Consider the following 72,089-nt stretch of genomic DNA (forward strand, 5'->3'; position numbering starts at 1 on the left):
AATGATGAGAGATGGACAGTTGCATTTACCACTCAGAGTCCGTCGGATAAGAGTCGACAAATCAATGTAACTTCGCTGATAACAATCGACCTATCGATGATTTTGCAGGATGATAGCTCCTCTCCAAAACCTGTATAAGTTGTGCTTGAAAACTCTTGTATTTCGGAGGTTCCACGACTGAACCTTCCCTTGCAATTGCTCATAATAAAAGCCGGATGAACCTGGGATCTCGTGTGTTCACTTCCGTGGTCGTTATTCAGTGGGAGAAGGGCAAGGTGTCGATTAACTGTACCAGTTAGTCCACGTCGAAGGAGAGAAGCTTCCTTTTACCCCAACAGACGGGCAGGTGTCGACTAACTATATTAGTTAGTCCACCTTGAAGAAGAGAAGCCTCCTTTTTAACCCCTACATTTGGCGTCATGAACAGGATGCAGACCCTCTGACCTGGATGATGTGACAGCTAAATGGCAGTGAGCATGTTTTGTACCACCTGCAGCTGTAGCATTGACGGGGAAGGAGCTTATCTGTATAAATAATTAGAAGGGGTAGCTGTAGGACAAGTTATAACAGAAGGCTGAAAACCAAGGGTGGAATAGGTGTATTGCCTGAAAAAGAAGGAATACAACCTAAGGAGGAGTGGACCCCAGCGATCATTAGAGGAAATATAAGGTGTATGTCCTGAAGCATGACATGGTAATAACACAGTGAAGCTGGTATTGATTGTGCGCAGTGCAAACAAGAAGGAATTCAAGCTAAAAAGTGGGGTGGGACCCCAGGATCCTAGGAAAACTGGCCAGTGGGATAAAATGCTAGCTGAAATAAATGGAAAATTAATAAAAGAAAAGAAAAATGTTGGAAAAACAAATTGAATTTACAAAGGACAGTTTGTTTTTATCAAAAGATACAAATGCGAACTTGAAAGCTGCAGCTGCTAGAAAGAGAAACAAAGATGTTGAGGAAAATGGACTGGAGAAAGATCAGCAAATTACAAAACCTAATTTAAAGAAACGAGATTTAAATTGGCTGTGAAACAGATATTGGTTTAATTATAAAAACTTATGAGTTAAACCCGACAAAGCTTTGTGTTGAGAAAGAGAAACAAAGATGTTTAACTATGGACTGGAGTAAGGTCATCAAAAAATGATTAAGTTCGGATTCAAAAGTGGGAAATGTTCTAAGCTATACGAATTCAGCACAGAAAGAAAAAACTGGGAATTACAGAATTCTTAAAAAAGATGGACCAGCACCGAGGTTTAGATTTTGTGAGGAGAGAAATAAAACATAAGATTTGCTCAGTGAACGGGACCATAAAAAAACCAAACTGCTGGAATGTATATAGATTGCGTGGAAATTGGATTTCTGCAAACAGAATAGCTGTTAAAATGTGTGGTCTCGCTTTAAATCAATGAAAAACTCGTTGGCAAGTATTTGAATTGGATGTGTAGAGAAATTGGAGTTTAATCGAAAATGCTGCCTTTCCCGATGAGGTTTTATTTTGACAACTTTACTAATGATTTCTGCTATTTTAATGGATTCCTAATTTCTTAGCAAGTTTTGAAAGCACAAAGACTTGGGGAAAAATTTTCAGATGAATACCCGAAGTCAAGCAATGACGTCAGACCTTCTTACAAACCTGTAAAGGAGTTAACCCTTTCCATTGACAGCTGTTTTATACTGGACATTATTAATTTGGATTTCTTAATAAAAGAAAGAAGACTGTCTGACAGACAGAGGAAATGGTGAGATAGTCAGAATAAAAATAAAACAAAGAAAGCCTATGTAATAGTACTCGCCTGCTACAGAGGACAGATAGATACTCAAACAAAACAAACTCAAGAGTTAATAGCTAAGATAAATAAGCTGGCTGAGATAAAGACAGGACCAGATGGATAGTGCAGTGCACAGATATAGCACCATCACCTACGGTAATAGAGACAATGTACCCCACGGTGGTAAGTGTAGTGCACAACCCCAACCTAACAGTCATCAGACAGGGATAATGAGTGCGGAGTAGAGGGGCCCCCGGCACAAGATTATGGCTATTTATCAGTGGCACCGATATGCACTACCACCATTCGCTCCAGCGGACGTAGAGCAGCCCACATTACCATACAGGAGATACCGCTCAGCCCACAGGAAACAAATTCTATTGAATAAGTTGTCAACCGTGAAAGCAACATAGTAGAAACATAGAAACATAGAAACATAGAAAATAGGTGCAGGAGTAGGCCATTCGGCCCTTCTAGCCTGCACCGCCATTCATGGCTGAACATGCAACTTCAGTACCCCATTCCTGCTTTCTCGCCATACCCCTTGATTCCCCTAGTAGTAAGGACATCATCTAACTCATTTTTGAATATATTTAGTGAATTGGCCTCAGCAACTTTCTGTGGTAGAGAATTCCACAGGTTCACCACTCTCTGGGTGAAGAAGTTTCTCCTCATCTCGGTCCTAAATGGCTTACCCCTTATCCTTAGACTGTGACCCCTGGCTCTGGACTTCCCCAACATTGGGAACATTCTTCCTGCATCTAACCTATCTAAACCCATCAGAATTTTAAACGTTTCTATGAGGTCCCCTCTCATTCTTCTGAACTCCAGTGAATACAAGCCCAGTTGATCCAGTCTTTCTTGATAGGTCAGTCCCGCCATCCCGGGAATCAGTCTGGTGAACGTTCGCTGCACTCCCTCAATAGCAAGAATGTCCTTCCTCAAGTTAGGAGACCAAAACTGTACACAATACTCCAGGTGTGGCCTCACCAAGGCCCTGTACAACTGTAGCAACACCACCCTGCCTCTGTACTCAAATCCCCTCGCTATGAAGGCCAACATGCCAATTGCTTTCTTAACCGCCTGCTGCATCTGCATGCAAACCTTCAATGACTGATGTACTATGACACCCAGATCTCGTTACACCTCCCCTTTTCCTAATCTGTCACCATTCAGATAATAGTCTGTCTCTCTGTTTTTACCACCAAAGTGGATAACCTCACATTTATCCACATTATACTTCATCTGCCATGCATTTACCCACTCACCTAACCTATCCAAGTCACTCTGTAGCCTCATAGCATCCTCCTCGCAGCACACACTGCCACCCAACGTAGTGTCATCCGCAAATTTGGAGAAACTACATTTAATCCCCTCGTCTAAATTATTAATGTACAGTGTGAACAGCTGGGGCACCAGCACAGAACCTTGCGGTACCCCACTAGTCACTGCCTGCCATTCTGAAAAGTATCCATTTACTCCGACTCTTTGCTTCCTGTCTGACAACCAGTTCTCAATCCATGTCAGCACACTACCCCCAATCCCATGTGCTTTAACTTTGCACATTATTCTCTTGTGTGGGACCTTGTCGAAAGCCTTCTGAAAGTCCAAATATACCACATCAACTGGTTCTCCGTTGTCCACTCTACTAGAAACATCCTCAAAAAATTCCAGAAGGTTTGTCAGGCATAATTTCCCTTTCACAAATCCATGCTGACTTGGACCTATCATGTCACCTCTTTCCAAATGCTCTGCTATGACATCCTTAATAATTGATTCCATCATTTTACCCACTACTGAGTTCAGGCTGACCGGTCTATAATTCCCTGTTTTCTCTCTCCCTCCTTTTTTAAAAAGTGGGGTTACATTGGCTACCCTCCACTCGATAGGAACTGATCCAGAGTATATGGAATGTTGGAAAATGACTGTCAATGCATCTGTTATTTCCAAGGCCACCTCCTCAAGTACTCTGGGATGCAGTCCATCAGACCTTGGGGATTTATCGGCCTTCAATCCCATCAATTTCCCCAACACAATTTCCCAACTAATAAGGATTTCCCTCAGTTCCTCCTTCTTACTAGACCCTCTGATGCCTTTTATATCCGGAAGGTTGTTTGTGTCCTCCTTAGTGAATACCGAACCAAAGTACTTGTTCAATTGGCCTGCCATATCTTTGTTCCCAGTTACGACTTCCCCTGATTCTGACTGCAGGGGACCTACGTTTGTCTTTACTAACCTTTTTCTCTTTACATATCTATCGAAACTTTTGCAGTCCGTCTTAATGTTCCCTGCAAAATGTTGCCGTACTCCATTTTCCCTGCCCTAATCAAACCCTTTGTCCTCCTCTGCTGAGTTCTAAATTTCTCCCAGTCCCCAGGTGCACTTATATTTCTGGCCAATTTGTATGCCACTTCCTTGGCTTTAATACTCTCCCTGATTTCCCTTGATAGCCACGGTTAAGCCACCTTCCCTTTTTTATTTTTTACGCTGGACAGGAATGTACAATTGTTGTAGTTCATCCATGCGGTCTCTAAATGTCTGCCATTGCCCATCCACAGTCAACCCCTTATGTATCATTCGCCAATCTATCCAAGCCAATTCACGCCTCATACCTTCAAAGTTACCCTCCTTTAAGTTCTGGACCATGGTCTCTGAATTAACTGTTTCATTCTCCATCCTAATGTAGTATTCCACCATAATATGGTCACTCTTCCCCAAGGGGCCTCGCACAACGAGATTGCTAATTAATCCTCTCTCATTACACAACACCCAGTCTAAGATGGCCTCCCCCCTAGTTGGTTCCTCGACATATTGGTCGAGAAAACCATCCCTTATGCACTCCAGGAAATCCTCCTCCACCGTATTGCTTCCAGTTTGGTTAGCCCAATCTATATGCATATTAAAGTCACCCATTATAACTGCTGCACCTTTATTGCATGCACCCCTAATTTCCTGTTTGATGCCCTCCCCAACATCACTGCTACTGTTTGGAGGTCTGTACACAACTCCCACTAACGTTTTTTGCCCTTTGGTTTTCTGCAGCTCTACCCATATAGATTCCACATCATCCAAGCTAATGTCCTTCCTAACTATTGCATTAATCTCCTCTTTAAATAGCAATGCTACCCCTCCTCCTTTTCCTTTTATTCTATCCTTCCTGAATGTTGAATACCCATGGATGTTGAGTTTCCAGCCCTGATAATCCTGGAGCCACGACTCTGTAATCCCAATCACATCATATCTGTTGACAACTATTTGCACAGTTAATTCATCCACCTTATTACGGATACTCCTTGAATTAAGACACAAAGCCTTCAAGCTTGTTTTTTTAACACCCTTTGTCCTTTTAGAATTTTGCTGTACAGTGGCCCTTTTTGTTTTTTGCCTTGGGTTTCTCTGCCCTCCACTTTTACTCATCTCCTTTCTGTCTTTTGCTTTTGTCTCCTTTTTGTTTCCCTCTGTCTCCCTGCATTGGTTCCCATCCCCCTGCCATATTAGTTTAACTCCTCCCCAACAGCACTAGCAAACACTCCCCCAGGTGCAGACCGTCCGATTTGTACTGGTCCCACCTCCCCCAGAACCGGTTCCAATGCCTCAGGAATTTGAATCCCTCCCTGCTGCACCACTGCTCAAGCCACGTATCCATCTGCGCTATCCTGCGATTCAGATACAGAATTCTGACAAAAGATTGGAGTCGAATACTGTGACTCAAAAGGCAGGCAAAAGGGTTGGGGAGTATGGGGAACGAAAGTGGATTGAATACAAAAACCACTCTGGGGCTGATGACCCCAACAGAAATGATGCAGCATTCTTGAAAATGTTGAAGAACGGACGAGGAAAGACACATCAAAATATAATTAAGTACGGATTTAAGATAGGAGATGATTATGATGAAACTTTGGAATGGGCAGATGTGTCGATTAACTATATCAGTTAGTCCATCCCGAGGGAGAGAAGCCTCCTTTTAGCGCAACGAGCGGGCAGGTATCGATTAACAACATCAGTTAGTCCACCTTGAAGGAGAGAAGCCTCCTTTTTACCCCAACACCTCCCCTCCTCACATCTCTCCTCTGATCATCTCCTCTCTCCCCTACCTTCTCCCCTCCGCTACACTATTCTCTTCTCCTACCCTCACGTCTACCCTCTCCTCTTCTCTCCCCAGTCCTCTCCTCTAATCCCCTCCCCTCTTCACTCCGCTTTCCTCTCCTCTCCTCTCATCACATCCACTCTCCGTTCCACTACTCTCCCCTGCTCTGCTTTCTTCTCCCCTCTCCTCCCCTACACTCTCGTCCCCCCCTGCTCATCTCTACCCTCCTCTCTCCCCTCGTCTCTCTTTGCTTCCCCTCTCCACTACTCACCTCCTCTCGCCTCTCCTCTCCTCCACACTCCTCTCCTCTCCCCACTCCTCTGCTCACCTCCTTTTCCTTTCATCTTATCTCCTCCTCTCCCCTCTCCTCCCCACTCGGCTCGTCCCTTCTCCCCTCTCCTCTCCACTGCTCTTCTCACCTGTCTTCCCGTTCTCTCCTCTCCTCCCCTTTCAGCTGTTCTCCTCAACTCTCTTGTGTCCTCATTTTCTCCCCTCTCGCCTACCTTCTCCATGCTCTACTCCATTCTCCCATCTCCCCAACCCTCTTCTCCTCCCCTTTCCTCTCCTCCATTCTCCTCTCATCTCCTGTCCTCTGCTCTCTCATATCCACTCATCTCCTCTCCTCCCCTATCCTCTCCTCTTCTCTCCCGATTTTAAGTCGCTTCTCTCTCCACTCTCCTCTCTTATCTCCACTCCAATCATCTCGAATCCTCTCCCCTAAATTCTCCCCTCCTCTCCTCTCCCCTCCTCCTCATCTCTTCTCCCCTTTCATTTTAAGTCCTCTCCTCACTTGTGCCCTCTGATTTTCTCCCCTCTCCCCTCCTACCCGCTCCTCTCCTTCCCTCTGCTCTCCTGAACCCTCTCCACTCCGCTCCGCCCCTCCTACCCTCTCTGCTCTCCTTTCCTCAACCCTCTTTTCACCTCCTCCTCTCATTCAGTCTTCTGCCTCCTCTCCTCTCCCCTAACTTCACCACCCCTCTTTTCCATTCATCTCTACTCACCTATCCGCTACCCACTCCTCTCCTGCCCTCTCTTCTACTCTCCTCCCTTGTCCCCTCTCTTGTCCTCTCCTCTCCTCTCATCTACTACCCTCCTCTCTCCACTCTGCTTTCTTCTTTTCTCTCCTCTCTTCTCATCTCCTCTCTGTTGCTCGACTCTCCACAGCTCTTCTCTCCTCCACTCTCCTCTCCACTTCCCCGCTCTTCTCCCCTCCCTTCTCGCCTCTGCTCTCCCCGCCCTCTTCCTCTCCTCTGATGGACTCTCCTCTGCTCTCCCACCGCCCTTCCCCTCTCCTCTACTCTCCTTCCCTCGCATCCTCTCTCCCCTCTCCACTTCTCTCCATGCCTCCCTTCTCCGCTCTGCTCCTCTCATCTCTCCCCTACCTTCTTCCCACCTCTACTCCACTCTCCTCTCCTCCCCTCTCCACTACATTCTCATCTCCACTCCCCTCGCCTCTCCACTCGTCTCATCCCTCTACTCTACCTTCTCCTCACCTCTATTCCACTCTCCTCTCCTTCCATCTCCCCTGCACTATCATCTCCATTCCCCCCTCACCTCTCTTCCCCTCTCGTATTTTCTCCTCTCCCCTCTTTTCTCCTCTCCTCTACTCATCTCTGCTCCCCTCTCTACTTCCTCTCTCATCTATCCTATCCTCCACTAACCTCTGCTCCCCTTCCTGCTCATCTTCTCTCTTTCCTTCTCCCACCCTCTCCTCTCACCTCCTATCCTCTACTCTGCTCTGCTGTCTTCTCCACTCCACTCATCTCCTCCCCTCACCTCTGCTCTCCTATTCCCTTCCTCTCCTCCACACTCATCTCCTCGCGTCTACTCACCTCCCGCCTCCTGTTCTCTCTCTTCTCCCCTCCTCACCTCTCTGCTCCTTTCATCTCCATTCCTCACCTCCAGTCTCTCCATTCCCTGCACTGAGGAAAATACACGATTTGATGGCGTGTGACTGTCAGTATGGCATCGGTCTCCATGAATCCTTACTGACCATTGTAATAACAGCACACATGTATCCTTACTCACCAATATGTTATCTGTCCCCATGTGCCCTTACTGACCTCTGTATTATCTGTCCCCATGAACCGTTACTGACCAATATATTATCTGCCGCATGTACCCTTACTGACCATTGTATTATCAGTCCCATGTACCCTTACTGACAATTGTATTATCAGTCCTCATGTACCCTTACTGACCATTATATTATCAGTCCTCATGTATCCTTGCTGGCCATTGTGTGATCAGTCGTCATATATCTTTACTGACCATTGTATTATCAGTGCCCATGTATCCTTAATTAGCACTGCACTGTCAGTCCCCATGTATGTTACTGACCTTTACTTAGAAATCTATCCTTCCATTTGTTTTATTTCACTTGTGTTACCCCGAGAAGTGAATTGAAAATCTGAAATTACAGAGTTATTTTACATCTCAGTGATAATAGAAACTCCCTAAATGAAAGCTGCTCCCTTCACATGCATGCTGTGATTCTGTGGAATTAACTATTTCTGCTTTTACCAATAGTGCTTGGTTTTGGATAAAGTTATTTGATCTGAAAGCCACGTTGCTTTTAAGATATTTTGCAATTGAAAGTGATGCAAATAAAAGATTCGGACAACTTGTGTATTCAGTGACTGTGATTAATATCCTTCAGTGTGCAGTTTAATTGTCTCACTGGAGAGTTCCCTCAGGCTATAAATAGGGATTTTTTCCCCAGTCTGTACAGCAATGTTTGACTGAAGTTGTTGTCTAAAACGAACAGCGCTCATTGGAGCTCACAGAAAGTCAAATCATGTTCTGGGAGATTCCAACTCAACTTTGGATCCTGTGGGCACTTGTCAAAGTAGAACGTATTTATTAGCCGCTCCTCGCTCCTGTTGGTGTTCCTGGCGAGTCCTTCATCTGCAATTAATTATGTAACCCATGTTTCTAAGTATTTGCTGTCCTTGTCCTTTAGTTCCAGTTATTAATTGTATTCAATTTAAACCTCTTGTTCTGTGTCTGGCAATGCAAAGAAGTTTCTGTCATGTAATGTTTGATCATTTGCTGACTCGCTGCTCCCAGTTCAATAAACAGTGTGTTGTTTCCACAACTTGCTTCCAGTAATAGTGGTCTACAGGATTTGACAGAAATTTGATTTTATTGACACAAGACATGTTAGTGAACGATTATATTATTGAACAGCTTGCAGTCAGCTTTCTGCACTGATGCCCAGTGTTGCATCATAAATATGTGTTCAGCGGTAACAAGTGTTTTAAGGACCGCTGGTTATTGTTAATGACACTGATCTGTGGAAATCAGCGTTGAGAGATCCTTCACAAATACACTGAGATATGAGAGATTATTCACTAATGATTCAGCTATAGATAGTTGTCGTAATTTCCACCACCTCGCGCTCTGCCTCACAGTCACTAATTCCAGATGATCAGGACAGGGTTAAAACTGCAATACGTCTTCCAGTAAAATGTTTATTCAGTTGTGTTTGAATTGATTTATTTCCCTTGTTCAGCCACAGTTCAGGAGATCTCGGTGTGGACCGCATGGTAGCAACTATTCAAAATGGAGCAATATATTGTGAAATATTTCCAGTCTCAAACTTTCTCTGTCAACTGGAAGTCTGTAACTTTCTCACACCAGGTGAAAGGCAGTTGGTTGACACGGTTCCAGCTGTAAATAGACACGTTTGAAAATCTTCTGTGACATCTTACAACATGGGTCATCATCAGTCTATTGTAAAGCGACAGTCCCTTCTTTAAAGATTATTTGCAATATTGTTGAAAAGTCAGCTTAAGCCAGTTACAAAGTGTACTTTCAATACAATGGTTGGAAAGGTTCTGATTTCGACACATAATACAATTCAATTCATCTTCTTCAGCCTTCGACACAATCTCAGTAACCTCGCCAAAGACTCCATTCCCCTCCCTGTCACAGACTCCATTCCTTTCCTTGGCCACAGACTCCATTCCCTCCTTTGGCCCCCAATTTCATTCTCCTCCCTGGACACAGATTTCATTCCCCTCGCTGTCCCCATGCTACATTCCCATCCCTGGACAATGACTCTATTCCCCTCAATGGACGCAGGCTGTTCACAAACTTGCGGCTTCTTGTGCTGAATTATTGCTTCCTCTGACTTCGATATGGCGTTATATCAGAGTCTCATTCGGAGCTTTACCCACCTGGCAAAAGTCCAATACATTAATTCTTTCAGTCATGACCCAGCACCCACACATCACACCCACCGCTTCACTCACTCCCTGTCACAACACCCAAACATCCCATCCACTGGTACATTCAGTCCAGAGCCAACACCCACACGTCCCATTCACTGGTGTAATCAATCCTGACCCAAACACCACAAGTCCTATTGGCTGGTTCATTTAATCCTGACTCATTTCACACATAATTCTTTGATGCAGCTGTTGTTGCTCTCAATCTGAAATATAAATTCCCTGTTTTTCTCTTTCTTGCAGTGAACTTAGTGATGATAATGATCCTGTCTCAAGGAAGGTGCGGTCTCTCCAAGTGTGTCAGCCGTTACCTGGTGGCAATGGCAGCGGCGGATCTACTGGTCCTTATCCTCGACCTGATATCCAGGCAGATTCCTATTCTTTATTGGACCGCGTTTGAGTTCATGTGGAAGATTAAAGTGTGTAATATCCATGCCATCCTGCTTTACGCAGTCACAGACTGTTCCGTCTGGTTCACACCTTTGATCGATGTATAGCCATTTGTTGTCAGAAGCTCAAAACCAAATATTGCACCGAGAAAATGGCGACTGTGGCTGTGGGAACATTGAGTGCGCTGTTCTGTGTAAAGAACACTTTCTGGTACTTTATGTTTGGAGGTATGTATCAGATTTCCAATGTTCCCTGGTTTTGTTTTGTTCGATGGGAAGTCTCTGAGTCATTAGCATGGGCAGTAATTGAATTCCTTCATTATATTATAACACCGTTTATTCCATTTGTTCTGATCCTTCTGCTCAATGTTTTAATTGTCAGACACGTTTTAGTGTCGAGCAGAGCCCGCAGGAGACTCCGGGTCACAGCAGTGGCGAGAGTCCCAGTGACCCAGAGATGGAGAAGCGAAGGAAATCCACCATTTTACTGTTTGTTATATCCAGCAATTTTATCCTCTTATGGGCAGTGTTTCTGATATATTCTGTGGGGAATCGATTGTCTTCGTTAAACTTTATTCCTGTACATCTACCTGAATATGTACAGGAAATGGGATTTATGCTTCAGCTCCTGAGTTGCTGCACATGTATTTATGCCGTGACCCAGACGAAATTCAGAGAGGAGTTGAAGAATGTGGTGAAATATCCCTTTACTGTAATTGTTAAATGCATTAAATAATAAGAATTACACAATGTTTTGGGCGTGTATTCTGCCCAATCCGCTCATCTCTGTGATACACACACAGTGAGGCCTATTTTCATTTTTCACCGCGCGGATTCGGCGACTAACAAAAATGATAGAGGTGGGGAAGTCCACGGAGATCAGTCCCGCTGGACTCCTGCAGGTTTTATCCCCGCTAAGGCGTCTGCTGCGGCCTGGGACGGGTTTATAAAGCTCCCGACCGCCAAGATCGCATCGGATGTGTTTACCCAAAGGGAGCGGCGCGGGGAAGGTGGCTCTGTTACTTTTCAGTCCACGGGCGGGCCGCTCAGTCCCCAGCACTCCCAGGGAAAGCTGGGGGGAAATGGCCTGGGACCAAACAACAGCCAGAGAGGGAAGGTTTCAAAGGCTCAAAGGTCAGTGCTTTCATCCTTTTGCAGGCTCCTTGTGTTATTCTCCCAGCGCCTGGTGATAGCGACGTATCCTTGTTTCAGATAATCTACCTTTGGGATTAAAGGGTCTCCTGCAGACGGAGTATATCCCAGTGACATTCACCACTTTAACGTTCCTTTGTAAGTTTGCCTGAACAATGCGGTGATCTGCAGGATGAAGTATTCCCCGCACACACTCCACACACATTACACTCAGCTCCTCCTCACTCTCTGTAAAATCGCCGAGCTAAACATAGCCCATAATATGCAGTGTTCAGGGAGGGTGGTAACTAGCTTTGTTGCTAGGTATTGCAGTATGAGTGATGTAATAAAGCGGGGAAACTCGCATGACACTGTGCCTGAGTATTGTGACATCACAGACCTGCCCTTCTGACCACGCCCTGGTCTGTGGTTGACCCAGAATCGCATTTCAGACATCCCATCTCCTTCACCAATCACTTCACATAGAGTTACTTAATGTCTGCAGCACAGAAATAGGCCATTCGGTGCTCGCGGCTGCAAACTGGTCTGAGGTGGTTCCCCTGAGGTTTCCCTGGGGGTGCTGGGAGTTAGCAGCCCGTCTGCCTGTGGACTGCAAATTTACAGAGCGACCTTCCCCACCCCAACCCTTTCGGCCCAGCAGAGCATGCCAGAACTTACTCTATCACCACATCCTGATCTTAAACGGAGTGCACAAAGAGAGTGGTAAATTTGGGAACGTAGAGAAAGTGAGATTCAGTGGTAAGTCCGGGGTGAGTCTGGCTGAGTATTAGCTGTAAGAAGGGAAATTTAGATTAACGTTTTGAATTGAACTTAGAACTTTAAAAACAGAAGTTAGCAGAAACTGCCTGTTAGTGGTAGTTAACTATCAGTCAGCTGTAAGTGTTAGTCTTAAATATGTGCTAATTACTGCGAGCAATGGGCATGGAGCTGAGACAGCACTTGTAACTTGTGTGTGGCTCCAAAGGTATAAAAGAAAACACGAACTGCTGATTCACAGTGATACCAAATTCCGTTTAATGAGAGTTTGAATGGGAACAGTGGTTGAAGGAGGTGCTGCTTTGGCCTCCAAAATACAGCAGGTAGATGAACGTTTGGTGAGTATTACCTTTTTTCTCGAAGCTTGATCTAAACTAAGACCTGGGAGCAATATCAATACTTAATTAAATTAATAATTTAACTATAATTACGAATTAATTAATATAATTATAAATAAGCATTTGAATAAAAACTAAGTAATTAAATTAATTCAGTGTGTAAATAAGCAAATACATTTATAAAAAATAACTAAAGATGGCAGGGTAGGCAATGAATCGAGACTGTAATGTGTGTGAGTTTGTGGACAGCAAATCTGTCCCACATTCCCACATCTGCAGGAAATGTCTATGCTTTGTTCGCTCTGGCTCAGGGTAATTGGGCTGGAGTGCGAGTTCGACACACTCTGAAACACACAGGATAAGTGATTTAATCCAGAAAACAGTCACATCCCACAGAAAAGCGCAGGTTCAGGAAAGTCCGTGGCTGGTTGGGTGCCGTGTAGCGAGAACTGAGAGGCTGAGAATGAGACACTGCTCCTGCCCAACAGGTATGATATACTCGTTACCTTTAATGATAAGGATAAAGTTTGCGTGGAGGACATCCACAATACATACCAAGGTACGTGGCTCAGAAGGTTGTCCACAGGCAGAGATAGGAAGAAATATTAAACAATTACTTTGCATCAGTATTTATCAGGGAGACAACACAGGTGGACATGACATTGGATGATATTAGAAATGAAATAACTGCATTTAAAATAACAAGAGGAAAATATTATATAAACTAATCAAACCGAAAATGGATAAAATGCCGGCTTCGGACGAATTACATCTAGGGAAGAGATAGCAGAGGCATTAATAAACATATTTAATATTTCGTTAGAATAAAGTGCAGTGCCGGAGGATTGTCAGACACCTAATGTAATACCTATTTTTAAGAAGGGAGGTAGAACGTGTCTGAGGAACTATAGTCCAGTCAACTTAACGTCGTTGGTAGGAAAAATAATGGATTCCCTACTAAAGGAGAAAGTGGAAGAACAACTAGAAACCAAAAATGAATAGTCAGCATGGATTATAAAAGGGAAAGTCTTGAATTGACCAAATTTTTTGAATTTTTCGAAGAGGTAACAGATAGCGTAAACTAGCGTAATCTAATTTATCTAGATTTCCAAAGGCCTTCGATAAGATACCCCATAATAGACTGAAAGGGCAGATCACAAATCGTAATTACAATTAATAATAATAATTGGGATGTTTTAAAATGGAGTTAACAGATTTTTAAAATGGATCCCACAGCCTGTTTTTCAGACTGTGGGAAGCATGTGTGGGATGCCTTCCACAGAGGGGCAGATGTTCCAATTCATAGACCAAAGGCCTTGGGAGCTGGGCACAGACACAGATAACATAGAATTTGAATTCTATAACAAGATACAAGTTAAATAAAAAGAATCATAAGAACATGTATCCTGAATTACCAATTAAAGCATATAGAGGCCAGATTGGAGGAAGCAATCATGTATTAATCAATCAGCACGTATTAATTGTAACTTGCATAATTACATAATGCTATAATCTGAAACTGTATAAAATAAGATGTCTCTGGCAGTTTCTCTGAGCATTCCTTCAAGGATAGCTCCACTGCCAGCTTGTATCTTTTATTAATAAAAACTGCATTTACTTTAAGGCTAACGGACTCCGAGTGGTGATTTGAAGTTAACCCTAAGAACTTGGCACAGTCAGCAGGATCTACTGGACGGGCAGATTAGACTCAAAAAGCCAAACCAACCTAACAACGAGTGAGTAGAGAATTACCTTGAGAAAGTAACCAGAGATCAAACGAATCTGAGGCAGAGTCCATGCAGCCAGTAAATCCAGTTGAGGGGCGCATCAGGACACTTTAAATAAATACTGGAAGTGTCTGTAGAATAAGTACGTATACGGGATATCGGGGAAAAAGCCTCGGTGTAAATAGTTCCGCATAAGTAAAGGCGGAAAAACAGCACTAGGTAAAAAGCCTTGGTGTAAAAAGTTCTGCTTAAGTAAAGATGGTAAAACAGGAACTGGGGAAAAGCCCCAATGTATGAAATGGCAAAGGAATCTGCCAAGGCCCTTGGAGGGCTGAGGTATAAACTACCAGAAGAGTTTCTGAGAGATAAATCTGAAAAGGTTAAGGCAGGATATGATGAAGGGAAAAAGATAATTTTAACAGCCGGAAAGATGAATAGAAAGATACCCGAAGGTGAGATGGACAGAGAAAGTGACAAAAGACAACAGGATGTAAGTATAAAAATAGATATAGTTGACAGAAGGGAATGGACAGAGGAATTTGGCCCAAATTTGTATTCCCCACTAACAGGGTTATGATTAGGACCTGAGGAAAATAAAGGATTGATTGGGGGCCAGAAGGCTCGCTTAGTAGATATTTTTCGGAAGACCAAAATAAAAACTGTTAGTGACTATCTTAGGTGAAGTATGGATCCAAAATAGAGCCAGCCAAACAATAAGCTGTGTTGAATAAAGAGAGACTTTTGTGAATGTCTGTCTTTGAATGGAAATGCTTGTGTGATTTTTGACTGCGGAATATTTGAGGTGGGAATTAATGAATTTTTCATGTGTCTGAAAACCTTCTTCAGAAAGTGGTAGAGCTGTCTGTTGTTATGACCCCACCCACTTTTTCAGACAGAGTGAATTTTTTTAACCCTTTGCAGTGTTGTCCTGTATGAAGGAAGTTTTAAGAAAGTGTGAACCTAGAATTGAATTACATTTTAAGTTAGAAACCCAGGTGTGAATTTATTCAGATGATATGTTATGGAGCTAGGAAATGCACAAAGGATAGGTTTGTTGAGCAAAAGATAAAAAATGCGTGGTCCCGATGGTTTTAAAAAACATTTTTTTGACACGCTCACTTGTCAAAAGAAAATATGTAATCATTGACTACATTTGTTTGAAAGATAATACATTTAGTCCAGGAATGAGATAAAGAACGGAGCAGGGAAATTGTAATGTCTTTAAAAAAAGGAGCCTGCGTGGGTGTCTCGAGGCTGTGGGCTGGGGAAGTACTCCCCCATATTCCTTCGTGTAAAATCTTGATGCGAAAGCTTCTAGCTCAGTAAAAAGATTTTTAAATAAAAGATTGGCAGTACAATATTTCAATTGGGATTTTGAGATATTTCTGTTGATTCTCCTTGATAAACATTTTGGTTGTATTGGAAAATCTTGGGTTTGGAAGACTTTTAATAAAAGTAAACATACTGCGTCAGAAGCTGAAGCTTAAAAAGATGAAATTTATGAGATACTGTATCTCAAAATTGAAGTTACAGCGCAAAAGATTAGAGTTTGTGATGTTCAGCTTCTAAAACAGAAGTTAGGCACATAATTACAAAACAAGTACTTTGCATTCTGTGATCTGTGAATCACTATAAGCATGAATGATAAGTCTGATTAAAAAACAGTATTACCATATTTGATATTTCATAATCCAACAATAAATACAAATACTACAAAAGGGGAGCAGAAATTAGGATGGGAGCAGTGAAGAGTTAATTTTGTTGTGAAGATTTCAAGTACCACTGTTTAACACAACAAAATGAGATATATTTAAAATAAAAAGTTAAATCTGATCTCTTTTTTAAAAAAAAATAAAACTATAATATTTGGAAACAATGTCGAAATATCTTCAGGTATCAGGTCAAACTCCTGGGCAAGTGGGGAGCTATCTGCGAAAGTGCAAAAGGAATTTTGAAAAAAATTAAATGTTAAAACGGCAGGCTTTAGCAGTTTAGAACAAAGGAAAATATAAGTTGAACTTGTGACTTCAGATACGGTGGTTGAAGAACCACAGAAAGTGAGAAGTAAAGGCTTTGAAACTGGAACATTTGAGATAACGGAAAGCAGCTATCAAAGCCTACATGCTAGACTCTGTTCTAGTTATGGAAAAGACATTTGAGATAACAGAATGCAAGATTTAAAGTAAATCCCAAAAAGGCACAAATCGGGCAAGCTGTCGTACAGTACTTGGGACAAGAAATATCCCAAGGAACTAGGATCATGTCCAATGACAGGAAGGAGGACATTAGGATTAAGCCCCGACCAAAACCAGTCTGAGGGGTGTGTAAGACACTGGGGTTCTTTAGCTATTGCAGGAATTTTGTGCCTAACCACAGCAAGTGCAGAACGAATACAGCGGCTAGTGAAAGGAAAGTCCGGTTGAAATGGAAATGGTAAGACTCTAACTAAAACCTGGAATATCCAGGATGTGTTTTATCAACAGAATATAAACGTGATCATCACTGTCCTTCCGATTCTACAAGGACAAGCTACAATGCCGCCCCTAGAGGGCCCAGAAGCATTTACCCACACCGGAGGGTAAAACAACTATGTAAAGCAGCCTCTAGGGGGCGGCATCTAAGTGTCAGGAGCATTTGTCTTGAAGCCACAAGATAAGTGTGCAAAAAATGTTACCTGAATATTGTAAACCAGGGGAATTAACCTTGGGAAATTGCGTGGTAGTTAAACCTGGAACAGAAGTAATGTTGTTATTTGACAATGTGCAGCATGAAATGTTACTTGTGAGCATAAATTAATCAGCTCTATACCTGCCAGAAAACAATGAGCCACAAGACTAAAGCGTTGTAAACACAATTGCTAGATACAATCCTGAGAATAGCTAGTGACACATCAGGAGCAAGGGAGTAACACAAGCAGCTGAGACACAAAGAAGAAAGACAGGAGATCAACAGCGAATGACGTATTAACTTTACAGCGACATCTCTAGTCGATGCATCAGATATACAGGCGATCAAGGCAGGTGTAGCTAGTTTGAGGGGAACAACGGAGGTACTAATCAGGAAACAGGCCAGGATTGGGATAGAATCTTCAGAGTTAGGATCTAAAACAGCCAAAAAAAATGCATATTGGAAGGCCATGCACGAACAATTAACGAGCAAAATAAGCAGGAATTGAGAGGACGATGCCGAGGACAGGAAAAGAGACACATGTCATGCCTATGGGAGATGGATGATTGGTCAGGTGAGACACAATATGGATCAGATTAAAACCGGGCGAGTTACAGGTTCAATAAATAGCATCCAGTTGAAAGAAATGGCACAGCACACTGGGCCATTAGATGCATGCACCCTGAAATATAGAAACATAGAAAAAGGTTGCAGGAATAGGCCATTCGCCCCTTCGAGCCTGCACCAATGTTCAATAAGATCATGGCTGATCATTCACCTCAGTACCCCTTTCCTGCTTTCGCTCCATACCCCTTGATCCCTTTACCTTAAGGGCCATATCCAACTCCTTCTTGAATATATCTGATGAACTGGCATCAACAACGTTCTGCGGAAGAGAATTCCACAGGTTAACAACTCTGAGTGAAGAAGTTTCTCCTCATCTCGGTCCTAAATGGTTTACCCCTTGTCCTTAGACTGGACTCCCCCAACATCGGGAACATTCTTCGTGCATCTAACCTGTCCAGTCCCGTCAGAATTGTATATGTTTCTGAGGTCGCCTCTCATTCTTCTAAACTCCAGTGAATACAGGCCCAGCCGATCCTATCTCTCCTCATATGTCAGTCCTGCCATCCCGGAAATCAGTCTGATGAACCTTCGCTGCACTCCCTCAATAGCAAGAACGTCCTTCCTCAGATTAGAACAAAACTGAACACAGTATTTCAGGTGAGGCCTCAGCAAACCGCCCTGCTGCTATATTCAAATCCCCAAGATATGGGGCCAACATGTTATTTGCCTTCTTCCTGTCTGCTGCACCTGCATGCCAATCTTCAATGACTGATGTGCCATGATACCCAGGTCTCGTTGCACTTCCCTTTTCCTAATTTGCCACCATTCAGATAATATTCTGCCTTCGTGTTTTTGCCACCAAAGTGCATAACCTCACATTTATCGATATTACACTACATCTGCCACGCAATTGCCCACTCATCTAACCTGTCCAAGTCACCCTGCAGTCTCTTAGCATCCTCCTCACATTTCACACCGCCATCCAGCATAATGTCATCTGCAAACTTGGAGATATTATACACAATTCCTTCATCTAAGTCATTGATGTATATTGTAAATTGCTGGGGTCCCGGCACTGAGCCCTGCGGCACCCAACTAGTCACAGCCTGCCATTGTGAAAAGGACCCATTTATCCCGACTCTCTGTTTCCTGTCTATCAACCAGTTCTCTATCCACATCAATACATTACCTCCAATACCATGTGCTTTAATATTGCACACCACCCTCTTGTGTGGGACCTTGTCAAAAGTCTTTTGAAAGTCCCACTGCACCACATCCACTGGTTCTCCCTTGTCCACTCTACTAGTTACATCCTCACAAAATTCTAGAAGATTTGTCAAGCATGATTTCCCTTTCATAAATCCATGCTGATTTGGACTGATCCTGTCAGTGCTTTCCAATTGCGCTGCTATTTCATCTTTAATAATTGATTCCAACATTTTCCCCACCACTGATGTCAGGCTAACCGGTCTATAATTACCCGTTTTCTCTCTCCCTCCTTTTTCAAAATGTGGTGTTACATTAGCTACCCTCCAGTCCATACGAATTGATCTCGAGTTGATGGACTGTTGGAAAATGATCTCCAATGCATCCACTATTTCTAGGGCCACTTCCTTAAGTACTCTGGGATGCAGACCATCAGGCCCCGGGGATTTATCGGCCTTTAGTCCCATCAATTTCCCGAACATAATTTCCCACAAATAAGGATTTCCTTCAGTTCCTCCTTCTCACTAGCCCCTCGGTCACGTACTATTTCCAGAAGGTTATGCGTGAATGTGAATGCAGAACCAAAGTATTTGTTCAACTGGTCTACCATTTCTTTGTTCCCCATTATAAATTCACCTGAATCTGACTGCAAGGGACCTACGTTTGCCTTCACTAATCTTTTTCTCTTCACTTATCTATAGAAGTTTTTATGTTCCCAGCAAGCTTCCTCTCATACTCTATTTTTCCCCTCCGAATTAAACCCTTTGTCCTCCTCTGCTGAATTCTAAATTTCTACCCGTCCTCAGGTTAATGCTTTTTCTGACCAATTTATATGCCTCTTCCTTGGATTTAACACTATCCTTAATTTCCCTTGTTAGCCACGGTTGAGCCACCTTTCCCGTTTTATTTTTTACTCCAGACAGGGATGTCCAATTGTTGAAGTTCATCCATGTGATCTTAAAATTTTTTCCATTGCCTATCTGCCGTCAACCCTTTAAGTATCATTTCCCAGTCTATTCTAGCCAATCCATGTCTCATACCATCGAAGTTACCTTTCCTTAAGTTCAGGACCCCAGTCTCAGAATTAATTGTTTCACTCTCCACCTTAACAAACAATTCTACCTTATTATGGTTACTCTTCTCCAAGGGGCCTCACACAACAAGATTGCTAATTAGTCTTTTCTCATTACACATCAACCAGTCTAGGATGGCCAGCCCTCTAGATGGTTCCTCGACATATTGGTCGAGAAACCATCCTGAATACACTCCAGCAAATCCTCCTCCACCGTATTGCTACCAGTTTGGTTAGCCCAATCTATATGTAGATTAAAGTCGCCCGTGATAACTTCTGTACCTTTATTGCACACATTCCTCCTTTCTTGTTTGATGCTGTCCCCAAACTCACTACGATTGTTTGGTGGTACACAACTCTCACTAACGTTTTCTTCCCTTTGATATTCCGCAGCTCCACCCACACAGAATCCATGCGAATGTCCTTCCTTACTATTGCGTTAATTTCCTCTTCAACCAGCAATGCCACCCCACCTCCTTTTCCTTTGTGTCTATCCTTCCTGAATGGTGAATATCCCTGGATGTTGCGTTCCCAGCCTTCGTCACCCTGGAGCCATTTCTCCGTGATGCCAATTACATCATATTCATTCATTGCTGCCTGTGCAGTTAATTTGTCCACTTTATTACGAATACTCCTCGCATTGAGGCACAGAGCCTTCAGGCTTGTTATCTTAACACACCTTGTCCCTTTAGAATTTTGCTGCAATGTGGCCCTTTTTGATTTTTGCCTTGGGTTTCTCTGCCCTCCACCTTTACTATTCAGCCCCCATCTTACTTCCCTCTGTCTCCCTGCATAGGTTCCCATCCCACTGCCATATTAGTTTAACCCCTCCCCAACAACACGAGCAAACTCTCCCCTGTGGACATTGGTTCTGCCCAGGTGCAGAGCGTCTGGTTTGCACTGGTCCCAGCTCCCCCAGAACCGCTTCCAATGTCCCAGGAAATTGAATCCCTCCCTTCTGCACCACACATTCATCTGAGCTATCCTGCGATTCCTACTCTGACTAGCAGGTGGCAGTGGTAGCTATTCTGAAATTGCTACCTTTGAGGTCCTATTTGTTAATTTAGTTCCCAGCTCCCTAAATTCAGCTTGTAATTCCTCAGACAGAGTGAGTCAGACTCAAACACAAACACGTAAAGAGCTCTCTTAAGACAGAGAGTGAGAGGCACAGAAACATTGCACAATCCCATTTCTTTGTCAGTTGAGAATGTTATAAAGTTATCGACATGTGCAGATTCAACAGAATACATTCGGGTACAACTGAGCAGGATGGGAGGAAATCGGTTTGAATTTAAAGATTTACCAGGAGTGGGGTTCAAACCCACGCAGCTATACACCCATTGGATTTTACGTCCAACGCCGAAACCACTCGGCCATCCTGGTTTTGTCAGTATTCGGATTTTGTCTCTGTGAGAATATGGGCTGCAGCTCCACTCTCACAGATATAGGTTTTCAATGACCATTTTCAAATATTTATCGTAATATTGACACAGGGGCAACTCTCCTATTCTTTTTCGAGTAATGCTCTGGGAACTTTTGCATCCACCCGAGGGTGCAGACGGAGCTTCAATTTAACATTTCATCTGAAAGTCAACAGCTTCAACAATGCAAAATTCCCCAAGTACTGCATTTGAGTGTCAGCCAAGATTACATGCTCAAGTCTCAGGAGTAGGACTTATACACACAACCTCCTGATTCAGTCGAGAATGCTGCCACTGAACCAAAGCCGATACCAAAGCTCACATCCGTATTACTTTCCCCAAGTCTTTTTATAAAGTTCCAGGACATATAGAAGTAATATTCAACATTTTGATAAAGCTCCATCCTCATCGGGGAATTGAACCCCGACCTCGCGCGTGACAGGGAGGGATACTAACTACTACACTAACGAGGAACTGACGGGTATTTGTTCTGTCAGAGCAGGAATCGAGCTGTGAACAGAACTGGACACCATGAGAAGTCGACAGGCACATTGAGAGACAGAGACAAACCGACAAACAGGGAGAGACAGACAGCGAGATAGAGACGTGAGACAGAAAGTATGAGACTGAGAAGGAGAGGCAGACTGAGTGAGAAAAAGACTCAAACACACACATATACAGAGATGTGTGTGTGTGTGTGTGCTCTATAAAGAGAGAGTGGGAAAGAGTGAGAGAAAGACAGTGACAAAGACAGTGACAAAGAGAGAGACAGAAAAAGAGTGAGCGACAGATAGAGAGATAGACAGAGATATAAACAGAAAATGATGGAAATACTCAGCAGGTTAGAGACAGGAACTAACAGAGACAGGCAAAGAGAGAGACAGGTAGAGACATGGACAGACAGAGATGATGGGAATGAGAGAGACAGTCAGACAGAGAGACAGAGAATCCCATTGGAACAGAACTAGACATCGTGAGAAAGAGACAGATAAGTTGAGAGACAGGGAAACAGGGAGAGACAGACAGCGAGATAGAGACAAAGAAAGACAGAAACTTTGAGACTGAGAGGGAGGGTCAGACTGAATGACAGAAAGACTCAAACACATACATACACAGAGATGTGTTTGTGTGCTCCATAAAGAGAGGGAGGCAAATAGTGATGGAATGACAGAGACAAAGACAGGGACAAAGAGGGAGACAGATAGAGAGAAAGACAGATATAGAGAGAGATAGAGACAATAATTCGGTTCTGTCTTTACAAAGGAAGATACAAAAAACCTTCCAAATGTACTCGGGGACTGTGAGTCTAGTGAGAATGAGGAACTGAAAGATATCCTTACTGGCGGGTAATTGTGTTAGGGAAATTGATGGGATTAAAGGCCGATAAATCCCTGGGTCCTGATAGTCTGCATCCCAGAGTACTTAAGGAAGTGGCCCGAGAAATAATGGATGCATTGGTGATCATTTTCCAACAATCTATCGACTCTGGATCAGTTCCTATGGACTGGAGGGTAGCTAATGTGATGGCACTTTTTTAAAAAGGAGGGAGAGAGAAAGCGGGTAATTCTAGACCGGTTAGCCTGACATCGGTAGTGGGGAAAATGTTGGAATCAATCATTAAGGATGAAATAGCAGCCCATTTGGAAAGCAGTGACAGGATCGGACCGAGTCAGCACAGATTTATGGAAGGGAAATCATGCTTGACAAATCTTCTGGAATTTTTTGAGGATGTAACGAGTAGAGTGGACAAGGGAGAACCAGTGGATGTGGTGTATTTGGATTTTCAATAGGCTTTTGACAAGGTCCCGCACAAGAGGTTGGTGCACAAAATCCAAGCGCATGGTATTGGGATTAATGTACTGACGTGGATAGAGAACTGGTTGGCAGATAGGAAGCAGAGAATCGGGATAAACAGGTCCTTTTCAGAATGGCAGGGCTCAGTGCTGGGACCCCAGCTCTTTACAATATATATTAACGATTTGGTTGAAGGAATAGAGTGTAATATCTCCAAGTTTGCAGATGACACTAAACTGGGTGGCGGTGCGAGCTGTGAGGAGGATGCTAAGAGGCTGCAGGGTGACTTGGACAGATTAGGTGAGTGGGAAAATATATGGCAGATGCAGTATAATGTGGATAAATGTGAGGTTATCCATTTTGGGGGCAAAAACACAAAGGCAGAATATTATCTGAAAGGGGAGGTGCAACGAGATCTGGTTTATCAGTCACTGAAAGTGGGCACGCAGGTACAGCAGGCGGTAAATAAGGCAAATGGTATGCTGGCCTTCATAGCTAGGGGATTTGAATATAGGAGCAGGGAGACCTTACTGCAGTTGTACAAGGCCTTAGTGAGGCCAGACCTGGTATATTGTGTTCAGTTTTGGTCTCCTAGTCTGAGGAAGGACATTCTTGCTATTGAGGGAGTGCAGCAAACCAGTTGCCAAACAGTTCTCTATTCACGTCAGTACATTAATCCCAATACCATGCGCTTGGACTTTGTACACCAATCTCTTGTGCGGGACCTTGTCAAAAGCCTATTGAAAGTCCAAATACACCACATCCACTGGTTCTCCCTTGTCCACTCTACTCGTTACATCCTCAAAAAATTCCAGAAGATTCATCAAGCATGATTTCCCTTTCATAAATCCATGCTGACTCGGTCCGATATTGTCAACAGACCGATTCCAGGGATGGCAGGACTGTCATATGAGGAGAGATTGGATCAACTGGGCCTTTATTCACTGGCGTTTAGAATGATGAAAGGGGATCGCATAGAAATATATAAGCTTCTGACGGGACTGTACAGGTTAGATGCGGGAAGAATGTTCTCGATGTTGGGGAAGTCCAGAACCAGGGGACATAGTCTTAGGATAATGGGTAGGCCATTTAGCACTGAGATGAGGAGAAACTTCTTCACTCACAGAGTTGTTGACCTGTGGAATTCCTGCCGCAGAGAGTTGTTGATGCCAGTTCATTGGATATATTCAAGAGGGAGTTAGATATGGCCCTTACGGATAAGGGGGTGAAGGGGTATGGAGAGAAAGCAGAAAAGGGGAACTGAAGGAATGATCAGCCATGAACATATTGAATGGTGGCGCAGGCTCGAAGGGCCTAATGGCCTACTCCTGCAGCTATTTTCTATGTTTCTATGTTTGTAAAACAGAAAATGATGAAAATACTCATCAGGTTAGAGACAGGGACAAAGTGAGACAGGCAAAGACATGGGCAGAGATGATGGGAAAGAGAGAGACAGTCAGACAGAGAGTCTGAGAGAATCCCATTGGAACAGACGTGGGCACCGTGAGAAAGAGACAGATTGAGAGACAGAGACAAACAGAGAAACAGGCACAAAAAGAGTGAGTCAGAGAGACTCAGACTCAAGCACACAAACACATGCACAGCTCTCCAAAGACAGAAAGGCAGAGACTGAGATACACAGATACATTTCACAATTTCATTTCATGATCGGCTCAGAGTGTCACAGAGTTACAGAAAATTGTTGATTCAACAGATGAAAATCGGGTATCACTGATCAACATGGGAGGACATCAGTGATAAATTAAAGAGATTCGAGGAGTGGGGTACGAACCCTCGTGGGAAAATCCCATTGAATTTTAAGGCCAACGACTTGACCATTCGGCCATCCTGGTCCTTCCAGTGTTTCGATTCTGTCTCTGTGAGAATCTGGGCTTCAACTCCACCCCACAGACACACACATACACATCGGGTTTCAGTGAGCATTTAGGAACATTTTTAGTAATATTGAGAGTGGGGCAACTCTCCTATTCTTTTTCGAGTAATGTTGTGGGAACATTCACATCCACCTGAGGGTGCAGACGGAGCTTTAATTTAACATTTCTTCCGAAAGTCAACAGCTTCAACAATGCAAAATTCCCCAAGTACTGCACTTGAGTGTCTGCCAAGATTATCTGCTCAAGTCTCAGGAGTGGGACTTAAACACACAAACTCCTGATTCAGTCGAGAATGCTGCCACTGAACCAGAGCTGATACAAAAGTTCACAACCGTATTATTTTCCCCAATGCTTTTGAAAAAGTTCCAGGACATACCAAATTCATGGTGATGATTTCCACAGACAGTTGCACATACACAGAGACATATATACAGATAGACAGTCACAGAGACACACACACACACATAACCAGAAATATACATGCACCAACGGACACACACACAGATGCCTTAGACATATCGAGGGATAGACAGGCTGAGTCACTACTTTGGCTGATTTTTGCATTTTTCTATCCGTATGTATCGTGAATATTGCAGACTAATAGAAATGTGAAAAAAATGTCAGTGTTGAAAGGTGTGGGACGTTATTCCATCTATCTCAGGATCAGTTTTGCCAAAACCTGGTTAAATTGTAAAATGGAATAAAAAATGCTGAGAATCGTAGTCGGCAGGATTCTAACCTACGCGCAGAAAACCCAGTGTTTCTAGTCCATCGCTTTAACCACTCGGCCACAATTACTGCGTCTCTGGCACTTTAAATGTTACTCAGAAAAAACTCAGTCGTCCATCTCTGTGCAGCAGACGGCCACAGAATCCTGAAAAAGTCTCCGTTTGCAAAAAATCTGGAAGAGGCAATCTCCTCTTGCTGTATTTTTACTGTTCTATATTGCTCTGGAACTTTTTAATAAAATCTATACCAAGAAACAGAAGTAAAATTCGACATTTTGAAAAAACTGCTGCGCCCTCGGGGAATTGAACCCAGTTCTCCCGCATAACAAGCGGGGATTATCACCACTATACGGACAAGGGTACGGGTTGCGTTAGAGCAGTAATCGAGCTGTGAACAGAAGTCGACAGACACATTGATCGACAGAGACAAATCGACAAACAGGGATAGACAGACAGCGAGAGAGAGAGACAACGAGAGACAGAAAGGATGAGACTGAAAAGTGAGGCAGACTCAGTGAGAAAAAGACTCAAACACCTACATATACAGAGATGTGTGTGTGTGATCTATAAAGAGAGAGAGGGAAAGAGTGAGAGAAAGACAGTGATAAAGACGGTGACAAGGAGAGAGACAGATAGAGATAGAGCAACAGATAGAGAGAGAGACAAAGAGATAAACAGAAAATGATGGAAATACTCAGCAGGTTAGAGGTAGGAACTACCAGCGACAGGCAAAGAGAGACAGATAGGCAGAAACATAGACAGACAGAGATGATGGGAAAGAGTGAGACAGTCAGACAGAGAGACTGAGAGAATCCCATTCGAACAGAACTGGACACTGTGAGAAAGAGACAGACACATAGAGAACCAGAGACAAACAGGGAAACGGGGAGAGACAGACAGCAAGATAGAGACAAAGAGAGAGATAAAGTTTGAGACGGAAAGGGAGGATCAGACTGAATGAGAAAAAGACTCAAACACATACATACGCAGAGATGTATTTGCGTGCTCCATAAAGAGAAGGGGGCAGATAGTGATGGAATGACAGAGAAAAGGACAGGGACAAAGAGAGGGACAAAGAGAGAGACAAAGAGGGAGACAGATAGAGAGAAAGACAGATCGAGAGAGAGAGACAGAGACAAAAACAGAAAATAATGGAAATATTTATTAGGTTAGAGTCGGGGACGAACAGAGACAGGCAAAGACATGGACAGACTGAGATAATGGGACAGAGAGAGGCAGTCAGACAGAGAGTCTGAGAGAATCCCATTGCAACAGAACTAGACACCGTGAGAAAGAGACAGAGACAAACAGAGAAACAGGGACAGACAGAGTGGGTCAGAGAGAGACAAAAACTCAAACACACAAACACATAAACAGCTCTCTAAAGAGAGAGAGCGGCAGAGACATTTCACAATTTCATTTCATTATCGGCTCAGAGTGTCACGTAGTTACAGAAAACTGGAGATTCAGCTGATGAAAATCGGGTATCATTGAGCAGGATGGGAAAAATCTCTATTTAATTAAGGAATTACCAGGAGTGGGGTTCGAACCCACGCGGGCATAAACCCATTAGATCTTAAGTCCAACGCCTTTATCACTCGGCCATCCTGGTCCTGATCCTGTCAGTGGTTGGACTCTGCCTCTGTGAGAATCTGGGCTTCAGCTCCAGCCACACAGCGACACACAGACACATAGGATTTCAGGGAGCATTTACGAACTTTTTTCGTTATATTGACACGGGCACAACTCTCCTATTATTTTTCAACTAAGGCTCTGGGAACTTTCACATCCACCCGAGGGTGCAGATGGAGCTTCAATTTAAAATTTCAGCCGATGGTCAACAGCTTCAACAATGCAAAATTCCCCAAGTACTGCATTTGAGTGTCAGCCAAGATTATGGGTTCAAGTCTCAGGAGTGGGACTTACACACACAACTCCTGATTCAGTCAAGAATGGAGCCACTGAACCAAAACCGATACCAAAGTTCACAACCGTATTATTTTCCCCAAGTTTTTTAAAAAGTTCCAGGACGTACCAAATTCATGGTGATGATTTCCACAGACAGTTGCACATACACAGAGACATATATACAGATAGACATACACAGACACACTCACACAGAATAACCAAAAATATACACGCATCAACATAGAAACATAGAAACATAGAAATTAGGTGCAGGAATATGGCATTCGACCCTTCGAGCCTGCACCACCATTCAATAACATCATGGCTGATCATTCAACCTCAGTACCCCTTTCCTGCTTTCTCTCCATACCCCTGCATCCCTTTAGCCGTAAGGGCAATATCTAACTCCCTTTTGAATATATCTAACAAACTGGCCTCAATGACTTTCTGCAGTAGAAAATTTCACAGATTAACCACTCTCTGAGTGAAGACGTTTCTCCTCATCTTGTTTCTAAATGGCTTACCCCTTACTCTTAGACTGTGATCCTTGGTCTCGAACTCCCCAACAGCGAGAACATTCTTCCAGCCTCGAAGCTGTCCAATCTCGTCAGAATTTTACATGTTTCTTTGAGATCTCCTCTCATTCTTCTAAACTCCAGTGGATACCAGCCCAGTTCATCCAGTCTCTCCTCATATGTCAGTCCTGCCATCCCGGGAATCATGCTGGTGAACCTTCGCTGCAATCCCTCAACAGCAAGGACGTCCTTCCTCAGATTCGGAGACCAAAACTGAACACAATATTCCAGGTGTGGCCTCACGGAGGCCCTGAACAACTGCAATAAGACCTCCCTGCTCCTAAACTCAAATACCCTAGCTATGAAGGCGAACATACCATTTGCCTTCTTCACCGCCTGCTGCACCTGCATACCAACAATCAATGACTGATGTACCATGACACCCAGATCAAGATACCAAAGTTCACACCCGTATTATTTTCCCAAAGTCTTTTTAAAAAGTTCCAGCACATACCAAATTCATGGTGATGATTTCCACAGACAGTTGCACATACACAGAGACATATATACAGATAGACAGACTCAGAGACACACACACCCACACACATAACCCAAAATATACATGAACCAACAGACATGCCTTGCACAGGAGGCCAGGGAATGACTTCCGCGTCCAGCACCCACCCTGATACAGAGCGGCTGGGAGTTGCTGGGTCTGCTGTATAAATGCAACCAGTTGTTTTAATGGTTTGGGGGAGGCGCTGCCCCCGGGGGTTGCTGGTACTGGGCCCGGCTCTCTGACTCGGGGCCTGAGAGCCGCACTCGGTGTTGCCTGGAGCCTGAGAGCCGCATTCGATGTTGCCCAGGGCCTGAGAGCCGCACTCGGTGTTGTCCGGGGCCTGAGAGCCACACTCGGTGTTGCCCGGGGCCTGAGGGCCGCACTCTGTGTTGCCCGGCGCCGTGCTCGCTCCGCTCAGTCCCCGGGAACCTCTCTGCACAGGGAGGTGCTCTCTGGGAACCAGCCCTTCCCACGCGTTGCCTCCCTGCTGATGGAGATAGGGTGTATTCCCCCAGGTGGAGCACTCTGGGTATAATCATTTGCCATTGTCAGGGAGTGGTACAGCACAGAAGGCCATGCGGCCCATCGTGTCTGTGCCAGCTCTTTGGTGGAGCTGTTCAATGAGTCTCACTGCTCTGCTCTTTACCCATAGCTCAGTATATTTTCCCCGGCAAGTATTTATCCAATTCCCTTTTAAAAGTTACTATTGAATCTGCTTCCACCACCCTTTCAGACAGTGCATTCTGGATCGTAACAATTTGCTGGGTAACAAATGATCCCACATCTCAGCTCTCGTCATTTTGCCAATCATCGGAAGTCTGACTCCTCTGGTTACCTACCCTAATGCCACTGGAAAGACCTTCCATATTTACTCTTTCTTCTAAATCATTCATAATTTTGTACATCTCCATCAAATCTCCTTTTACCCTTTCCTGCTCTCTGGAGAAAACTTCACCAGGCTCTCCACATCACGGAAGTCCCACATCCCTGGCACCGTTCCTTCTCTAAAAGCTTGGCATCATTCCGAAAGTTTGGAGCCCAAACTTGAACACAATTCTCCAGCTGAGGCCTAACCAGTTTTTTATAAAGATTTGGCAAACTAAACATCAAATGCTGATATTTCTCTGAGGGGGTTTAAAGGGCAAGGTCCATCCAGTCAGTTGGATGTGTCAATGAGACTGCAAACCGAAATAAGCGCATTTGGAGTGGAGAACCAGGGATATGCTGTGTAACCGGGCGCAAACAGTCCTGCACTCCCCCCACATCAGTTGTTTCCTATTTGACATGAAAGTAAATTGTTCGTTGCAACAATTCATTTGATTTGATTTCAAATAGTTTAGTATAGAAATTGAATTATGTTTCTCTTGATTTTTTTTCCCCAACTCAGATTCAAGGCCTCAGTTTTTCTCTTCGACTGTGCACAGTCACAGGATTCCAAGTCTGCGACTGTACATTGCAATTCCAACCCTGGGACTTTACGTTTCTAACCCTGGGAGAGTATGTGAGCATTCTAACCCTGGGGGAAGAGTACATGGGGATTCTAAACCTGGGGGAGAGTACATGGGGATTCAAACCCTGGGACTGTACATGGGGATTCTAACATTAGCACTGCACAGAGGGTTTCTAACTCTGGCACTGCACATGGGAATTCTAGCCCTGGGACTGCACATGGGGATTCTAGCCCTGGGACTGCACATGGGGATTCTAACCCTGGGAGAGTACATGGGGATCCTAACCCTGGGAGAGTACATGGGGATTCAAACCCTGGGAGAGTACATGGGGATTCAAACCCTGGGACTGTACATGGGGATTCTAACCCTGGGACTGTACACGGGGATTCTAACCATGGAACTGTATATGGTGTCCAGGCACTCGGGCCCCCTTCGGAGACGACCAGGCCTCAGGTGTGGTCTAGCCAGGGCTTTGTGCAGCTGCAGAGGGCTGGCAGCGCCCATGGATACTACCAAGGGAGGTAGCTTAGTACTGATTTTCATTTTAAACTTTAAATCAACTTGGGAAACTTATAAATAACTTGGGAAAACTTTTTAAAAACTCCACAAAAAACTTTCAAAACTTCTGAAAAAACTTCTAACCAACGTGGAAGAACGTTCAAGAATTCTTTTCTTTAAAATGTTTTTTTATTGAGGAATTGAATACTGTACCCTAATCTAACTAGAAAATAGTTGGTGTGTTTTATTCGCATCATTTTCAGTCATTTGAAACCGGGTTACACACGACGACGCCTGTGTCTCCGACCAGGTGACCTGGACATCAGCCTCCTGCCTCCTGCATCCCCCCAGAGGTGGGATTTCATCCCTCCATTTATTTATTTATTTGTCTATATTAAACTCCAGTCCAGTTACAGGAGTTATCAGCAGAAACAATCCCCAATTGTCAGAATGAACATAGTTCAGTCAGGATGTGATTAACAGCAGACTTCTGCCCCTGCAGTCAGTTGTGAACTCGCTGGTGTCTCAGCAGGGTGGATAACTGAGTGAATCCCTTCCCACACTCAGAGCAGGTGAACGGCCTCTTCCCAGTGTGAATTCGCTGGTGTGACTGCAGGTGGGATGACTGAGTGAATCCCTTCCCACACTCAGAGCAGGTGAACGGCCTCTCCCCAGTGTGAACTCGCTGGTGTTCCAGCAGGGTGGATGATCGAGTGAATCCCTTCCCACACTCAGAGCAGGTGAACGGCCTCTCCCCCGTGTAAACTCGCTGGTGTTCCAGCAGGTTGGATGACCGAGTGAATCCCTTCCCACACTCAGAGCAGGTGAACAGCCTCTCCCCCGTGTGAACTCGCTGATGTTCCAGCAGGGTGGATGACCGAGTGAATCTCTTCCCACACTCAGAGCACGTGAACGGCCTCTCGCCAGTGTGAACTCGCTGGTGTGTCAGCAGGTGGGATGACTGAGTGAATCCCTTCCCACATGTAGAGCAGGTGAACGGCCTCTCCCCAGTGTGAACTCGCTTGTGTGTCAGCAGGGTGGATGACTGAGTGAATCCCTTCCCACACACGGAGCAGGTGAACGGCCTCTCCCCAGTGTGAACTCGCTGGTGAACTACAAGGTCGGATGACTGAGTGAATCCTTTCCCACACGTAGAGCAGGTGAACGGCCTCTCCCCAGTGTGAAAGCGTCGATGAGTTTCCAGTTCTGATGGCGATCTGAATCCCTTCCCACAGTCCCCACATTTCCACGGTTTCTCCATGGTGCAGGTATCCTTGTGACTGTCCATGGTTGGATGATCAGTTGAAGCCTCGCCCACACACACGACACGTTGACAGTTTCTCCGCGCTGTTGAATGGTGCGATGTTTCTTCAGGCTGTGTAACTGGTTAAAGCTCTTTCCACAGGCAGTGCACTGGAACACTCACTCGGGTCACACTGATATTTGCAATATTTTCTCTCAGGCAGGACAGACAAACATTTCTCCTTCCACTTTCAAAGGCCGATGATATTCAGGTCCTGATGAATCGATTGACTCCGTCAGATCTTGACGCGATTTTTATGTTTGTGTTTCCTGTCTGAAAATCTCCCCTTCTAATACGCTGTAAAAGGAGATAACAAAACTCATCACTGTCAGTACAAGACACAAATTCAGGATAGACACATCGAGGGGCCAGGTTTCGACAGGAGTTGCTTCTATTGTTTTGGAGTATCCAATAAATCACAATTCTCCACGTTTAGTTTGTTCCACTTTCAGTCAGTTAGTTCAGTTTCTTTTTCCAGCCACTTACGCCCGTTTTGGCCAGTTGAGGAAGTTTCGACAGCGGAAAGTTACTCCAAACTAACTTAGGCCTGAGTCAGTGCCCACTTTTGCACGCTCAGAAAAACCTTGTGGACACTTTAGAAATCAGGTGCTGGTAGCCAGAGATGGCGGGCGGGGGAGGGGTTGTGGAGGGAAGGGAAGTTCGAGGATTTTCCAAAGCATTAAACACTTCACTTTTAAAAATAAAGAACCATCATCAATAATAAATGCAATTTAAAAAGAAATTAAAAATCAATCAATAAATAAAAAATTTAAAGTTCCTACCTCACCGACTGCAGCACCTCTCCGTTCCGGAGCACTGCGAGCCCTCCAGCAGCACACACAGCCCTGCCTGCCTCATTACATTTTCAAGGTTGAAGAGTTAAAGCGAGGCGCGCCGCCGGGGAAGAGTTTGGGCAGCGCTCCGCCGCTGGGGAAGAGTTTGGGCAGCGCTCCGCTGTCGGGGAAGAGTTCGGGCGGGACCCGCCGCCGGGGAAGAGTTTGGGCGGGGCGCGTCGCCGGGGAAGAGGTGGTCGGGCTGCCCCATCGCGGAGCTGGTGTTTGGGCGGGCCGGTAGGGAGGCCTCGAGGTAAGAGCAGTGGCGGCGAGGCGAGGCCCGAGGTCAGGCAGCGGAGAGGTGAAGGACGGTGAGGGGAGGCGAGGCGAGGCCCAAGTTTATGCAATGGCAAGGCGAGGCAGGCAGACCACTCGGCCCGGGCTAGGGGCAGCGAACATCGCGTCGTTCCTTCGGCCAGGAATAGGGTCGCCCGGAGCCACGACGCGCTGGGAGGGCCAGGAGCTACTGTGTACACACGCAGACTCCACTGCACACACGGGCAGCTGCCAACAGTCTTTTTGGCGCATGGCTGTAGCTCCGCCCGCTACTGCTTCTCTTGTGCTCAGTCCAAAGCAGGCCAGGACTCTGGCTGGGTTCACTTGTACACTCACTGGTTCCCCTCCCCTGAAGGTACTGACTCTGGCTGGGTTCACTTGTACACTCACTGGTTCCCCTCCCCTGAAGGTACTGACTCTGGCTGGGTTCAGTTCTGCACTCACTGGTTCCCCTCCCCTGAAGGTACTGACTCTGGCTGGGTTCAGTTCTACACTCACTGGTTCCCCTCCCCTGAAGGTGCTGACTCTGGCTGGGTTCAGTTCCACACTCACTGGTTCCCCTCCCCTGAAGGTACTGACTCTGGCTGGGTTCACTTGTACACTCACTGGTTCCCCTCCCCTGAAGGTACTGACTCTGGCTGGGTTCAGTTCTGCACTCACTGGTTCCCCTCCCCTGAAGGTACTGACTCTGGCTGGGTTCAGTTCTACACTCACTGGTTCCCCTCCCCTGAAGGTACTGACTCTGGCTGAGTTCAGTTCTGCACTCACTGGTTCCCCTCCCCTGAAGGTACTGACTCTGGCTGGGTTCAGTTCTACACTCACTGGTTCCCCTCCCCTGAAGGTGCTGACTCTAGCTGGGTTCAGTTCCACACTCACTGGCTCCCCTCTCCTCCCCTGAAGATGCTGACTCTGTCTGGTTTCAGTTCTGCACTCACTGGTTAACACACGATATAGGAGCAGCAGTCGGCCATGCAGCCCATCGAACCTGTTCTGCCATTTAATACGATCATGGCTGATCCGATCATAGACTCAGGTCCCCTTCCCTGCCCGCTCCCCATAACCCCTTATCGTTTAAGAAAGTATCTATTTCTGAATTAACTTATGCAATGTCCCAGCTTCCACAACTCTCTGAGGCAGTGAATTCCACACATCCAAAACCCTCAGAGAAGAAATTTCTCCTCATCTCAGTTTTAAATGGAGGCCCCTTATTCTAAGATGATGCCCTCTAGTTCTAGTCTCCCCCATCAGTGAAACATCCTCTCTGCATCCACCTTGTCAAGCCTCCTCATAATCTGATATGTTTCGATAATATCACTTTTCTATCTTCTGAATTCCAATGAGAAGAGGCCCAACATATTCAACCTTTCCTCATAAGTCAACCCCCTCAACTTTGTGAACCTTCTCTGAATTACCTCCAAAGCAAGCATATCCTTTTGTAAATATGGAAACCAAAACTGCACGCAGTATTCCAAGTGTGGCCTCACCAATACCCTGTACAACTGTAGCAAGACTTCCCAGCTTTTACACTCCATCCCCTTCGTAATAAAGGCCAAGATTCCATTGGCCTTCCTGATAACTTGCTGTATCTGCATACTGATCGTTTGTGTTTCATGCACAAGTACCCCCAGGTCCTGCTGTACAGTAGCACTTAGCAATCTTTCTCCATTTAAATAATAACTTGCTCTGTGATTTTTTTTTCTGCCAAAGTGCATGACCTCACACTTTCCAACATTATACTCCAAGTTTTTGCCAAATCACTTAGCCTGTCAATGTCGTTTTGCAGATTTTGTGTGTCCTCCTCACACATTGCATTTTGTATCATCAGCAAACTTGGCTACACTACACTCGGTCTCTTCGTCCAAGTCGTTAATATAGATTGTAAATAGTTGGGGTCCCAGCACTGAACCCTGTGGCAACCCACTAGTTACTGATTGCCAAACTGAGAATGAACCATTTATCCCGACTCAATATTTCCTTATAAGTCAACCCTCTCATCTCCGGAATCAATCTTCTCTCAACTGCCTCTCCTTTCCCCTTTCCTCCTCTGAAGATGCTGAATCTGTCTGGTTTCAGTTCTGCACTCACTGGTTCCCCTCTCATCCCCTGAAGGTGCTGACTCTGGCTGGGTTCAGTTCTCCACTCACTGGTTCCCCTCTCATCCCTTCAAGATGCTGACACTGGCCGGGTTGAGTTCGACACTCACCGGTTTCCCTCCCTCTCCTAAAGGAGCTGACTCTGGCTGGGTCCAGTTCTACACTCACTGGTTCCCCTCCATCTCCTCCCCTGAAGGTACTGATTCTGCCTGGGTCCAGTTCTACACTCACTGGTTCCCCTCCATCTCCTCCCCTGAAGGTACTGACTCTGCCTGGGTTCAGTTGTACACTCAGTGGTTTCCCTCCCTCCCATCTGCCCCGTCCCTTAAGGCGCTAACTCTGGCTGTGTTCAATTCCACACTCACTGTTTCCACTCCCTCCCCTCTCCAGCAGGCAGAGTTTAGGGAGCTAGGAGAGAGATTAAAAAGCAGGACCTCAAAAAGGTAGCAATCTCCGGATTACTCCCGATGTCACGAGCTAGTGACTACAGAATTAGGAGGATAGAGCAGATGAATGCCTGGCTGCAGAGATGGTGCAGGCGGGAGGACGTTAGTTTCCTGAGGCACTGGGACCGCTTCTGGGGGAGGTGGAACAAACCTGAATGGACAAACCAGGCGGGTTGCACCTCAACAGAACCGGGACCATTATCCTCGTGGAGTGTTTGCGAGTGCTGTTGGGGAGAGTTTAAACTAGCTTGGCAGAGGGATGGGAACCTGGAAATAGACTCATAGGGAGGGGAGTAAAGCTGTAATTAGAAAGCAAAAATAAAGAAAGTGAGTTTGAAGGAGAGAGGAAACAAGCAGGAAAAAAAGTGTAAAAAAACAAACTTAAAGGCACTTTGTCTAAATGCACGTAGCATTTGTAACAAAATAGATGAGTTGACGGCACAAATAGATACAAATGGGTATGATCTGACAGCCATTACAGAGACGTGGTTGCAAGGTGACCAGGACTGGGAATTAAATATCCAGCAGTATTGGACAATCCAGAAGGACAGACAGAAAGGAAAAGGAGGTGGAGTAGCTCTATTGATAAACGATGGAATCACTGCAATAGTAAGAAACGACATTGGCTCAAATGATCAGGATGTTGAAACAGTTTGGGTGGAGATAAGGAACAATAAGCGGAAAAAGTCACTGGTGGGTGTAGTCTATAGGCCCCCTAACAGTAGCAACTGTGTTGGTCGGAGTATAAACCAGGAAATAGTGGGGGCTTGTAAAAAGGGAACAGCAATAATCATGGGTGATTTTAACCTCCATATTGATTGGACAAATCAAATTGGTCAGGATAGCCTTGAGGATGAATTCATAGAGTGCATAAGGGACGGGTTCCTTCAGCAGTATGTAACGGAACCAACCAGGGGGAAGACTATCTTTGATCTGGTCCTGTGTAATGAGACAGGATTAATAAACAATCTCCTAGTAAAGGATCCCTTGGAATGAGTGATCATAGCATGATCTGAATTTGAAATTCAGATGGGGTGAGAAAGTTGGATCTCCAACCAGCATACTAATCTTAAATAAAGGAGACTATGTAGATATGAGGGCAGAGTTGGGTAAAGTGGACTGGGAAAATAGATTAAAGTGTCGGACGGTTGATGAACAGTGGTGTACATTTCAGGGGATATTGCACAACTCTCAAGAAAAATATATTCCAGTGAGGAGGAAAGGGTGTAAAACAAAAGATAGCCATCCGTGGCTAACTAAAGAAATAAAGGACGGTATCCAACTAAAAACAAGGGCATACAAAGTGGCCAAAACTAGGGGGAGGACAGAAGACTATGAAGCTTTTAAAAGCCAGCAAAGAATGACAAAAAAAATGATTAAGAAAGGGAAAATAGACTATGAAAGTAAACTAGCACAAAATATAAAAACAGATAGCAAGAGTTTCTACAGGTATATAAAAAGGAAAAGAGTGGCTAAAGTAAATGTTGGTCCCTTAGAGGACGAGATCAGGGAATTAGTAATGGGGAACATGAAGATGGCAGAAACTCTGAACAAATATTTTCTATCAGTCTTTACGGTCGAGGACACTAACAATATCCCAACAGTCAAGGGGCTACAGGGGGGAGGAACTTAACACAATCACTAAGAAGGTGGTACTCAGTAAGATAATGGGACTAAAGGCAGATAAATCCCCTGGACCTGATGGCTTGCATCCTCGGGTCTTAAGAGAAGCAGCAGCAGGGACAGTGGATGCATTGGTTGTAATTTACCAAAATTCCCTGGATTCTGGGGAGGTCCCAGCGATTGGAAAACTGCAAAAGTAACGTCCTTATTTAAAAAAGGAGGCAGCCAAAAAGCAGGAAACTATAGACCAGTTAGCCGAACATCTGTGGTTGGGAAAATGTTGGAGTACATTATTAAAGAAGCAGTAGCAGGATATTTGGAAAAGCAAAATTCGGTGAGGCAGAGTCAGCATGGGTTTATGAAGGGGAAGGCATGTTTGACAAATTTGCTGGAATTCTTTGAGGATGTAACAAACAGGGTGGATGAAGGGGAACCAGTGAGTGTGGTGTATTTGGACTTCCAGAAGGCATTTGACAAGGTGCCACGTAAAAGGTTACTGCACAAGATAAAAGTTCATGGGGTTGGGGGTAATATATCAGCATTGATAGAGGATTGGCTAACTAACAGAAAACAGAGAGTCGGGATAAATGGTTCATTCTCTGGTTGGCAACCAATAACTAGTGGGGTGCTGCAGGGATCAGTGCTGGGACCCCAACTATTTACATTCTATATTAAAGAACTTGGAAGAAGGGACTGAGTGTAATGTTGCCAAGTTTGCTGACGATACAAAGGATGGGAGGACACATAAAATCTGCAAAAGGACATAGACAGGCTAAGTGAATGGGAAACAAATTGGCAGATAGAGTATAATATTAGAAAGTGTGAGGTCATGCACTTTGGCAGAGAAAAATCAAAGAGCAAGTTATTATTTAAATGGAGAAAGATTGCAAAGTGCTGCAGTACAGCGGGACCTGGGGGTACTTGTGTATGAAACACAAAAGGATAGTATGCAGGTGCAGCAAGTGATCAGGAAGGCGAATGGAATCTTGGCCTTCCTGATCCATGTTTATGAAAGGATATACTTGCTTTGGAGGCAGTTCAGAGAAGGTTTCGGGGATGAGGGGGATGACTTATGAGGAAAGGTTGAGTAGTTTGGACCTCTGCCCATTGGAATTCAGAAGAATGAGAGGTGATCTTATCGAAATGTATAAGATTATGAGGGGGCTTGAAAAGGTGGAGGCAGAGAGGATGTTTCCATTGATGGGGGAGACTCGAACTAGAGGGCATAATCTTAGAATAAGGGGCCACCCATTTAAAACTGAGATGAGGAGGAATGTCTTCTCTCAAAGGGTTGTAAATCTATGGAATTTGCTGCCTCAGAGAGCTGTGAAAGTTGGGTCATAGAAACATAGAAAATAGGTGCAGAAGTCGGCCATTCAGCGTTTTTTTGTGACTGGAAGGCTGTTTCCAGTGGGGTTCTGCAGGGCTCAGTGCTGGGTCCCTTGTTTTTTGTGGTATATATCAATGACTTGGACTTCAATGTTGGGGGTATGATTAAGAAGTTTGCAGGTGACACTAAAATAGGCTGTGTGGTTGAGAATTAAGAAGAAAACTGCACACTGCAGGAAGCTATAAATGTACTGGTCAGGGGGCAGAAAAGTGGCAAATGCAATTTAATCCGGATAAGTGTGAGGTAATGCATTTGGGGAGGTCTAACAAGGCAAGGGATTACACATTAAAGGCTACAACACTGAAAATTGTAGAGGAACAAAGGGACCTTGGAGTGCAGGTCCACAGATCCCTGAAGGTGGCAGGCCAGGTAGATAAGGTGGTAAAGGAGGCAAATGGAATACTTACCTTTATTAGTCGAGGCATGGAATACAAGAGCTAGGAGGTTATGCTTGAACTAGTTAGGCCGCAGTTGGAATACTGTGTGTAGTTCTGGTCACATTACAGGAAAGATGTGATTGTACTGAAAAGGGTGCAGAGGAGATTGACAAGAATGTTGCCTGGACTGGAAAATTTTGGCTATGAGGAAAGATTGGAGATGCAGAGTCTATTTTCTTTGGAACAGAGGACACTAAGGGGAGACCTGATGAAAGTGTATTAAATTATGAGGGGCCTGGATAGAGTGGATAGGAAGGACCTGTTTCCCGTGGCAGAGTGGTCAACAACCAGGGGGCACAGATTTAAAGTAATTGGTTTAGAGGAGATACGAAGGGAAATTTCTTCACCCAGAGGTTTGTGGGGGTCTGCAACTCACTGCCTGAAAGGGTGGTAGAGGCTGAAACCCTCACCACATTTAAAAAATACTTGGATGTGCACTTAAAGTGCCATCACCTACAGGGCTACGGACCAAGAGCTGGAGAGTGGGATTTGGCTGGATAGCTGTTTGTCGGCCGGCACGGACACGGTGGGCTGAAATGGTCTCCTGCCATGCTGTAAATTTCGATGATTTTATGATTAATGACCTAGATGAAGGGACCGAGTGTAATGTATCCAAATTTGCTGATGATACAAAACTAGGTGGGACAGTAAGCTATGAGAACACAAGAGTCTGCAAGATATATATATATATATATATATATATATATAGACTATGTGAGTGGGCAGTAAGGTGGCAGATGGAGTATAATGTAGGGAAATGTGAGGTTTTTCACTTTGGTAGGAAGAATAAAAAACAGAATATCTTTTAAATGATAAGAAACTTTTAAATGTCGGTGTTCAGAGAGATTTGGGGTGTCCTCGGACAGACAAGACCCACAGAAAGTGAGCATGCAGGTACGCAAGCAATAAGGCAGGCAAATGGATTGTCCTTTATTGCAAGGGGGTTGGAGTAGAAGAGTAAGGAGGTCTTGCTGCAATTGTACAGGGCCTTGGTGAGACCACACCTGGAGTACTGGGCACAGTTTTGTTCTCCTTATCTAAGGACGGAAACACTTGCCTTGGAGACGGTGCAACAAAGGTTCACAAGATTGATTCCTGGGATGAGAAGGCTGTCTGATGATGGGATAGTGTGTAGAATGGGCCTATACACTCTCGAGTTTAGAATAATGAGAGGTGATCTCATTGAAACATACAAGGTTCTGAAGGGGACTGACAGGTTAGATGCTGACAGGTTGATTCCCCTGACTGGACTGTCTAGAACTAGGAGGCACAGTCTCAGGATAATGGGTAGGCCATTTAAGACAGGGATGAGGAGGAATTTCTTCACTCAGAGGGTTGTGAATCTTTGGCATTCTCTTCCCCAGAGGGCTATGGATGCTCAGTCTATTCAAGGTTGAGATAGAGAGATTTTTTGACTCTAGGTGAATCAAGGGATATGGAGATCAGGCAGGAAAGTGGAATTGAGGGCAATGATCAGCCATGATCTTATTGAATGGCAGAGCAGGCTCGAGGGACCTTATGGCCCACTCCTGCTCCTATTTCTTATGTTGATATCCAGGGGGTTCTAGATTTAATAGTCCCACCCTTTTTCTTTAAGGTAACATACTTCCTCTGATCCCTAATTATCTCTTCCTTGAATGCCTCCCACTGCTCTGAGACTGATTTAACTTCAACATAAGAACATAAGATTTCAGAGCAGGAGTATGCCATTCGGCCCCTCGAGCCTCCTTTGCCATTCAATGAGAATCTCAGCTTAGTAAAATTGGCTTTTCCCCAATTGAGAACTTTTATTCCTGGTCTATCTTTGTCCTTTTCCATAACTACCCTAAATCTAACTGAATTACGATCACTAGCACCAAAATGCTGTCCCATCGATACCCCTTCCACCTGCCCAGCTTCAGTCCCTAATACTAAGTCCAGAACTTCCCCCTCCCTTGTTGGGCTTGCTACGTACTGGCTAAAAAGTTCTGCTGGTTGCTGACCCCTCTGCGAAGGGAAATAGGTCCTTCCTATCCACTCTATCTAGGCCCCTCATAATTTTATACACCTCATTAAGGTCTTCCCTCAGCCTCCTCTGTTCCAAAGAAAACAAACTATTAAGAGGGTTGGTGGGCTGGAGGAGGTTACAGAGATAGGGAAGGGTGAGACCCTGGAGAGATTTGAACAAGAGAATGCGTATTTTAAAGGCTAATGCCACGAGCCATCTCACCCAGCACAGAATGTGACTCACTACCAACAGGAAGGATGTTACTTTAACTACTACAAATGCATAATGCGGGGAAATCAATCTCTGTCCCTTTAACTAACAGCATCATGGAAAGAGGGAAATGAATGTCCTTTAAACATCTGATCCATTTGGCACTGAAGTGTCTGAAACTCATAATAGGAACTCCAGGAAAACAAAATACTGACAAATGTTGAACTGTTTTGTTGACAAAAGAAATCTCAATTTAACTTTTAAAAGATAAATTGTTTAACAGGGTTCACACAGACTCACCTGATAGGCCGACTCAGGATCCACCCCTCAAGCACCGCGATTGGTTGCACGCTGCTCCCTTGGCCCTCTGGCCTCTGACCTCTCTTCCTGTTGGTTCCCAGGGCAATCAATCACCACTCGCCAACATTAGACTGCCACATTAAGTTGAGGGGCTCGGAGGAAGAAATAAAAATAAATTGTAAACCTGAGTTAAGAAATAAAATGAGAAAAGCATGATTCAATGAATGAGGAGAGACAATATAAACTACAGGGTACAATCCTAAAGGGGGTGCATGAACAGTGAGACCTGCGGGTATATGCGCACAAATCACTGAAGGTGGCAGGACAGGTTGAGAAAGTAGTTAAAAAAGCTTACAGGTTGCTGGGCATCACAGAGTACAAAAGCAAGGAAGTTATGAAGAACCTTTGTAAAATACTGGTTCGGTGTCAACTGGAGCATTGTGTCCAATTCTGGGCCCTGCACATTAAAATGTGATGGCCTTAGAAAGGGTGCAGAAAAGACTGAGAAGATGAGAGACTTCAGTTACGTGGATTAACTGGAGAAGCTGGGGTTGTTCTCCTTGGAGCAGAGAAGTGTTCAAAATCATGAGGGATCTGGACAGAGTAGAGAGATACTGTTCCCCCTGGCGGAAGGGTCGAGAACCATAGGAGATGGATTTAAGGTGATTGGCAAAAGAACCAAAGGTGACATCAGAAAGATCTACTTTACGCAGCGAATGGTTAGGATCTGTAATGCACAGCTTGAAAGGGTGGTGGAGGCAGACTCAATCACAGCTTTTTAAAAAAAGTTGAATAAGTATCTGAAAGAAAACATTTGCAGGGCTGGGGGAAAGGGTGGGGCAGTGGGACTAGCTGGGAGCTGGCAAGGTCTCGACGGGCCGAATGGCCTTCCGTGCTGGAACCATTCTCTGATTGTGTGAGCAGAACCACTCTGTTCCCTTCCTGATTGTGAGCGCCTGTTAAACCTGCCCTGCACCTTCACTGCTCCAAGGAGAACCACCCCAGATGCTGCAGCCATCATCTTATTGAATGGCGGCAGGCTCGAGGGGCCAAAGGGCCGACACGTCTCCTATTTCTGATGTTCTCATGTATTCTTGTCACCAGCCAACCCAGCGCGCTGCTCTGCGCCAATCAGTGGCAGGGCGCGGGGCAGCGGCACCAACCACTGGTCCCTGAAGTACTGACTGTGGCTGGGTTCTGTTCTACACTCATTGGTTCCCCTCCCTGAAGGTACTGACTGTGGCTGGGTTCAGTTCTACACTCACTGGTTCCCCTTCCCTGAAGGTGCTGACTCTGGCTGGGTTCAGTTCTACACTCACTGGTTCCCCTTCCCTGAAGGTGCTGACTCTGGCTGGGTTCAGTTCTACACTCACTGGTTCCCCTTCCCTGAAGTACTGACTGTGGCTGGGTTCAGTTCTACACTCACTGGTTCCCCTTCCCTGAAGGTACTGACTCTGGCTGGGTTCATTTCGAGACATGACATCATTCACTTTGTACCTGCACCAAGATGGCCGCGCATGCGCTGTGCTACTCGCTGAATCCAGATGGCTGAACGCAGAACCTGCCTTCCTGTACGAAGATGGCCCTCGTTAGCCGGGCCTGTGACCGGAGAAAGCCCCGAAGCTGCAACCGTCGATATTCCGATTATTATTCCGGGCTTGAGGCGGGCACCGGTTGTTTATGAAGCCTCCCCAGCTCCCCGCTGGTCCCTTACTGCGCTCCGTCCCGTTGAAAAGGACACTCATGAGGAGCCTGGCCAAAACACGTCTTCCCCGCCATTACACGCACCGCGCATGCTCCAAACATAGCCAAGATCCGCACCTGCGTACTGATCTCCTGCACTCTGGGTGCGGCACATACTTCCCCGCGGGGCATGCTGGGTACATCAGACCATGAGAAATCGCAGCAGAAGTGGGCCAGATACTGCATGGTTATATACAAAGTAAAACTCCCTCTATACTGTCCTAAAGAATCCCAGGGCATATACAGTACGGGTTAGATACAGATTAAAGCTCCCTCTGCACTGTCCCAAGAAACAATCCCAGGGCAGATATCGTGACAGACTACGTGTGCGGGAAGTGTATCCATCTCCAGCTCCTGTCGGTCCACGTTGCGGAGTTGGAGCTGAGGGTGGATTCACTCTGGAGCATCCACGATGCTGAGAATGACGTGAGTAGCACGTGTAGTGAGTTGGTCATACCACAGGAGAAGGGTCCACAGCCAGATAGCGAATGGAAGACCAGCAGGAAGAGCAGTGCAAAGAAGGTAGTGCAAGGGTCCCCTGTGGTCATCCCCCTGCAAAACAGATACACTGCTTTGAGTACTGTTGAGGGAGATGACTCATCAGGGGAGGGCAGCAGCAGCCAAGTTCATGGCACCGTGGCTGGCTCTGTTGCACAGGAGGGCAGGAAAAAGAGTGGGAGAGCAATCGTGATAGGGGATTCAATTGTTAGGGGAATAGATAGGCGTTTCTGCGGCCGCAACCGAGACTCCAGGATGGTATGTTGCCTCCCTGGTGGAAGGGTCAAGGATGTCTCGGAGCGGGTGAAGGACATTCGAAAAAGGGAGGGAGAACAGCCAGTTGTAGTGGTGCACATTGGTACCAACGACATAGGTAAAAAAAGGGATGAGATCCTATGAAACGAATTTAAGGAGCTAGGAGCTAAATTAAAAAGTAGGACCTCAAAAGTAGTAATCTCGGGATTGCTACCAGTACCACGTGCTAGTCAGAGTAGGAATCACAGGATAGCGCAGATGAATACGTGGCTTGAGCAGTGGTGCAGCAGGGAGGGATTCAAATTCCTGGGGCATTGGAACCGGTTCTGGGGGAGATGGGACCAGTACAAACCGGACAGTCTGCTGGTGGTTTGCTAGTGCTGTTGGGGAGGAGTTAAACTAATATGGCCGGGGAATGGGAACCAATGGAGGGAGACAGACGGAAACAAAAAGGAGACAAAAGCAAAAAACAGAAAGGAGATGAGAAAAAGTGGAGGGCAGAGAAACGCAAGACAAACAATAAAAAGGGCCACTGTACAACAAAATTCTAAAAGGACAAAGGGTGTTAAAAAACCAAGCCTGAAGGCTTTGTGTCTTAATGCAAGGAGTATCCGTAATAAATTGGATGAATTAACTGTGCAAATAGATGTTAACAAATATGATGTGATTGGGATTACGGAGACGTGGCTCCAGGATGATCAGGGCTGGGAACTCAACATCCAGGGGTATTCAACATTCAGGAAGGATAGAATAAAAGGAAAAGGAGGTGGGGTAGCATTGCTGGTTAAAGAGGAGATTAATACAATAGTTAGGAATGACATTAGCTTGAATGATGTGGAATCTATATGGGTAGAGCTGCAGAACACCAAAGGGCAAAAAACGTTAGTGGGAGTTGTGTACAGAGCTCCAAACAGTAGTAGTGATGTTGGGGAGGGCATCAAACAAGAAATTAAGGGTGCATGCAATAAGAGTGCAGCAGTTATAATGGGTGACTTTAATATGCACATAGATTGGGCTAACCAAACTGGAAGCAATACGGTGGAGGAGGATTTCCTGGAGTGCATAAGGGATGGTTTTCTAGACCAATATGTCGAGGAACCAACTAGGGGAGAGGCCATCTTAGACTGGGTGTTGTGTAATGAGAGAGGATTAATTAGCAATCTCATTGTGCGAAGCCCCTTGGGGAAGAGTGACCACAATATGGTGGAATTCTGCATTAGGATGGAGAATGAAACAGTTAATTCAGAGACCATGGTCCAGAACTTAAAGGAGGGTAACTTTGAAGGTATGCGGCGTGAATTGGCTAGGATTGATTGGCGAATGATACTTGAGGGGTTGACTGTGGATGGGCAATGGCAGACATTTAGAGACCGCATGGATGAACTACAACAATTGTACATTCCTGTCTGGCATAAAAATAAAAAAGCGAAGGTGGGTCAACCGTGGCTATCAAGGGAAATCAGGGATAGTATTAAAGCCAAGGAAGTGGCATACAAATTGGCCAGAAATAGCAGTGAACCCGGAGACTGGGAGAAATTTAGAACTCAGCAGAGGAGGGCAAATGGTTTGATTAGGGCAGGGAAAATGGAGTACGAGAAGAAGCTTGCAGGGAACATTAAGACGGATTGCAAAAGTTTCTATGGATATGTAAAGAGAAAAAGGTTCGTAAAGACAAATGTAGGTCCCCTGCAGTCAGAATCAGGGGAAGTCATAACGGGGAACAAAGAAATGGCGGACCAATTGAACAAGTACTTTGGTTCGGTATTCACTAAGGAGGACACTAAAAATATTCCAGATATAAGAAGGGTCAGAGGGTCTAGTAAGGAGGAGGAACTGATGGAAATCCTTATTAGTCGGGAAATTGTGTTGGAGAAAATGATGGGATTGAAGGCCGATAAATCCCCAGGGCCTGATGGACTGCATCCCAGAGTACTTAAGGAGGTGGCCTTGGAAATAGCGGATGCATTGACAGTCATTTTCCAACATTCCATAGACTCTGGATCAGTTCCTATCGAGTGGAGGGTAGCCAATGTAACCCTACTTTTTAAAAAAGGAGGGAGAGAGAAAACAGGGAAAACAGGGAATTATGGACATCGGTCATGGGTAAGATGATGGAATCAATTATTAAGGATGTCATAGCAACGCATTTGGAAAGAGGTGACATGATAGGTCCAAGTCAGCATGGATTTGTGAAAGGGAAATGATGCTTGACAAGTCTTCTGGAATTTTTTGAGGATGTTTCAGTAGAGTGGACAAGGGAGAACCATTTGATGTGGTATATTTGGACTTTCAGAAGGCTTTCGACAAGGTTCCACACAAGAGATTAATGTGCAAAGTTAAAGTACATGTGATTGGGGGTAGTGTGCTGACATGGATTGAGAAATGGTTGTCAGACAGGAAGCAAATGGGTACTTTTCAGAATGGCAGGTGGTGAGTAGTGGGGTACCGCAAGGTTCTGTGCTGGGGCTCCAGCTGTTTACACTGTATATTAATGATTTAGACGAGGGGATTAAATGTAGTATCTCCAAATTTGCGGATGACACTAAGTTAGGTGGCAGTGTGAGCTGTGAGGCTGCAGAGCGACTTGGATAGGTTAGGTGAGTGGGAAAATGCACGGCAGATGAAGTATAATGTGGATAAATGAGAGGTTGTCCACTTTGGTGGTAAAAACAGAGAGACAGACTATTATCTGAATGGTGACAGATTAGGAAAAGGGGAGGTGCAACGAGACCTGGGTGTCATGGTACATCAGTCATTGAAGGTTGGCATGCAGGTACAGCAGGCGGTTAAGAAAGCAAATGGCATGTTGGCCTTCATAGCGAGGGGATTTGAGTACAGGGGCAGGGAGGTGTTGCTACAGTTGTGCAGGGCCTTGGTGAGGCCACACCTGGAGTATTGTGTACAGTTTTGGTCTCCTAACCTGAGGAAGGACATTCTTGTTATTGAGGGAGTGCAGCGAAGGTTCACCAGACTGATTCCCCGGATGGCAGGACTGACCTATCAAGAAAGACTAAATCAACTGGGCTTGTATTCACTGGAGTTCAGAAGAATGAGAGGGGACCTCATAGAAACGTTTAAAATTCTGATGGGTTTAGACAGGTTCTATGCAGGAAGAATGTTCACAATGTTGGGGAAGTCCAGAACCAGGGGTCACAGTCTAAGGATAAGAGGTAAGCCATTTAGGACCGAGATGAAGAGAAACTTCTTCACCCAGAGAGTGGTGAACCTTTGGAATTCTCTACCACAGAAAGTTGTTGAGGCCAATTCACTAAATATATTCAAAAAGGAGTTAGATGTAGTCCTTACTACTAGGGGGATCAAGGGGTATGGCAAGAAAGCAGGAATGGGGTACTGAAGTTGCATGTTCAGCCATGAACTCATTGAATGGTGGTGCGGGCTAGAAGGGCCGAGTGGCCTACTCCTGCACCTATTTTCTAAGTTTCTAGGTACAGCGCAACTATTTTGTTGTTAATCTGTAATTAAAAATCCCTCTGATTAAAGGGAGGAGGGGACACAAAATAAACCAATTAAACTTTGGACGATAAACTTAAATCAAATTAAAATTTGGTTGCTGGAGATGGTGATGCACACCAGTCCCTCTGGTGCCGATGTCTTACAGAAGGCCGCAAGCATACTGGTGGCAGGTACAGCACATGTTCGATACAGAGTAAAGCTCCCTCTACAGTGACCAATCAAACACTCCCAGGGCAGGTGCAGCACGGGTTCGATCCAGAGTAAAGCTCCCTCTCCATTCACCAATCCAACACTCCCAGGGCAGGTACAGCATAGGTTAGATACAGAGTGAAGCTCCCTCTACACTGTCCCATCAAACACTCCCAGGGCTGTCTTTCTAAACAGCCAATCCAAAATTGCACAGGACAGGCACAACACAGGTTAGGTACACATTATCATCATTATAGGCAGTCCCTCGAAATCGAGGAAGACTTGCTTGCATTCTAAAAGTGAGTTCGTAGGTGACTAAACAGTCCAATACGGGAATTACAGTCTCTGTCACAGGTGGGACAGCCAGTCGTTGAAGGAAAGGGTGGGTGGGACTGGTTTGCCGCATGCTCCTATGCTTGGTTTCTGCATGCGCTCAGCGATGAGACTCGAGGTGCTCAGCGCCCTCCCGGATACATTTCCTCTACTTAGGGTGGACGTTGGCCAGGGTCTCCCAGGTATCGGTGGGGATGTTGCATTTTTTCAAGGAGGCTTTGAGGGTGCCCTTGAAACATTTCCTCTGCCCAACTTAAGCTCGCTTGCCATGTAGAAGTTCCAAGCAGAACGCTTGTTTTGGGAGTCTTGTGTCAGCCATGTGAACAATGTGGCAAGCCAGTGTGTCCCTGGAGATGGAGCATGCGGTTTCCACGAGAGATGGGCACCGCAGAGACTGGAGTGCATCATTTCAAGAGTGAACAGAATTTTAATTTTAATCAATTTGATTTGATTTGACAAAGCTTTTTTGTAAAAAAGGGGGCACTTTAATGAAAGTTTCTGGAGTGTGACGCCCCTCCCCCTTTAATCAGGGGCCACTTGATTATTGTTCTACTTAAAATAGTTGTGAACAATGTGGCCCACCCAACGGAACTGGTCGAGTGTGGTCAGTGCTTCGATGCTGGGGATGTTGGCCTGATCGAGGAAACACCAGGACTGGTTTGATGAGAATGACCAGGAGATCCAAGAGCTAATTAATAGCAAGCACAAGGCATTTCTGAACCTAAAACAACAACTCAACTCGGGAGCAGCAAAGCAGCATTACAGACGGCTTGAGGCTGAGGTCCAAGAAAAAACCTGTGACCTAAAGCATAGATGGTGGGTGGAGAAATCACAGGAGGTTCAGCAGCTGGCCATGATGTGTGAGGATTCTTCATCGCAGTCAAGGCCACCTATGGCCCAAGCACCCAAGGCCTCACCCCACTGCTGGCCAAGAATGGGGAAACACTCATCAAGGACACTGAGGCAGTCAGGACCTGCTGGAAGGAGCACTTTGAAGATCTCCTTAACTGAGACTCTGGCTTTGACTCGAGTGTCCCCAACTCCAACCCACAGCATGCTACCCGCCAACATCTCAGCAAAACCGCAGCCCTGCACGAGATAGAAAAGGCCATCCACCAGCTCAAGAACAACAAGGCAATGGGAGCAGATGAAATCCCCACTGAGGCACTAAAGTATGGCGGAGAGGCAATATTGGCATGAATGCATGACCTCATCTCTCTCATCTGGAAGGAGGAGAGCATGCCTGGAGATCTCAGAAATGCAGTAATCATGACCATCTTTAACAAAGGGGACAAATCCGACTGCGGCAATTACAGATGAATCTCCTTGTTATCAGCCACTGGAAAAGCCATCGCTAGAATCCTCCTCAACCGTCTTCTCCCTGTGGCTGAGGAGCTCCTCCCGGAGTCACAGTGTGGTTTTCGTCCTCTACGGTGTATAACGGACATGATTAGGTACACAGTAAAGATCTCAATACGCTGTCCCATCAGACACTTGCAGGGAAGGTACAGCGTGGGTTAGATACAGAGTAAAGCTCCCTCCACACTGTCCCATCCAACATTCCCAGAGCAAGTACAACATGGGTTGAACATAGAATAAAGCTCCCTCTATACTGTTCCATCAGTCATTCCTAGGGCAAGTACAGCACAAGTTGGACATAGACTACATCTCCATCTAACTTGTCCAGTCATTCCAGGGCAGATATAGTGTCGGTTAGATATAGAGAAAATCTCCCTCGACACTGTTCTGCCAGGCATTGCAAGGGCAGGTACAGCATGGGTTAGATGCAGAGTAAAGCACCCTCTACACTGTCCCATCAATCATTCCCAGAGCAGGTACCACCAAGCTCATGGTCTACAGGGTTGTAGTAATACCCGCCCTCCTATATGGCTCAGAGGCATGGACCATGTACAGTAGACACTCAAGTCACTGGAGATATATAACCAACAATGTCTCTGCTAGATCCTACAAATCCCCTGGGAGGACTGGCACACCAACATCAGCGTCCTTGTCCAGGCTAATGTCCCCAGCATTGAAGCACTGACCACACTCGATTAGCTCCACTGGGCAAGCCACATAGTTCGCATGCCAGACACGAGACTCCCAAACCAAGTGCTCTATGTGGAGCTCCTTCATGGCAAATGAGCCTAAGGTGGGCAGCGGAAACGTTAAAAGGACACCCTCAAAGCCTCCCTGATAAAGTGCGACATCCCCACTGACAACTGGAAGTCCCTGGCCAAAGACTGCCCTAATTCGAGAAAGTGCATCCGGGAAGGTGCTGAGCACTTCACGTCTCAATGCCGAGAGCATGCAGAAATCAAGTGCAGGCAGCGGCAAGAGCGTGTGGCGAACCAATCACACCCACCCCTTCCCTCAATGACTATCTGAACCACCTGTGACAGAGTCTGTGGCTCTCACATTGGATTGTCAGCCATCAAATAACTCACTTCAAGAGTGGAAGCAAGTCTTCCTCGATTCCGAGGGACTGCCTATGATGATGATGATGATGAGGACAACTCAGGTTAGATGCAGAGTAAAGCTCCCTCTACACTGTCTCACCAGACATTCCCAGGTAGGTACAGCATGGGTTATTAAAGGTTAAGTATCCCTCTAGCCTGTCCCAAACACTCCCATGGTAGGTACAGTATAGGTTAGATGCAGAGTTAATCTCCCTCTATGCTGTCCCATCAAACACTCACACAACAGGCACAGCACAGGTCAATCAGAGAGTAAAGCACACCATAGATTGCTCCATCAAACACTCCCATTGCAGGTACAGCACGGGTTAGATACAGAGTAAAACTCCCGCTAGTCCCATTAAACATTCCCAGGGCAGGTACAGCACGGGTTAGATACTGACTAAAGCTCACTCGACACTGTCCCATCAAACACACCCAGGGCAGAAACAACACAGGTTAGATACTGAGTAAAGTTCACTCTACACTGTCCCATCAAACACTCGGAGGGAAGATACAGCACGGGTTAGATAAGAGAGAAAAGCTTGCTCTACATTGTCCCATCAAAAACTGCCAGGGCAGGTATTGCACACGTTAGACAGAAAGGTTTAGGCTGGGTTTTCCAGAACATGGGGCCTGGACAACAGAAGGCACAGCCACCAATTATAATCAGGGATGCTCAGGAAGACAGATATCCCATGGGCGGGGTGTCGGCGGTGGTTGTGGGGCTGGAGGAATTTACAGACCTAGGGAGGGGCAAGGGAATGGAGGGATTTGAAAATAAGTATTAGAATTTTGAAATCAAGGCGTTGCTCACTAGAACGCAATGTAGGTCAGTGAGGACAGGGGTGATGGGTGAGCTGGACTTGGTGCGAGTTAGGGCATGGGCAGCCGAATTTTGGATTAACTCTAGTTTATGTAGAGTAGAATGTGGGAGGAGTGCATTGGAATAGTCAAGTCCAGAAGTCACAAAGGCATGGATGAGGGCTTCAGCAGTGGATGAGCTGAGGCAAGAGCGGAAACGGATGATGTTACACAGGTAGAAATAGGCAAGCTTAATTATGCTGTGGATATCTGATCAAAAAACCTATTTCAGGGTTAAGTATGACACCAAGGTTGCGAACAGTCTGGTTCAGGCTCAGACAGAAGTTGGGGAGCGGGATGGAGTCGGTGGCTAGGCAACGGAGTTTGTGGCAATGACAATTACAAATATCAGAATACTTCACAGGCTATGACGTGCAAAAATTTGTGCATGAGTTTTTAAAATTCAATCAGTTCCAAAAATTAGTTACAAATAGTAACGGATTTCAAACCTTATGCAAGACAGTTCAATAAAGGGGTGGTTCAAAGAATTTCAGCTGAGTTTAAGGTGAGACACTGCAGTTAAGTCTGCAACAACCACAATCCATGTACTCAAATGGAACGAGTTTGGGGTTTGATAGAAAGCGAACTAGGTGAGAGGTGATTAGATTAAGAAAAAGCACTAAAATGGAAGAGTCAGTAACAGAACATCAATTAGTCTCCTCTGATCATGGAGGAATCAAATATTCGACACGATGTGTTTGAAACAAAGATAATTTATTCAACATTTATACACATTATTAATCTCCACCTCAAGTATAGGGGTTATTAAGATAATCAGAAACAAACATTAGCTGCCAGAATGAACATGGTTCAGTGCCCAAAGCAATCACAGTAAATCCTGTTCTAGTCACAAATGCAGCCTTTTTCCTCAGCCCATTTAAAACTGAGATGAGGAGGAATTTCTTCTCTCAGAAGGTGGAAATCTGTGGAATTCTCTGCCCCAGAGAGCAGTGCAGGCTGGGTCATTGAATATATTTGAGGCGGAGAAAGCCAGATTTTTGAGCGATAAGGGAGTAAACGGTTCCGGGGAGCGGGCAGAGAAGTGGAGCTGAGTCTATGATCAGACCAGCCATGATCTTATTGAATGGGAAGCAGACCCGGGAGTCCGGGTGGCCCACTCCTGCTCCTTTTTCTCATGGTCTTATGTACCCACCATTCCCGGCGGGGGAGAATGTGCCGCACCCAGAATACAGGAGCTCAGTGCGCAGGCACGGGCCCTGGCTGTGTTTGGAGCATGTGTGGTGCATATAATGGCGGAGGGGATGCGTTTTGGACAGCCTCCTCAGAAGTGTCCTTTTCAGCGGAGTAATGGACCAGCGGGGAGCTGGGGAGGATTGATAAACAGCCGGTACCCTCCGCAAGCCCGGAATAATAACCGGAATATCGGCGGTTACAGCTTCGAGGCTTGCTTTCGGTCACAACGGCCGTATTGGTGCAGGAAGCAGGTTCAACGCTCCGCCATGTTGATGAAGTTAGTAGCACAGCGCATGCGCGGCTATCTTGGTGCAGGAACAAAGTGAATGATGTCATGTCTGGAACTGAACCCAGCGAGACTCAGTACCTTCAGGGGAAACATAGAAACATAGAAAATAGGTGCAGGAGTAGGCCACTCGGCCCTTGTAGCCTGCACCGCCATTCAATGAGTTCATGGCTGAACATGCAACTTCAGTACCCCATTCCTGCTTTCTCGCCATACCTCTTGATCCCCCTAGTAGTAAGGACTTCATCAAACTCCTTTTTGAATATATTTAGTGAATTGGCCTCAACAACTTTCTGTGGTAGAGAATTCCACAGGTTCACCACTCTCTGGGTGAAGAAGTTTCTCCTCATCTCGGTCCTAAATGGCTTACCCCTTATCCTTAGACTGTGACCCCTGGTTCTGGACTTCCCCAACATCGGGAACATTCTTCCTGCATCTAACCTGTCTAAACCCATCAGAATTTTAAACGTTTCTATGAGGTCCCCTCTCATTCTTCTGAACTCCAGTGAATACAAGCCCAGTTGATCCAGTCTTTCTTGATAGGTCAGTCCCACCATCCCGGGAATCAGTCTGGTGAACCTTCGCTGCACTCCCTCAATAGCAAGAATGTCCTTCCTCAAGTTAGGAGACCAAAACTGTACACAATACTCCAGGTGTGGCCTCACCAAGGCCCTGCACAACTGTAGTAACACCTCCCTGCCCCTGTCCTCAAATCCCCTTGCTATGAAGGCCAATATGCCATTTGCTTTCTAAACCGCCTGCTGTACCTGCATGCCAACCTTCAATGACTGATGTACCATGACACCCAGGTCTCTTTGCACCTCCCCTTTTCCTAATCTGTCACCATTCAGATAATAGTCTATCTCTCTGTTTTTACCACCAAAGTGGATAACCTCACATTTATCCACATTATACTTCATCTGCCATGCATTTGCACACTCACCTAACCTATCCAAGTCACTCTGTAGCCTCATAGCATCCTCTTCGCAGCTCACACTGCCACCCAACTTAGTGTCATCCGCAAATTTGGAGATACTACATTTAATCCCCTCATCTAAATCATTAATGTACAATGTAAACAGCTGGGGCCCCAGCACAGCACCTTGCGGTACCCCACTAGTCACTGCCTGCCATTCTGAAAAGTACCCATTTACTCCTACTCTTTGCTTTCTGTCTGACAACCAGTTCTCAATCCATATCAGCACACTACCCCAATCCCATGTGCTTTAACTTTGCACATTAATCTCTTGTGTGGGAGCTTGTCGAAAGCCTTCTGAAAGTCCAAATGCACTACATCAACTGGTTCTCTCTTGTCCATTCTACTGGAAACATCCTCAAAAAATTCCAGAAGATTTGTCAAGCATCATTTCCCTTTCACAAATCCATGCTGACTTGGACCTATCATGTCACCTCTTTCCAAATGCGCTGCTATGACATCTTTAATAATTGATTCCATCATTTTACCCACTACTGAGGTCAGGCTGACCGGTCTATAATTCCCTGTTTTCTCTCTCCCTGATTTTTTTAAAAGTGGGGTTACATTGGCTACCCTCCACGCGATAGGAACTGATCCAGAGTCAATGGAATGTTGGAAAATGACTGTCAATGCATCCGCTATTTCCAAGGTCACCTCCTTAAGTACTCTGGGATGCAGTCCATCAGGCGCTGGGGATTTATCGGCCTTTAATCCCATCAATTTCCCAACACAATTTCCCGACTGATAAGGATTTCCCTCAGTTCCTCCTTCTTACTAGACCCTCTGACCCCTTTAATATCTAGAAGGTTGTTTGTGTCCTCCTGAGTGAATACCGAACCAAAGTACTTGTTCAATTGGTCTGCTATTTCTTTGTTCCCCATTATGACTTCCCCTGATTCTGACTGCAGGGGACCTACGTTTGTCTTTACTAACCTTTTTCTCTTTACATATCTATAGAAACTTTTGCAATCCATCTTAAGGGGAGGGGAAACAGTGTGTGTAGAACTGAACCCAGCCAGAGTCAGCACCTTCAGGGGATGGGAACCAGTGAGTGTAGAACTGAACCCAGCCGGAGTCAGTACCTTCAGGGGAAGGGAACCAGTGAGTGTAGAACTGAACCCAGCCAGAGTCAGCACCTTCAGGTGAGGGGATCAGTGAGTGTAGAACTGAACCCAGCCAGAGTCAGTACCTTCAGGGGAGGGGACCAGTGAGTGTAGAACTGAACCCAGCCAGAGTCAGTACCTTCAGGGGAGGGGAACCAGTGATTGTAGAACCGGACTCAGCCAGAGTCAGCACCATCAAGGGGGGAGGGGAGCCAATGAGTGTCAAACTGAACGCAGCCCAAATTGGTGGTGAAAATTGGGAGTGGAGGTGAAATAACATAAGAATATAAGAAATAGGAGCAGGAGTAGGTCATTTGGCCCCTCGAGCCTGCTCCCCATTGAATAAGATCATGGCTGATCTGATCATGGACTCAGCTCCACTTCCGTGCCCGCTCCCCATCACCCCTTACTCCTTTATCGCTGAAAAATGTGTCTATCTCCACCTTAAATATATTCAATTACCTAGCTTGCACAGCTCTTTGGGGCAGCTAATTCCATGGATTTACAAACCTCAGAGAAGAAATTCCTCCTCATCTCACTTTTAAATGGGCGGCTCCTTATTCTGAGACTATGTCCCCTAATTTTAGTTTCCCCGATGAATGAAAATATCCTCTCTGCATCCACCTTGGCCAGCCCCCTCATTATCATTGAGTTTCAATAAGATCACCTCTCATTCTTCTGAACTCCAATGTGTATAGGTCCAACCTACTCAACCTATCCTCAGAAGTCAACACCCTCATCTCCGGAATCAACCTAGTGAACCTTCTCTGAACAGCCTCCAATGCAAGTATATCCTTCCTTAAATACGGAGACCAAAACTGTACGCAGTACTCCCGGTGTGGCCTCACCAATATTCTGTACAGTGTAGCAGGACTTCTCTGCTTTTATACTCTATCCCCCTTGGAATAAAGGCCAACATTCCATTTACCTTCCTGATTACTTGCCGTACCTGCATACTAACTTTTTGTGTTTCATGCACAAGACCCCCAAGTCTCTCTATAATGCAGCCCTTTGTAATTTTTCTCCATTTAAATTATAATTTGCTTTTCTATTATTTCTGCTAAAGTGGATAACCTCACATTTTCCCACATTATATTTCATCTGCCAAATGTTTGCCCTCTCACTTAACCTGTCTATATCCCTTTGCAGATTTTTGTGTCTTCCGCACAATTTTGTAACAACTGCAAACTCGGTTCCTTCATCCAAGTCATTAATATGGATTGTATATAGTTGAGGACCCAGCACCGATCCCTGCGGCACCCTACTAGTCATGTTTGCCAACTGGAAAATGACCCATTTATCCCGACCCTCTCTTTTCTGTTGGTTTGCCAATCCTCTATCCATGTTAATACATTACCTCCAACCCTGTGAGCTTTTATCTTGTGCAGTAACCTCTTCAGTGGCACCTTATCGAATGCCTTCTGGAAATCCAAATACACCACACCCACTGCTTCCCCCTTATCCACCCTGCTCCTTACATCCTCAAAGTACTCCAGCGAATTTGTAAACATGATTTCCCTTTCATAAAACCATATTGAATCTGCTTGATTGAATCATGCTTTTCCAAATGTCCTGCTACTGCTTCCTTAATAATGGATTCCAGCATTTTCCCAACGACAGATGTTAGGCTAACTGGTATATAGTGTCCTGCTTTTTGTCTGCCTCCTTTTCAAATAGGCACATTACATTTGCGGTTTTCCAATCTGTTGGGACCTCCACTAGAATCCAGGGAATTTTGGTAGATTACCACCAATGCATCCACTATCTCTGCAGCCACTTCTCTTAAGACCCGAGGATGCAAGCCATCAGGTCCAGGGGACTTGTCTGCCTTTAGTCCTATTATTTTACCTTGCACTATGTCATTAGTGATAGTGATTGTATTGCGTTCCTCCCAACCTATAGCCCCTCGCTTATCCACTGCTGGGATGTTTTTAGTGTCTAATACCATGAAGGACTCTTACTATCTGTTTTTGTATTTTGTGCAAGTTTACTTTCATAATCTATCTTCCCTCTCAATCATTTTTTTAGTCGTTCTCTACTGGCTTTTGAAAATGTCATAAACCTCTGACCTCCCACTAGTCTTGGCCACACTGTATGTCTTTGTTTTAATTTGATACCTCCCTTATTTCCTTAGGTAGTCATGGATGGTTATCCCTTCTCTTAGTCTTTCCTTCTCACTGGGATATATTTTTGTTGCAGGTTGTGAAATATCTCATTAAATGTCTGCCGCTGCTCATCAACTGTCCCATTCTTTAATCTATTTTCCCAGTCCACTTTAGCCAACTTTGCCCTCCGAGTTTGAGAACCAACTTTCTCACCCTCCAGCTGAATTTGAAATTCAACCATATTATGGTCACTCATTCCGAGAGGATCTTTTAGTACGAAATCATTTATTAATCCTGCCTCATTACACAGTACTAGATCTAAGACAGCCTGCTCCCTGGTTGGTTCCACAACATACTGTTCAAGGAAACTATCCCGGATACACTCTATGGACTCCTCCTCAAGGCCAATTCACTTTGTCCAATCAATATGAAGTTTAAAAATCACCCATAATTATTGCCGTTCCTTTATTACAAGCCTCCATTATTTCTTGATTTATACTCCGTCCAACAGTGTAGCTACTGTTAGGGGGCCTATAGACTCTGCCCACCAGTGACATTCTCTTTATTATTCCCCATCTCCACGCAAACTGATTCAATATCTTGATCTTCTGAGCAAATATCGTTTCTCACTAGCACACTGATCCCATCCTTTATTAACAGAGCTACCCCACCTCCTTTTCCTTTCTGTCTGTCCTTCCGAATTGTCAAATATCCCTGAATATTTAGTTCCTAGTCCTGGTCATCTTGCAACCACATCTCTGTAATGGCTATCAGATCATACCCATTTGTATCCATTTGTGCCGTCAACTCATCTATTTTGTTACGAATGTTGTGCATTTAGACAAAGAGCTTTTAAATGTGTTTTTTTTACCTGTTTTTCCTGCTTTTTTCTTCTGTCCTTCAAACTCACTTTCTACATTTTTGCTTTCTAATTCCAGCTTTACTTCCCCCCCCCCACCCCTCCCACTGAATCTATTCTCAGGTTCCCATCCCCCTGCCAAGCTAGTTTAAACCCTCCCCAACAGCACTGGCAACCGCCTCCCCCCGGCGAGGATATTAGTCTCGCTTCTGTTGAGGTGCAACCCGTCCAGCTTGCACATGTCCCACCTCCCTCAGAAGTGGTCCCAATGCCTCAGGAATCTAAAGCCCTCCCTCCTGCACCATGTCTCCAGCCAGGCATTCATCTGCTCTATCTTCCTATTTCTGTACTCACTAGCTCGTGGCACCAGGAGTCATTCTAAATATTACCCTAGACCATGTCACTGTTTATAATTACACATGACCCAGTCTCGGTTTATATTACATTCGACCCTGCCTCTGTTTATATTATACTAGACCCTGTCCCTGTTTATACTACACTTGACAGTATCTCTGTTTATAAATAGAAGTATAGAGTACAAACGCAGGGATATTATGATGAACCTGTACAAAACACTGGTTCGGCCTCAACTGGAGTATTATGCCCAATTGTGGGCAACACACTTTAGGAATAATGTGAAGGCCTTGGAGAGGGTGCAGAAAAGATTTACGAGAATGATTCCAGGGATGAGAGACTTCAGTTACCTGGACAACTGGAGCAGCTGGGGTTGCAAGGGGGATAGAGTATAAAAGCAGAGAAGTCCTGCTACAACTGTACAGGGTATTGGTGAGGCCACACCTGGAGTACTGCGTACAGTTTTGGTCTCTGTATTTAAGGAAGGATATACTTGCATTGGAGGCAGTTCAGAGAAGGTTCACTAAGTTGATTCCTGAGATGAGGGGATTGACTTGTGAAGAAAGGTTGAGTAGTTTGGGCCTATACTCATTGGAGTTCAGAATAATGAGAGGTGATCTTATTGAAACATAAAAGATACTGGGGGGCTTGACAAGGTGGATGCAGAGAGGATATTTCCACTCATAGGAGAATCTAGAACTAGGGGGCATAGTTTCAGAATAAGGGGTTGCCCATTTAAAACTGAGATGAGTGGGAGGCTTCTAATTCTGTGGAATTCTCTGCCCCGGAGAGCTGTGGAGGCTGGGTCATTGAATATATTTAAGGCGGAGATAGACAGATTTTTTTGAGTGATATGAGAGTAAAGGTTTATGGGGAGTGAGCGGGGAAGTGGAGCTGAGTCCATGATCAGATCAGCCACGATTTTATTGAATGATGGAGCAGGCTCGAGGGGCCAAATGGCCTACTCCCGCTCTTATTTCTTGTGTTCACCTCACAGCAGGGATGATTTGAGAGGAGATTTGATCGAGGTGTTCAAAATCCTGAGTGGTCTTGCCAGAGTAGATCGAGAGATACTGTTCCCATTGGCAGAAGGGTCGAGAACCAGAGAACCAGAGGACACAGATTTAAGGTGATTGGCAAAAGAACCAAAGGCGACACAAGAAAAAACCTTTTTGCGTAGCGAGTGGTTAATATCTGGATTGCACGGCCTGAAAGGGTGGTGGAGGCAGACTCAATCACAGCTTTCAAAAGGGAGTTGGATAAGTATCTGAAAGAAAAACATTTGCAGGGCTGTGGGGTAAGGGCAGGGGACTGGGACTAGCTGAGGTGCTCTTGCAGAGAGCTGGCATGGGCTCGACGGGCCGAATGGTCTTGTTCCGTGCTGTAACCATTCTCTGATTCTATGGTTCTAACTCTCTCAGCATAAGCCTCTATTCCCTTCTCCCTCATATGCTGATCTTCAGTGCATCGATACTGGAAACACAGAGCGACCAATCCAGAGCCGCTCTGTATCAGGGTGGGTGCTGGATACGGAAGTCGCTCCCTGGCCTCCTGTGTGCGTCTGTTTGTTGCATCAGTTTGACCTGGATTGGAGAGGAGGGAGAAGCTGCTGGGTTTAACCCCCAGTACCTCTGGGCCCAGTCGGGCCCAACAATTTCCGATGAGAGACTGTCAACAGCGGTCGATTCTCGGGGAGATTAGGTTGTGAAACGGATACTGCCTGCACAATGTATAAGAGTATTGTTTTAGGAACAAGTATTTCTGTAGAGGCTTTCAATATACAGATTTGTTTTAATCCATTCTTGGGATGTGGGTGTCGCTAGTAGGGCCAGAATATATTTCCAATTTCCATTTGCCCCTTGGCAAGGTGATGGTGGGCCTTCTCGAACCACTGCAGTCCGTGTGGTGAAGGCCCTCCCACAATGCTGTTATGTGAGGAGTTCCAGGTTTTTCACCCAGTGACGATGTAGGAATGGCAATATATGCCCAAGTCAGGATGGTGTGAGACTTGGAGGGGAACTTGGAGGTGATGGATTTCCCATGCACCTGCCGTCCTGGTCCATCTGGGTGTGAGAGGTTGTGGGTTTGGGAGGTCCTGTCAAAGTTCTGGTCGAGTTGCAGATGTATAAAGTCTCTCCCCTTCACCCCGCCCACCTCTCCCTCCTCCCATAGAGGCCAGAGTCTTGTGTAGGCCCAGACCGGGTGGTGGATTCCCATCCCTGAAGGACATGTGGTGGGTTTGTCAGCCTTTTCTGACCTTGACGGTTCGAATCGTCCCACTCCCTGGCTCTAGGGCTTGGAATTATTTAGGAGATGTGATCGATGTGGACAGACAACTGTTTGGTCCAAGAACAAATATTTTATTTAGAAAATAGCACACCACACTAATTACCTTAATAGCATATAACAAAATGTACAGAAAAAGGGGGAAAACATATACGCAATGGGTACAGAGGCTATGCAGTGAAAAAAACACTTCCCACCACTACACTAACTAAGCTAGGCTCTGAAATTGCAGGGACTATGCTCACCAAAGGATTTATCCACAGTTTAGACCAGTTGCACACTGCTTTCTCTCTCCAGCAGTTATCATGGGCAACTTTAATCGACATATTGATTGGGCTAACCAAACTGGTAGCAATGCGGTGGAGGAGATTTCCTGGAGTGTATTAGGGATGGTTTTCTAGACCAATATGTCAAGGAACCAACTAGAGGGCTGGCCATCCTAGACTGGGTGATGTGTAATGAGAGAGGACTAATTAGCAATCTTGTTGTGCGAGGCCCCTTGGGGAAGAGTGACCATAATATGGTAGAATTCTTTATTAAGATGGAGAGTGACACAGTTAATTCAGAGACTAGGGTCCTGAACTTAAAGAAAGGTAACTTTGATGGTATGAGACATGAATTGGCTAGAATAGTGATACTTAAAAGGTTGACGGTGGATAGGCAATGGCAAACATTTAAAGATCACATGGATGAACTTCAACAATTGTACATCCCCGTCTGGAGTAAAAATAAAACAGGGAAGGTGGCTCAACCGTGGCTAACAAGGGAAATTCAGGATAGTGTTAAATCCAAGGAAGAGGCTGATAAATTGGCCAGAAAAAGCAGCAAACCTGAGGACTGGGAGTATTTTGTAATAAAGCAGAGGAAGACAAAGGGTTTAATTAGGAGAGAGAAAATAGAGTATGAGAGAAAGCTTCTGGGAACATAAAAACTGACTGCAAGTGCTTCTATATATATATGTGTGTGTGTGTGTGAAAAGAAAAAGATTGGTGAAAACAAACGTAGGTCCCTTGCAGTCAGATTCAGGTGAATTTATATTGGGGAACAAAGAAATGGCAGACCAGTTAAACAAGTACTTTGGTTCTGTCTTCACAACGGAAGACACAAATCACCTTCCAGAAATACTAGGGGACCGAGGGTCTAGTGAGAAGGAGGAACTGAAGGAAATCCTCATTAGGTGGGAAATGGTGTTAGGGAAATTGATGGGATTGAAGGCCAATACATCCCTGGGGCCTGATCGTCTGCATCCCAGGGTACTTGAGGAAGTAGCCCTTGAAATAGTGGCTGCATTGGTGATCATTTTCCAACAGTCTATCGACTCTGGATCAGTTCCTATGGACTGGAGGGTAGCTAATGTAACACCACTTTTTAAGAAATGAGGGAAAGAGAAAACGGGTAATTATCGACCAGTTAGCCTGACATCAGTAGTGGGAAAATGTTGGAATCAATTATTACAGATGAAATAGCAGCGCATTTGGAAATTTGACAGGATCGGTCCAAGTCAGCATGGATTTATGAAAGGGAAATCATGCTTAATAAATCTAGAATTTTTTGAGGATGTAACTAATAGAGTGGACAAGGAAGAACCAGTGGATGTGGTATATTTGGACTTTCAAAAGACTTTTGACAAGGTCCCACACGAGAGATTCGTGTGCAAAATTAAATCACATGGTACTGGGGGCAATGTATTGACGTGGATAGAGAACTAGTTGGCAGACAGGAAGCCGAGAGTCGGGATAAACGAGTCCTTTTCAGAATGGCAAGCAGTGACTAGTGGGGTGCCGCAGGGCTCAGTGCTGGGACCCCAGCTATTTACAATATACATTAATGATTTAGATGAAGGAATTAAGTGTAATATCTCCAAGTTTGCAGATGACACTAAGCTGGGTGGCGGTGTGAGCTGTGGGGAGGACACTAAGAGGCTGCGGGGTGAATTGGACAGGTTAGGTGAGTGGGCAAACGCATGCCAGATGCAGTATAATGTGGATAAATGTGAGGTTAGGAAAAAGGGAGGTGCAACGAGACCTGGGTGTCATGGTACATCAGTCATTGAAAGTTGGCATGCAGGTTCAGCAGGCGGTGAAGAAGACAAATGGTATGTTGGCCTTCATAGCTAGAGGATTGGAATATAGGAGCAGGGAGGTCTTACTGCAATTGTACAGGGCCTCAGTGAGTCCTCACCTGGAATATTGTGTTCAGTTTTGGTCTCCTAATCTGAGGAAGGACATTCTTGCTATTGAGGGAGTGCAGCGAAGGTTCACCAGACTGATTCCCGGGATGGCAGGACTGACATATGAGGAGAAACTGGATCGACTGGGCCTATATTCACTGGATCTAGAAGGATGAGAGGGGATCTCATCGATACATCTAAAATTCTGATGGGACTGGACAGGTTAGATGCAGGAAGAATGTTCCCAATGTTGTGGAAGTCCAGAACCAGGGGACATAGTCCAAGGATAAGAGGTAGGCCATTTAGGACTGAGATGAGGAGAAACTTCTTCACTAGGAAAAACCTGTGAAATTCCCTACCGCAGAGAGTTGTTGATGCCAGTTCATTAGGTTTATACAAGAGGGAGTTAGATATGGCCCTTACAGCTAAAGGGATCAAGGGATATGGAGCGAAAGCAGGAAAGGGGCACTGAGGGAATGATCAGCCATGATCTTATTGAATGGTGGTGCATGCTCGAAGGGCCGAATGGCCTACTCCTGCACCTACTTTCTATGTTTCTATGTTTCCTCAATCTTGTGGATTCTTTGGCTGGTTGTAGTGACTTCGGTATTAGCACTGGTTGACGGTTTGATGGTAAATAAGTTTTTATCCTTGAGTCAGCGCTGGATGATTATTGGTTTTTCAGTGACTCCGAGGCTTCTTGTTAGGTTCTTCTTGTTGCGTTGCTGTAACCTCGTGGGGCAAGTTAGATGTTTCAAACCAGAGTCAATGAGCCCAGAGTCCAAGTGCTTTTCCAGAGTGTTCTCAGGTATGTTTCGTCAGAAGTGTTTCCTCAGCCCAAAAGTTACCACAGCCCAAAAGTCACCACCAAGGCCCACAGTTGTACCTGAGTGCACAATTGATTTCTGATGACTGCTTTTGTGCAATTTTGGCAGGCTGATCAACTCTATTGTGATCCCTTTGTGAGAAATTTTGGTGGGCTGATTGAGCATTACCATGATACAAGATTACCAAAGGTGTTGATAGGGTTTTCGAATGGTGCCGTTAGAATGTAATCAGGTTTTGATACTGTCCATTGTGTGTTTTGCTGATGCCAGGGTTTTTCTGTATAGCCGTTTTAATAACTATTAAAATATGCATGTATCTGGGTCCCAGCTAAGTGGGCTTTTGTTAGACTGCTAATGTTTCCCTGGGGCCTGCCTCCCAGGTGGGGTAGCAGCCCTATGCAGACCCAGCATACAATTTAAAATGTCCAAACTCAATCTAAAAGGCCCTAGTTTAGTCCAAAGGCATCTAATAGTGAGATATTTCTATCCACATTTCTCCTCCAAAAGTCTAACACAGTTCCAATTCAAATTCCAGACACATGTCCATTGAGTAGGGGGTCCCAGAATTTTGTGAGTCCTACAGACATTAGTGACCAGTTGGGTTATTACGACAATCCGGCAGCTTTCAGGGTCACTTTTTTTCTGCTGGCGGCTGCACAAATAGCCAGGTTGATTCAGCTCAATTTCACAACCTGCCTTTGTGTTTTTGCGGGTTCTCTCTCACCCACCCTTTTTCCTGTTTGAAACTCACTTTACAGGGTATTAAAAGGGGAGGATTTGTCGGCCAGAGGCTCAAACCAAACATCACATTAAGATCTGATGGAGTCACTCGATTCATCGGGAATGGAATATCATCGGCGTTTGACCATGGAAGCAAAAAGCACTGTTCACAGCAGGGAGAAACTGTACACGTGCTCTGTGTGTGGACAAGGCTTCAGCCGATAATCCAACATGGTGAGACACAAGTGCAATCATACTGGGGAGAAACTGTGTAAATATGGGGACTGTGGGAAACGTTTCAACTACCCGTCCCAGCTGGAAACACATTGGCGAATTCACACCGGGGAAAGGCCGCTCACCTGCTCCGAGTGTGGGGAGGGAATCACTCAGTCATCCAACCTGCTGACACACCAGCATGTTCACACTGGGGAGTGGCCGTTCACCTGCTCTGAGTGTGGGAAGGGATTCAGTACGTTAGCCCACGTGTTGCGGCACCAGAGAGTTCACAAGTGAAAGCAGGTGTGGGATTCTGCTGTTACTGCTGCTATTAATCACATCCCGACTGAACCATGTTCATTCTGACAGTTGGGGTTTGTTTCCGCTGATGTTAATAACTCCTGTAACTAGACTGGAGTTTAATATTTGGGATATTGACAAATAAATTCGTGTTGCCTTCAACACATTGCTGTAGATTTTTGTCTTTCCCACCCGTGTGTTTAGCATCTCCTGGCTGGAGCTCAGTGAGGACAATCTGGGGGAGGATCGTATGGAGGGAGGACTTCAGCCTGGACACAGTCCTTCAGGGTCACACTGAGGGGCAAACGGCACTTTGGTCTTTCTAATCTCTCTTCACTGACAGCAAAGTCACCGTGCGGGTTAACCTTGATGTGTAAGATGCGGATGATATCCACCCAAGGGTGTTTAAAGAGTTGGGAAGGGTGCTCTGTCAGCCCCTTGCCCATATCTCCAACAGCTCAGTAGAGTCATGGGTTGTTCCCTGAGATTGGAAGGTAGCACATGTAGTTCCCATTTTGCAAATTGGGCACAAGTCAGAGCTCGGGAACTGAAAGCCCATCAACGTGACCTCGATCACTGGGAGGGTGCTTGAAGGGATCCTGAGAGATGCTGTTTTCCATCATGGTGAAAAGGGAAGGGGCCATTCGAGATACTGAACACGGATTCCGGTAATCATGGTCACGTCTTACAAACTAGCTTGAGTTTGTAAAGAAGTTGTTCGGTTGGTGGAAGGGGGAATCCGGTTGACATTGTCTACCTCAAGGTGTCAAACTCATTTTCTATGATGGACCTGATCCAATATCCTGGCACTTGGCATGGGCCACATTCAGCAAAAGCTATTAAAATAGGAATAAATGAAGATAAACTACATCGGAATTTACATTTAGATTTTATTTACTGCCACTGCTCCTAATCCCTGGCACCTCTTAGCTTGAGCATTCATGAACTGACCCTGCTCAAACCATAAACTCAAGGATATCAGTGCATGGTTCTGCCTGTGACCACAAGGCTGTGTCACTGCCACACACAGATACCGTTTCCTTGTTTCACATCTCCATACAAACACCATCACTTCACACATCCTCTTTCTACACAATTGCAGCAGACATGAGCAAGGACATGAGGCTTATTAAAAGACACATTTCATTACAGCAAAGGTTACACTGGGAGAAATGTTCAGTTATTTTCCATTACCGGCAAAATGCTGGACAAACCAGCAGCACACTGGCACCTGAACAGTGTCTCATCGGCCTACAGGCTTTTCTCAAATAGATTTGCTGCCTGGATATAAACTTAAACCAGCTTTGCAGGCGTGATGCTCTATTCACACATTGAAGGTGAGAGAGATGCTGTGGGGCACACACTAAGTCCAGTAGCTGAAAGTGATTAACAGACTGGGTTTTGTGCTTCGTGATCCCAGTCGTGTTACCAATACCATCAAAGATGAAGCCCATGGAATAAAAGGGACAGTGGATACTGTCTCACTGTGAGCGAGTCAGAATGAGAAGCTTTAACAACAGCCGATGTTTCACAAAGGGAGACCTCACCAGACCAAAGGACATTGGTGGTGTTTAATGGGCTGTTTGTGTCACTGGGCTACAGGAGGCTATTTGTGACAGAAGGAAAGCTGGTCACAGCAAACAAACAGTTTACCGGCCTGTCCAGGGCCCACTCTGACCCCCACCTTCTCTCTCTCACTATTGATGAACACTGCTGCAGTAATTGCTCCTCTGACCTTTCCTCTCTTGTCCCTCCTACATCCCTAATACACGGCCCGACACAATCTCCCTCCCCCTACATCCTCACTGTGCTGGAATCCACACCAGTCTCCCCATCTGCTCCTTGTTCTCTCCCTGGATCCTGAAACTACAGAACTCGCTGATCCCTCCTGAAGTCTCCAGGCTCTAAAACTGAAGCTTGGTGGCCCTCAGTCCCCACTCCTAGATTTACCTCCCCTCCTCTTTCCCCCTTGGTTGTGTTCCACACTCTGGGCCTTGGGCCTTCCCTGGGGATTCTCAGTATGAAAAGTGTGTTGGGACAGAATGTCCCAATTCTCCTCCTTTAAAGGGACAAGGAGAGGACCAGCTGGGCTGAATGGCCCTGCTTTATGACATCCTTGAGCCCTGCTCATTATGGGCTGGGTTGAGCTCAGTGCTGTTACAGGAAGGGAAACAGGAGCAGGATTCGACCCATGTGGAGCCCAGGATTAATGCGGAGAGGTACAGGATCAATTTATACCTTATTGCGTGAGAAATGTCAGTGACCCAGACACTCCCTGTCCCTCAGTATCTGTGTCGGGGAGTGACCGATGGGTTCACTCTGTATCTAACCCATGCTGTGCCCGACTGGAGAGTGTTCGATGCTGGCATGAGCTGCTCAGCTCAATGAGCACAACATTTAACCCAAAGATGATGAGATAAACCCATCAGCTTCTCCCCTGGACACAGGTCCTGTAGTCAGGAAGTGTCTCTATTAATTTGGCTAGTGTCCTTGATCAAATTTCAACACTTCACATCTCTTTTTAAAAATTTGTTCATGGAATGTGTGAGTCACCTCTCACCTCTCATTCTTCTAACCGCTGGAGAATATCGGCCTGATCTACTCAATCTCTCATTGGACAATCCCCCCCCCCATATCCCAGCAATCAGTCTGGTGAACCTTCATTGCAGTCCCTCTGCAGCAAGTTTATCTTTCCTTAGGTAAGGAGACCAAAACAGTACACAATACTCCAGGCGTGGTCTCACCAGGGCCCTGTATAATTGCAGTAAGATGTCTTTACTCTTATACTCAAATCCTCTTGTAATGAAGGCCAATATATCATTTGCTTTTTTAATTGCTTGCTGTACCTGCATATTAACTTTTGGCGATTTGTGTGCAAGAACACCCAGGTCCCTCTGAATACAATGTTTCCCAATCTCTCACCATTTAAAATAAATACTCTGCCTTTCTATTTTTACTGTCAGTGTCGAACTTAACATTTCTTCACATTATATTCCATTTACCATGTTCTTGCCCACTCACTGAGCCTGTATATATCCCTTTGAAACCTCTTTTCATCCTCCTCACACTTACATTCCCAACTAGCTTTGTATCCTCAGCAAACTTCAATATATTACATTTGGTCCCCTCATCCATATTATTGATATAGATTGTGAATAGCTGGGGCCCAAGCACCGATCCTTGCAGCACCCCACCAGTTACAGCCTGCCAACCCGAAAATCACCCGTTTATTCCTACTCTCTGTTTTCTGTCTGTTAACCAATCCTTAATCCTTGTTCGTATATTGCGCCCAATCCCATGAGCCCTAATTTTGTTTAATAATCTCTTGTGTGGCACCTCATCGAATGCCTTCTGTAAATCTAAATACACCACATCCAATGGTCCTGCTAGTTACAACCTCAAAAAACACTAACAGATTTGTCAAGTTCAAGTTCCCTTTGCTAAATCCGTGTTGATTCTGCCCAATCCTGTTATTACTTACTACATGCTTAATAATAGATTTTTTAGCTTTTTCACAAGTACTTATGTCAGGACTACCAGTAATGCACGGGTTAGATACAATGTAAATCTCACTCAATTCTGTCCCAAACACTACCAGGGTTGGTACAGAGTAAATCTCAGTCTGCAATATCCCAAACACTCCCAGGGCCAATACAACACAGGTTAGACACAGAGTAAAGCTCAGTCTACACCATCCCACTACACATTCCCAGAGCAGGTAAAACACAGGTTAGACACAGAGTGCATCTCCTTCTACCCTGACCCAGCCATTCCATTGCAGATACAGCATTTGTTAGATATAAAGTAAATCTCCCTCTGCACTGTCCAGATAAACATTCCAAGGGCAGGTACAGCATAATTTAGATACAGTGTAATTCTCTCTCTCATCTCTCACTACAATTGTACAGTGCCTTGATGAGACCACACCTGGAGTACTTTGCACAGTTTTCAGCTCCTTATCTAAGGAAGGATGTACTTGCCTTGCTTAGATACAGAGTAAAGCTCCCTAAACACTATCCCACCAGATATTCCAAGGGCAGGTACAACACAGGTTAGATATGGAGTAGATCTCCCCCTACCCTTTCCCAAACATTCCAGGGCAACTACAGCACCTGAAAGATACAGAATAAAGCTCCCTCTACACTGCAGCATCAAACATTCCCAGGGCAAGTACAGCATGGGATAGATACAGAATAAAGCTCCCTCTACACTGTCCCATCAAATACTCCCAGGGTAGGTACAGCATGGGTTAGATACAGAATAAAGCTTCCTCTACACTGTCCCATCAAACACTCCCAGGGCAAGTACAGCATGGGATAGATACAGAATAAAGCTCCATCTACACTGTCCCATCAAATACTCCCAGGGCAGGTCCAGCATGGATTAGATGCAGAATACAGCTCCATCTACACTGTCCCATCAAATACTCCCAGGGCAGGTCCAGCATGGATTAGATGCAGAATACAGCTCCATCTGCACTGTCCCATCAAACACTCCCAGGGCAGGTACAGCACAGATTAGGTACAGCATAAAGCTGTCTCGACACTGTCCCATCAAACACTCCCAGGCAGCTACAGCACGGGTTTGATACAAAGTAAAGCTCCATCTACAATGTCCCATCAAACAATCCCAGGGCAGGTAAAGCTCACTCTACACTGTCCAATCAAACACGCCCAGAGCAGGTACTGCATTGGTTGGATACTAAGTAAAGCTCCCTCTATACTTTCCAAATAAACACTCAGAGGGCAGGTACAGTACAATTTAGATACTTCGCTCTACAATTGTAGAGGGTCTTGGTGAGACCAAGTGCACAGTTTTGGTCTCCTAATCTAAGGAAGAATATACTCACCTTGCTTAGATACAGAGTAAAGCTCCCTCGACACTGTCCCACCAGACATTCCAAGGGCAGGTACAACAAAGATTAAATATGGAGTATATCTCCCGCTACACTGTCCCAAGCATTCCAGAGTAGATACTGCATTGGTGAGATACAGAGTAAAGCTCCCTCTGCACTGTCCCATCAAACACTGCCTGGGCCGGTAAAGCACGGGGGTTTAAACACAGAGTAAATCTCTCTCTACACAGTCCCAGGGCAGGTACAGTACGGGTTATATACAGAGTAAAGCTCCTTCTGCACTGTCCTAAAGAATCCCAGGGCAGGTACAGCAAGGGTTCGTCACAATTTAAAGCTCCCTGAAGGCTGACCCATTAAACACTCCCAGGGCAGGACAGCACAGGTTAAATACACAGTAAGGATCCTCTGCACTGTCCCACCAGACATTCCCAGCGCATGCACAGCACAGGTTAGATGAAGAGTAAAGCCCCCTCAGCATTGTCCCATCAAACACTGCCAGGGCCAGTACAGCACAGGATAGACACGGTGTATATTTTCCCGAAACACTCCACGGCAGGAACAGAATGGTATAAATAGAGAGTAATTTCTCCGTCTTTACTTTCCCAACAATCCCTGGGAAGGTACAGGACCGGTTATCTAAAGATTTAATCTCTCTCCAACCTGTCCCAAACGCTCCCAGGTTAGGTACTGCATTGGTTAGATACAGAGTTAATCTCCCTGTACGCTGTCCCATCAAACACTGCAGAACAGGTACAGAGTAAAGTTCCCCCTAGACTGTCCAGTCAAATGTTATTGAATGGGGAGCAGGCTCGAGGGGGTGGAGGAGTCCGAGTGGCCCACTCCTGCTCCTATTTCTCATGGTCTTCTGTACCCAGCATGCCCCGTGATGGAGAATGTGCCGCACCCAGACTGCAGGAGCTCAGTACGCAGGCGCGGGCCCTGGCTGTGTTTGGAGCATGCGCGGTGCGTGTAATGGCGGAGAAGACATGTTTTGGACAGGCTCCTCAGAAGTGCCCTTTTCAGTGGGACGGAGCGGAATAATGTACCAGCGGGGAGCCGGGAAGGCTTCATAAACAACCGGTGCCCGCCGCAAGCCCGGAATAATAACCGGAATATCGGCGGTTGCAGCTTCGGGGCTTTCTCCAGTCACAGGCCCAGGCTAACGGCGGCCATCTTGGTACAGGAAGGCAGGTTCAGCGCTCCGCCATTTTCCGCGGCCATCTTCGTACAGGAATAAAGTGAATGATGTCGGTGTCTGGAACTGAGCCGAGCCAGAGTCAGTACCTTCAGGGGAGGGGAACCAGTGAGTAGAACTGAACCCAGCCAGAGTCAGCACCTTCAGGGGAGGGGAACCAGTGAGTGTAGAACTGATGTTATATCTGTAACTAACTGTTACACACCCACCCCCCACACACACAACCTAACCGAGCCCCCCCCACATACACAACCTAACCGAGACCCCCCCCCCACACACACACAACCTAACCGAGATCCCCCCCCATACACAACCTAACCGAGACCCCCCCACACACACACAACCTAACCGAGACCCCCCCCACACACACACAACCTAACCGAGACGCCCCCCACACACACAACCTAACCGAGCCCCCCCCACACACGTGACCCCCGCTCCACATACACAACCTAACCGAGACCCCGCCCCCACACACACAACCTAACCGAGATTCCCCCCATACACAACCTAACCGAGACCCCCCCACACACACACAACCTAACCGAGACCCCCCCACACACACAACCTAACCGAGACCCCCCCACATACACAACCTAACCGAGACCCCCCCCCACACACACAACCTAACCGAGATTCCCCCCCATACACAACCTAACCGAGACCCCCCCACACACACACAACCTAACCATGACCCCCGCCCCACACACACAACCTAACCGAGAACCCCCCACACACATAACCTAACCGAGACCCCCCGACACACACAACCTAACCGTGACCCCCCCCACACACACAACCGAACCGTAACCATCCCCCCCCACTCAACCGAACCGAGACCCCCCCACACACAACCTAACCGAGACCCCACCCACACAACCTAACTGAGACCCCTCCCCCACACAACTTAACTGTGACCCTCCCCCACACAACCTAACCGAGACCCCCCCCACACACACAACCGAACCGAGCCCCCCCCACACACACAACCTAACCGAGACCCCCACACCACACACAACCTAACTGTGACCCTTCCCCATACAACCTAACCGAGACCTCCCCCACAAACAACCAAACCGTGACCCCCCCACACAAACGTAACCGAGACCCCCACACAAACAAACCAACCGTGACCCCCTCACAAACAACCCAACCGTGACCCCCCCACACACAACCTAACTGAGACCCCCCCAAAAACAACC

At 45.6% G+C, this 72,089-nt stretch overlaps 1 protein-coding gene, 2 non-coding genes and 1 pseudogene across 4 annotated transcripts; 1 reads left to right on the top strand and 3 right to left on the bottom strand.

Moving 5' to 3' along the window:
- Window positions 1-21,262: 21,262 nt before the first annotated feature.
- On the bottom strand, window positions 21,263-21,345 carry trnal-uaa (transfer RNA leucine (anticodon UAA)). Its single transcript has one exon. It is a non-coding gene; the product is annotated as a tRNA-Leu (tRNA).
- Window positions 21,346-27,329: 5,984 nt separating this feature from the next.
- trnal-uaa (transfer RNA leucine (anticodon UAA)) lies at window positions 27,330-27,412 on the bottom strand. The gene has a single exon. It is a non-coding gene; the product is annotated as a tRNA-Leu (tRNA).
- A 3,518-nt stretch (window positions 27,413-30,930) lies between these two features.
- On the bottom strand, window positions 30,931-43,408 carry LOC139235301 (zinc finger protein 154-like). 2 transcript variants are annotated; one of them, XM_070866448.1, is made up of 3 exons: window positions 43,127-43,408; window positions 41,630-41,781; window positions 30,931-32,331 (listed from the first exon to the last, which is right to left on the bottom strand). In XM_070866448.1, the coding sequence occupies exon 3, from the start codon at window positions 32,017-32,019 to the stop codon at window positions 31,234-31,236; it is 786 nt and encodes a 261-aa protein (XP_070722549.1). In that variant the 5' UTR covers window positions 32,020-32,331; window positions 41,630-41,781; window positions 43,127-43,408; the 3' UTR covers window positions 30,931-31,233. The 2 variants fall into 2 exon arrangements, with proteins under 2 accessions (XP_070722549.1, XP_070722548.1); XM_070866447.1 differs by having other exon boundaries at window positions 41,630-41,813.
- Window positions 43,409-70,935: 27,527 nt separating this feature from the next.
- Window positions 70,936-72,089, top strand: part of LOC139235302 (Ig heavy chain C region-like) — a 7,632-nt pseudogene continuing 6,478 nt past the window's right edge.

Source organism: Pristiophorus japonicus, chromosome 23 (assembly GCF_044704955.1).
Source record: "Pristiophorus japonicus isolate sPriJap1 chromosome 23, sPriJap1.hap1, whole genome shotgun sequence".
NCBI classification, from domain to species: Eukaryota; Metazoa; Chordata; class Chondrichthyes; family Pristiophoridae; genus Pristiophorus; species Pristiophorus japonicus.

Coding starts and splice junctions, on each gene's coding strand:
- LOC139235301 (XM_070866448.1), bottom strand. CDS start 32,019: ATGGACAGTCACAAGGATACCTGCACCATGGAGAAACCGTGGAAATGT.